The 69,974-nt window shown below is 40.3% G+C and overlaps 7 protein-coding genes and 1 long non-coding RNA gene across 10 annotated transcripts in view; 5 read left to right on the top strand and 3 right to left on the bottom strand.

The window, feature by feature from the left end:
* LOC114462011 (interferon-induced protein with tetratricopeptide repeats 2-like) overlaps positions 1-809 on the top strand; it is a 3,816-nt gene extending 3,007 nt beyond the window's left edge. The window contains exons 2-3 of the mRNA XM_028444554.1: positions 1-439; positions 558-809. The exon at positions 1-439 is cut by the window's left edge and continues 1,770 nt beyond it. Of these exons, the coding sequence (XP_028300355.1) occupies positions 1-430 (430 nt within the window). The 3' untranslated portion in view covers positions 431-439; positions 558-809. The remainder of the gene's footprint in view (positions 440-557) is intronic.
* Positions 810-2,240: 1,431 nt separating this feature from the next.
* LOC114462545 (uncharacterized) lies at positions 2,241-3,237 on the top strand. The gene is made up of 3 exons (XR_003673964.1): positions 2,241-2,305; positions 2,390-2,510; positions 3,035-3,237. It is a non-coding gene; the product is annotated as an uncharacterized LOC114462545 (long non-coding RNA).
* A 16,358-nt stretch (positions 3,238-19,595) lies between these two features.
* prpf38a (pre-mRNA processing factor 38A) lies at positions 19,596-24,127 on the bottom strand. Its single transcript, XM_028444605.1, has 10 exons — positions 23,910-24,127; positions 22,730-22,889; positions 22,457-22,578; positions 22,014-22,099; positions 21,298-21,408; positions 21,101-21,207; positions 21,005-21,031; positions 20,821-20,912; positions 19,927-19,969; positions 19,596-19,720 (listed from the first exon to the last, which is right to left on the bottom strand). The coding sequence occupies exons 1-10, from the start codon at positions 24,037-24,039 to the stop codon at positions 19,675-19,677; spliced, it is 924 nt and encodes a 307-aa protein (XP_028300406.1). The 5' UTR covers positions 24,040-24,127; the 3' UTR covers positions 19,596-19,674.
* Positions 24,128-24,692: 565 nt separating this feature from the next.
* On the top strand, positions 24,693-32,297 carry orc1 (origin recognition complex, subunit 1). Of its 2 annotated transcripts, XM_028444305.1 has the most exons (17): positions 24,693-24,902; positions 26,932-27,059; positions 27,124-27,296; positions 27,374-27,785; positions 28,233-28,416; positions 29,050-29,112; positions 29,186-29,287; positions 29,359-29,572; positions 29,645-29,736; positions 29,814-29,915; positions 30,592-30,763; positions 30,836-30,943; positions 31,022-31,171; positions 31,403-31,522; positions 31,626-31,792; positions 31,866-31,953; positions 32,027-32,295. In XM_028444305.1, exons 1-17 carry the CDS (start codon positions 24,808-24,810, stop codon positions 32,219-32,221), a joined length of 2,565 nt encoding a protein of 854 aa, XP_028300106.1. In that variant the 5' UTR covers positions 24,693-24,807; the 3' UTR covers positions 32,222-32,295. The 2 variants fall into 2 exon arrangements, with proteins under 2 accessions (XP_028300106.1, XP_028300105.1); XM_028444304.1 differs by having other exon boundaries at positions 30,836-31,171; positions 32,027-32,297.
* Positions 32,206-49,960, bottom strand: si:ch73-60h1.1 (calcium/calmodulin-dependent protein kinase type IV). Its single transcript, XM_028444306.1, has 11 exons — positions 49,854-49,960; positions 45,031-45,109; positions 44,908-44,970; positions 43,541-43,623; positions 41,963-42,035; positions 36,040-36,130; positions 35,906-35,980; positions 35,738-35,813; positions 35,534-35,660; positions 35,299-35,451; positions 32,206-34,606 (listed from the first exon to the last, which is right to left on the bottom strand). Exons 1-11 carry the CDS (start codon positions 49,958-49,960, stop codon positions 34,166-34,168), a joined length of 1,368 nt encoding a protein of 455 aa, XP_028300107.1. The 3' UTR covers positions 32,206-34,165.
* A 3,907-nt stretch (positions 49,961-53,867) lies between these two features.
* fam174c (family with sequence similarity 174 member C) lies at positions 53,868-56,148 on the top strand. The gene is made up of 3 exons (XM_028444987.1): positions 53,868-54,192; positions 54,985-55,107; positions 55,728-56,148. Exons 1-3 carry the CDS (start codon positions 53,957-53,959, stop codon positions 55,729-55,731), a joined length of 363 nt encoding a protein of 120 aa, XP_028300788.1. The 5' UTR covers positions 53,868-53,956; the 3' UTR covers positions 55,732-56,148.
* Positions 56,149-59,125: 2,977 nt separating this feature from the next.
* LOC114462408 (T-cell acute lymphocytic leukemia protein 1 homolog) lies at positions 59,126-61,234 on the bottom strand. Its single transcript, XM_028445212.1, has 3 exons — positions 60,984-61,234; positions 60,534-60,580; positions 59,126-60,166 (listed from the first exon to the last, which is right to left on the bottom strand). Exons 1-3 carry the CDS (start codon positions 61,004-61,006, stop codon positions 59,796-59,798), a joined length of 441 nt encoding a protein of 146 aa, XP_028301013.1. The 5' UTR covers positions 61,007-61,234; the 3' UTR covers positions 59,126-59,795.
* A 1,958-nt stretch (positions 61,235-63,192) lies between these two features.
* Positions 63,193-69,974, top strand: part of stil (STIL centriolar assembly protein) — a 12,582-nt gene continuing 5,800 nt past the window's right edge. Inside the window, exons 1-5 of one of the 2 annotated variants that reach the window (XM_028444579.1) lie at positions 63,193-63,536; positions 64,407-64,505; positions 65,670-65,785; positions 68,965-69,149; positions 69,264-69,508. In XM_028444579.1, coding sequence (XP_028300380.1) covers positions 63,457-63,536; positions 64,407-64,505; positions 65,670-65,785; positions 68,965-69,149; positions 69,264-69,508 — 725 coding nt within the window. In that variant the 5' untranslated portion in view covers positions 63,193-63,456. Of the gene's footprint in view, positions 63,537-64,406; positions 64,506-65,669; positions 65,786-68,964; positions 69,150-69,263; positions 69,592-69,974 lie in introns of those variants that run through there. The other variant, XM_028444580.1, reaches the window with a different exon arrangement.

Here is a 69,974-nt window from a genome sequence, read left to right as displayed (position 1 = left end):
CCTGATCGATCTTTATCCTGAATCACTGAAGATGAAGATCGACCTCGCTCTGATCCTTTCAAAGTCTGCAAATGGCCAACACGAGGCGGAGCAGATGTACCAAAAGCTGCTGGAAGAAGACCTGGAGCCTTTGGACAAGCAGATGCTTTATCACTACTATGCAAATTACCTTTTCTTTGTGCAGAAGAATAATTCCAGGTCTATTCACTTCAACATTAGAGCCGCAAAGATCCCTGAGCAGTCCTTGTATCGTGATCGGAGCATCAAGACATTAGAGAAGCTCGCCAGACACGGAAACAGAACCGCAATGGAGTTTCTGAGGAACCTGAAGAGCAGAGAAGATCAGCACGACTTTCAGGAGATACAGGAGGAAGCTACAGGCTGGAGAAGATCCAGGAGTCCTTCAAACTGGCGAGCAGTGAAGGACTAAAGCTTTATGGTGAGCTCTACTTTAACACCTAAACCTTTGATAATTCACACGCTGCTAAAGGCCAGCGCTGTCAGAAAGAACCGCTTCTAGTGATGCATGTTCCTGTTCTTTGTGTTTGTTCTTACAGTACATCAAGATCTTCAGTTGGGATTCATCTAATGGACAATTATTCATGTATTCTTGAACATATATATCAAGAAAGAAAATAGATTTAGCTTAAGTTGTAATCAAGGAGGTGGGATTTGATCAGAAAAGTTCTCCTTCCTCCTTAGACAAATGTATCAAACAAACAAGATCGTCTATGTTGTCAGTTTTCTTTTCATCTGTTGAATTGTATTCTCTCTTTCTGGAAATCTGTTTAAATAAAACACGTTTAAAAATGTTAAAAAGTTTGTGTTTACTCACAGAATTCAGCCACTATTCTGTCAGCTCACAGAATTTGCCACAACCCTCGTGTACAACTCGCGGCAGTCTCTCTCGGTGTACCCGGTGAAACAGCAACACCGTCACACCCAAGGGGCGTAAGAAGCAGGCTAATGACCCTAAACGTGTTGGTGAGCTAACGTTAGCAAACACTTAGCTCTGCCATCGACCGTAACAGTGCTGCTGCGTAGGAAGCTAGTGGGCGCTACTTCCTAATAGGTGTAACGGGATGTCGTAAAGGAAAGGGTGCCAGTCAGCGTCAGGTCTGACAAATAATAATAAATTCAACTCAAAACAAAATGACTATAACCCGTACAAAACAGAAATAGTATAATGAACAATCAATACACATTTCCACAAAATACACCAGACATCAAGTTCAATTCAGTTTGTGTATTTCACAGGTAGTTTACATGATCAGTCCATTCCATGAAACTCCAGTTCGTATTTTATGCCACAATCGGCTTCGTGAATCCCTTCCCTTATTGCTCACACTCGAATGAAAAGGAAACTCCACTCCGGGTTTTACCACGGTTCCCACCCTATAAACAACCCGGAAGACACAATAAGAAAAAAAACACAAGAAAACTCTTCACTAACTAAAGTTTCAGTCACTGTACCTCCACTGTACCTGAGTCTGGGTTCAGTTGGGGAATGCCACGGTAGTCACGGCTCGGTACTCTGCGGAATTATAAAATCATAAGTTCGTCGCAGGGCAACAGAGAATGCTGGCATGCTACCAGTGCTAACATTGTTGGCTCTTACCAAGGCGACGATCGAAGGATAACTAGCAGTTCAGCAGCAGGTAAGAGATCCACGCTGTTGCTGGCATGTCTGTCTCTCAGCAGTATCCAACGTGGATGCTTGTGGGTGTTTTTAATAGCGCTCCAAGTGGTTCAACCCACCGGGAGAAATAATCAACAAACACAAGGAGATAAACATTTTGGTTGGAGCTTTTGGGAAAGGGTCCCATCAAATCCACTCCCAGCATTTCCCAGGGACGGCGAGTTTGGGTTTGTTGTAGTTTTCCTGCTAGTTTTCTGTTCTCTGGCTTGTAACGTTGACATGTGTAACAGTTTTTTACATGTTCTCTGACATTCCAGCTCATTTTTGGCCAGTAGACAAGATGTTGTAGCCTTCGATAGGTTTTGTGCCTTCCAAAATGTCCAAAGAGGGGATCTTGGTGGAAGTAGTCCAGTAACTGTGAGCGGAAGCCGGGAGGTATGTAGAGTTGGTAGATGGTTTTGTATGGGAGAGTGACGAGACGGTAGAGGAGATCATCCATGATTGTATATGAAGGGTCGGATTTAATGACTTGTACAGTTTCTACTACTTTTTGATACAGAACCTGACATTCTGGATCTTCCTGTTGTGCCTTCCACAGGGCCTCAATTGAGACAGGAAGATCTGTTGCTGGTTTTGGATGAGCAGATGTGATGGTAGCACACACAGGTACGGTTGTATGGATGATTTCTGTAGGAGCTCGGGAAAGGGCATCCGGTACGGTGTTGTACTTTCCCTTTCTTTATTGGACAGTGAATGTGAATTCTTGAAGCCGGAGAGCCCACCTGATAAGTCGTGTGCTGGGTTTGGTGGTTTTGAAGACCCAAAGAAGAGAAGCATGATCTGTAACGACTGTGAACAGTCTACCTTCCAGGTAAGTTCTCCGCTTCTCCACTGCCCACACTACTGCCAAACATTCCAGCTCAGTGGCAGCATAGTTTTTCTCTGCAGGGATTAGACTGCGGCTGGCAAAAGCAAGTACTTCTTCTGTTCCATAGTTAGATATCTGGACAAGCACAGCCCCAAGTCCAATCTCACTGGCATCGGTGTATACCACAAAGGGAGCGTTGAAATTTGGATGGCCAAAGACAGGTGGTTTAACCAAGTAATGTTTTAGGGTATTAAATGCAGTTTGGCATGCAGGTGACCAGCTGAATCGTGCACCTTTTTTCTTTAGTGCGTTGAGTGGTTCAGAAATCTGGGAAAAGTTGGGGACAAATCGGTGATACCACCCAGCCATGCCCAGGAACCTTTGTAGGGCTTTGAGGTTGGTGGGTGCAGGGAAATTCTGCACAGCCTCAATCTTTTCTGGGTCAACATGGACTCCTGTAGCAGAGACAATATGGCCCAGTAATTTCAAAGAGTTTCTGAACAGTTTACTTTTTTTCATGTTCACAGAGAGGCCTGCAATTCGGAGTTTGTCTAGGACAGCTTGGACATCATAGTAATGCTGTTCCCAGGACGAAGAGAAGATGATAATATCATCTAAGTAGACGAAGCAGATCATTCCCTTCAGCTCTCTCAGGGCTCTCTCCATGAGTCTCTGCAAGGTGGCAGGGGCGTTCTTAAGTCCAAATGACATAACCTTAAATTGGAACAGTCCATGAGGGCATATAAAGGCTGTGATTTCCCTCACCTCTGGATCCATCTCCACTTGCCAGTAGCCACTATTTAGGTCTAGTGAAGAGAAAACAGCAGCACCCGAGAGGCTATCCAATATCTCCTGGATTGTGGGAATGGGATAAGCATCTGTGACTGTGTTGTCATTCACTTTTCTGTAATCGACACAAAACCTGGGTTTCCCTACTTTTTTGGGAATCAGGACCACAGGCGAGGCCCATGCAGAGCAAGAAGGTTCAATGACATCATCTTTCAGCATGTCCTCGATGAGTTCCTTCATCACCTTTTGTTTTGGGGGGGAGACTCGATAGGGTTTCTGTCGAATGGGTACAGGACTGGTGAGAAAGAGCTGATGCTTCAGTATCCCAGTATGTCCTACTTTGCTTGTACACACATCTTTATTGTTACGTAACAGGTTGTGTAATTGAGGTTTTACATGCTCCTCCAGGTGAGACTCCGCAACTGCCTTTAGCATCAGGTCTGAATCTTCCAAAGGCCTGTGTGTAGGCAACAGTACAGTGGCTGATGGAGCTACCACAGAAAAGAAGGCAATGGAGGCGCCAGTCTCCCACTCCCCAGAAAAAGACCCTACACAAAAGTAGAATTTCTTTTCCACATTATCTCGGAACCAGTACATACCACCTGCAACGTCAATTTGCATACCAGTAAAAAACACGAAATCCAAACCAAGCAGGGCAGGAAAAGCCAGAGTTCTGGTGTCTAGGACCACCACAGCTATAAACCAGGTCTTATCCTGCAGGCTCACCTCCAGCTCTACCCACCCCAGGGGTTTCCTGGGTTGACCATCAGCAAGCTAAAGAGGGTCACCAATCCATGGGGAAAGCTTATCATCTGTAGTTTTGACATTGTTCCAGACATGTTCATTTAGTAGTGTATATGTGGAACCTGTATCAACAATCGCTTTTCCTGTCCAGTTCTTTACAGTCAAGGGCACTTTCAGCTGTCGTGGAAGGGCAGTATCCATGCTTCCTCCAGAGATGTTGAATTTTTTTGGGCCCTGCACAAAGAGAGGTGAGGTGACGTATGACGGTGATTGTTCTGAATGGGTCACAGTGTTCACTGAAGAATGGTTCTCGTGATCTGAGGAGTGAAATGGCTGTGGGTAGGTTTGATTAGAGTGGTTTTGATGATGGTGGGGTCGCTGAGACTGGGGTGGCTGAGGGTGCTGTTGCTGTGAATGAAATTGTTGAGGATTGGATGGTTGCGGTTGGGGTTGTTGAGGGTGGGCTTGTTGATGGTGGGCTTGTTGATGGTATGATTGTCCGGGGGGCTTTGATTTCTTGTACTGATTATAATTTGGGCATGAATATGGAGTATGACTGGCTTTACATCTCCAACAGTAAACCAAAGGGGGAATGTTGTCTTTCTGCAAGGGTTGGTCATTAGCAGTATCCACTTTCTCTTTTTGTTTTATAATTCGTTTCTTCCGTTGTTCATAGTGAGTCTGACTCGCCCTGTCCTTTTCCAGTTGTTGTCCGAGCCTCACCAGTTCATCCACTGTAGTTACTCTGCCTCGGAGCTGGCTTGCCATATGGGGGCTGATGTTCTGGAAAATCAGCTTTAAGACGGCATCTTCCTGCATTTCAGGCTTCCACCTCTGACACAAAGAGCGGTACCTGAACGCAAAATCTCTTATGCTTTCACCTTTGCCTTGAACTCTTGTCCTCACTCTCTCTGCCAGTTCATCTTCATAATCTTCTGACAAAAAGGCAGCACGGAACTTGTTTTGAAAATCTGACCATGTATGTGTGTTTAAATGTACCACATCCCACCAGTCTCTCGCTGTTCCTTGGAGAACATTTCTCAAAGTCGCCATCAACTCTTCATCCGTCAGCGGATTTAAAGCAAGAAAATCATTACATTTTTCCAAGTACAAAAGTGGATCTGATTCATCTTCCATCTTCCCAAATGACGGAAACTGCAATTTCACAGGACACTTTCCTGTTATCCGTGCCCTGGCCTCAGACAACACAGGAGAACCCCTAGGAGACTGAAGCACACCTGTGTTATCAGTCAGTACGGTGGATTGGAGGCGCTGGGGTTGAGCCTCCTCCAGCCGAACCTTTTTCGGTTCTGCTTGAACAGGGACTGTTGTAAGTGCAGATACATTCAGTGTTTCTTTCATAGACCCCAATTCTTGGGTCACGTAATCCATAGTTTGGGACAATTTCCCCGTATCATCCTGCAAGTGAACAACTGATTGTGCGACTGGGGTCATGAACTCTTTAATGTCCTTTAACGTCTCTGTATGATGGTGTGTTAAGCGCCAGTTAAGGTTTTCTGCAAACTGATTCCTCAGAAATGTTGATTGTTTGTCCAGAGTTTCATGTAAGTATTGAAAGCGCTGTTCTACTGTTGCTGTGACATTTTTTAATAAAGTTGTAACTGTTTTTTCCAGCTCCTCTTTGTGTTGTTTTTGCGTTTCCAATAGAATTACAAACTTTTCCTCCAAAGTTGCTTTTATTGTTTTATCAGTGTCGACTGGTTCCTCCATTAATTCAGTTGAGCATACAGACGAACAGCCATCCTGTTTTCCAACTTCATCCTGAGATGCCACTGCCAGAGGAATGAGAGGTTGAGACAGATCTGGGTTCAATGAAACACATAAATCCATATCTAATAAGGAATATGTGGTCCTTTTCTCTGCAGTTGGCTGAGTTCGACTGCAGTCTTGCGTTGAGGAGGCCATTTCAACAGGTGTTGAGAAAAAAACATCCATTCCCAAAAAAGTGAACTTTATTTTATTTATTTATCTATTTCATAAATGCAGGGTTTTAGTGAGGGCCCCACACTGGGTGCCATTTTTGTAACGGGATGTCGTAAAGGAAAGGGTGCCAGTCAGCGTCAGGTCTGACAAATAATAATAAATTCAATTCAAAACAAAATGACTATAACCCGTACAAAACAGAAATAGTACAATGAACAATTAATACACATTTCCACAAAATACACCAGACATCAAGTTCAATTCAGTTTGTGTATTTCACAGGTAGTTTACATGATCAGTCCATTCCATGAAACTCCAGTTCGTATTTTACGCCACAATCGGCTTCGTGAATCCGTTCCCTTATTGCTCACACTTTTTGAATTAAAAGGAAACTCCACTCCGGGTTTTACCACAGATCCCACCCTATAAACAACCCGGAAGACACAATAAGAAAAAAAACACAAGAAAACTCTTCACTAACTAAAGTTTCAGTCACTGTACCTCCCGTCAATAGAGTCTGGGTTCAGTTGGGGAATGCCACGGTAGTCACGGCTCGGTACTCTGCGGAATTATAAAATCATAAGTTCGTCGCAGGGCAACAGAGAATGCTGGCATGCTACCAGTGCTAACATTGTTGGCTCTTACCAAGGCGACGATCGAAGGATAACTAGCAGTTCAGCAGCAGGTAAGAGATCCACGCTGTTTAGCTCTCCACGGGTTGGCAGTGTGTGATCATTGGATGAACGGTGACAAGTGGGCATGAACGGCTGGACCCGTGAAATGGAAAATAACCTCAAACAGCTGGAACGCTACATAGGGCTGGGTGATACGGACCAAAACTCATACCTCAATTTTTTTTTTCAAAATGGCGATATACGATATAAATCTCGCTAATTTTTATTCAAATAAAGTTTTACAATAAAGACAATTCAGGGTTAAATTTCCTGATGCAAAAATGGCACACAGGCTAAAATAACGTAACGGTGTTTGGTAAATGGACTTGATTTATATAGCGCCTTATAACCACACTGAAGCAGTCTCAAAGCGCTTTACATATCAGCTCATTCACCCAATCACTCTCACATTCACACACCAGTGGGACAGGACTGACATGCAAGGCGCTAGTCGACCACTGGGAGCAACTTAGGGTTCAGTGTCTTGCCCAAGGACACTTCGACACATAGTCAGGTACTGGGATCGAACCCCCAACCTCTCGATCAGAAGACGACCCTCTACCACCTGAGCCACGGTCGCCCTCGTTTGGTGATTGGTAAAATAATACAATAACTTGTGCTTGTATCACGAACATAGGCAACTCGTGGCCCTAATAGTAAATCCACAAAATGACAGCAAAACCACAAATTAACAGAGGAATACAAGAACAACACAAATACTGAATAAGACAACAAAATACACACAAGCAGAACAAAATGCACAATGGTACAACAAAAATACACAAAGAAAAAACTGAGAAATACGCAAAAGAACAATGAAATACACAAAAGGACACGAGAAGAGAAAAAAATGCACAATGGGACAGAAGAAATATGTAAAAGAACAAAAATAAGAAAGGAAACAAAAGAAGAAAAAAACACAAAAGAACAACAAAAATAAACAATGGTACATTTATTAACAAACAGCTGCACAATATGTGCCACTCTCGTCTGTTTCTCTTCAAAGGCAGTGGTTCCCAAACAGGGGTACGTGTACCCCTAGGAGTACTTGAACACAGGGGGTACTTGGAATCATTGATGAATCTATTTCCAACATGCTGAGTCATTTTTAAGCCTATTTCAGACACTGTATATGCTCATCCAACATCTTTTCCACCCATTGACAATAAACTGCATTAATGAAATAAACAGTATTGTGGCCATAATATCCAACTAAATTGTTACTATATGCTATGCACATTACTAAAAATTGAAGTAAATATATTCTCTGCTATCCAATAATTGTAATGCACAAAATTGATATTTAGTGTGCGTTAAATGTACAGGTTGACATTTTCAAGCTATTAACAACATGTAAATAAAACAAGAATGGTTACTAAATTGGAGTGACAAAGGGGTTCTCCTAATCTGAAGAGAGGCCTCGTGGGGTACATGAGACAGAAAAGGTTGGGAAACTGCTCTAAGGGACAACACGTGTGAGCGAGTTCTTTAATGTGGCTTGTTTACACTCAGTGATCATCGAACTGTTCTTTTCATAAGTTATTTTTTTATTTTTTTTTATTTTTCATTCAGTTTATTTCCGACATGGTTTCATTCACAGAAGTTTTATTATTCCTTTTTTTTGTTTCTTTGTCCATGCCGAAAAAGGAGACGAGAGAAGCAGTTTGCTTATCCAAGTACCGTCCCCTGTTTTGTACACAGAAAATTTACATCAAAGCTTGTCTCTCTGGTCAAACAGTCTTAGGTTGTTCTGAACACAATTTAATTTTTTTTTTGTCCTTTTTTATGTAGGATTTATTCTCATCTGTAGTCAGTGTTGTCTTTTTTCATTCCTCCTCTCCATCAATGTTCGTGTCGTCCTTGTTCCCTGCAGATTTCTTTCCCCGACTTTGTTTACGTTCCTCCAGTTCAAAAGAAAACTTCATTGTCTTTCAAAGTTCCTTGTTTTGTCTTATTCCAGCTGGTAATAGCTCTGTTGACAGTGCTGTATTTTCCAATGTTAGATTTAACCCTTTCTTGTATAAACACATTACTATGTCTTAGTTCATAAGCAGTTTGTTTGTATATGAAACGTTTTTGTATTTGTTATGGGAGTGTTTTAAGTGAGGCCCTAAATGCGAGAATTTGTGTGTTGTAGTGTGTTATTTCTTGCAGTTTTAGGTATTTGGCCTTTTCAATTAGTTTGTTTGTGTGTGCGTTGTGTGGTGCTTTATATAGAATTCTAATTTCTTTTTTTTTAAGTTTAAATAAAGGTTCAAGATACGTTTTGTAGGTGTTTACCCAGATTTCTGAGCAGTAATTTAAATGTGACCCAATAAGGGAAGAATAGATTATCTTCAGTGATGTGGTATGTAGTATTTGTTGTAATTTCCATAGGATGTAGTTCTGTTTTCAATGTTTTGTCTTTAAGATATTTTTTATATAATGTATTTTTTTTTTTTTTTTGCATGTGTTTGCGTGTGTTTCTGGGTGGATGTTGTCAATCAGGAGACAAACAACAGATTAATATGTTCTCTCCCTTTGGTCTCGTTATTTTTACTGTTACACATTCTCCATTTCATTGTTATCTTTCATGTATAATGCCTTTTATCATAAAGTTCATACCTTTTTGTTCATTTAGCCAAGTTTCTGACAGTGCCACATTGAATTCAGTGTCCGAAAAGTAAGCACAGTCTGAGTCTTGTTTCCAGTGTTTATATTGATCTGGGTCCATATCCATGATTACCATCAGTAATGTTGTTGTTTAGGTGGATCCTTCGTATTTTCCCAAGTCTTCTATCGTTTTGATGAAGATTGGTTTTCCGTTCTCTTCTCCCAGTGGTGTGATATAAATCCTGCAGTTTCTTGTCCACGTCTTCAGAATTTTTCCTCATTTTTTTATTTGGCGTGCCTTCCATGCGATGCTTGCGTTTTGTTTTGTCAGGTGTTCATTCATGAAAACCTTCGTTTCTTTCAATTTCTTGCCTTGCTTCAGTAGTTCTCCTTTAAATTTCACATTCGTGAAGGTGATTTTTACAGCTCTGGTGTCATTACGCTTTGGCAAGAGTTGGCAGGAGTTGATGTTGTTAGGGTTCAGGACAATGTCCTTCGACTCCAAGTAATCAATGATCTGTTGTTCAATTGATTTTGTGTCTTTGTCACTCGCTTCCGTTGTCTGTTTCCTGGGTGCTATCTTTAGGCCTGTAATGATGACATCTTTCTCTCTTTCCTTTTGTTCCAGCTCTTCAACCCTCGCGTTTAGCAGTTTTAGCTTCAGCATTCTTTACATTCTGTTGTTCCAGTACCTTTACTTCACTTTGAAGGCTTTCCAGTGATCTTTCCAGCGTCTTTTCCAACGACTTTATCTCGGCTGTGATCCGTGCAGATAGATCGTCTTTGAGGTTTCGTATCATCTCCTTGACCTCTTCCAAACCCGGATCAGGTTCTGTAGCGTCTGCATGCGGTTTTTTAACCATTTTTCTTTTCGTCTTGGTCCCAAGTTTTATTTCTCAGGCTGTCCAGCTGCAGCTGTAAGCTGTTAATCTCCCAAGGTCGTGTTATCGGAGCGAGTGAACACACGTCCTTTCTCTCCGAAGACCAGAGATGTAATTTAGGCTATTATTAAACATTCAACGGAGCGCAAAAAAAAAAAAAATTGGAGTCGGTAAGATATGCTTAAAACACACATGATAAGTGAACATATATACTACCGGTCAAAAGTTTTACAACAACCTAATTTTTCCAGTTATTTATTGCAATTCAAGTTGTGCAAGTCCAATGAATAGCATGGAATAGTCCAAAGGTAAGAACTGAACAGCCAGAGGTTAAAAAAAATGTTTGGTTTCCCAAAACTGAAAAATACTGTACATTTCAGAATGATAAAAAATAGGCCTTTTTCAGAGAACATGAAGTGGGTTAACAATTTAAACTGTTCTGCACCAATGAAGGTTTAATCAGCCTTAAAAGCTGGTGCTACTCATCCCTACAGGTGTTCCTCCTCTGTTTGCATAAAAGCAGTGGAACACACTGAGGTACCAGACCCCCATGAGCATCAGCTGAACAGTATTGTTCATGGATTCCATTGTTTCGTTTTCAACTCTGATCTTTAAACTTTTTAGACTGACAATAACATGTATAATGGAGATGATTCAACAGTGAAGAAGCTTGAATTCAGGGCCGGTCTTCCCCACAGGCAACACAAAGCCACTCTTGCCTCGGCACCAAATGACCTAAAGCTTGAATTAATATAAACACACAATTTGCTGAATGCTTGACTGTGGGTGTGTTAAGAAGTGGGAAGTGGATTAAGGAAATTGCTATATACTTCTACTACTACTACTACTAATAATAATAATAATAATAATAATAATAATAATAATAATAATAATAATAATATGATGTTCTGATGACACACATCAGGGTTAATCAGTGGTGGGCCATCAGGGCCAGCAAGGCCTTCTCTGCTGGCCTAAACATAATCAGAAAATAAATGTAATTTGAATATATTTTTTTCATAAATATGTATTAAATTATTCCTCATAGTCTTTTCTCTTCATTTCATAGCTTTCCTCTTGGTTGCGCTGCTTCCAGGATTGTATATTTATCTTACAGCTTTCATCCAATCATATTTGAGCTGTCACGTGTTGCCAGGCTCCACGAAATCTTCCCGAGGCCTTCAGAATTAACAGTGGGTGGGGCCTGTACACTTAAATGACCTGAAACAGACAGATTGTGATAACCAATCAGATTTCGAGTTGGTGACATCAGGGCCAGCTAGCAGGTCTCACGTTGAACGTGACACGTTCTGACGTTCACGTCCTCTGATTGGATATGCACTAGTGAGAGGCAGGCTATGCAAAGTAGAGTGACGTTAACCGTGGTGTCCCGTTAGCGACTCTAACAAGCTAAAACTTTAATAGTGTTTTTTTCAACCCACAATGGCTGAAGGAGGAGAAGAGATTGACCTGGTCGCTGATATTAAATCGGGGCTTTCGCCTTTAATTGACCATGTAATGTTATGTATGTTAATACATGGAATTTGTCCTCTGTATTTAACCCATCCCTGAGGAGCAGTGGGCAGCCATTTTGCGGTGCCTGGGGAGCAGTTCGGGGTTAAGGGACTTGCTCAACATCCCACAGTGATGGCCCAGGTGAGGCTTAAACCGGCAACCCTCCGATTACAAGCCCAGCGTCCTTAACCACTAGGCCACCACTCCACTATACATACATGCAACACCATTTTCAAGACAGACCTTTCAAGAAAAACTTGATATTGTGAGGATAGGTCGTCCAACCCCCGCGCTACTGTCCCAGCCAGGAAAAGGGTTTGTGCGCCACTTTCAAAGCAGCAGCTACGAGCGGTATCCCTGGTTCACAGGTTAATAATAAACTGTACAACAGTCATTGAAGTCTTCTTGAGGAAAGAAAGGAGGATGGATTTTGTGTTCAAATAAGTAAATGAATGAATGAAACTGCTTTACGGGTGCGACAATGTGCTGTTTAGTGGACTTTTGTAGACTAATGGCCTTTTATTTTTAAGTTGTGACAGTATCCAAGCGATCATAAATCTTTTACTTTACTACTCTTAATTGTCAATACGGATGTATTGATTTTAAATGCTCCGGAAAAAAAGTAGTTGTACTCAACTATGTTTGTTTCTGTGTAAATGTATGGTTTAGAGAGACATGACGTCATAATGATGGTATTAAGAGGTGGATTCATTCAGTGTAGGACATCACTGAAGGCCTAGGTGTGAAATGCACGGCTCGCCTCTGTTTCCATCTGATCATCAAACAGGTTGTGAATGTGTAAATGTGACTCAGTGGGAAACGCTTTGGTCCTAAAGTGTGTGTGTGTGTGTGTGCCAGTGGCGGATTCTTTAAGACTACAAGGGAACCTCAGCTTCCCCTAAATTCAGTGGTCAAATATGTAGTGTTGTGTGTACATTTCATTGACTAAATATATGACAGAACACATGTATGTTTAGTTCAGAATCAGCTTCTTATAACAGGAAACTGACAGTGACAGCGTGACGTTCTTCATTCATTACCGCAGCGTCACAGTGTTAATAAACAGTGGTGAAGTTCAGCTTCAATTGACTTCAATGGGAGAGGATTTAGTGGTTGATCCACTGCAGTCAAACTAGACGCTCATTGGATAAATGCTCGGTTATGACGCACTTAGTCCCGCCCATCGGACGCCGGGCTTCACAGGAGGTCTATGGAGCAGTGGGCTGGATCTGTCTGTTCCGGACGCTGGAATAATGGATGATGATTGGATGATCTGTCTCAGGCTAATTCAATTTTGATTGACAGCGAAATGAGCCAATCAGAGAGTATGACGTTGTAAGCACACAGGCGGGTTTTTCAAATATTTCAGTCCGTTGCTCTGTGTTGACACGGAGACTTTGCTGATCCTCTCATAGCGAATTAACTTCTGACAAACCTAGTGTCTGTTTTTGGTGTTTGTGGAGACTGTTACTGCTTGTGTTGTGAGACTTTTGACCAAACACTCACACTCCAGCGCGCAGCAGCTACGCGCGTGCGTGCGTGTGTGATAATCTACAAATAGTTGTTGACAACAAAATGTGAATTCTACTAGAATTCACATTTAAATAAACAGATACATTTTCTGAAGTAGGCAGAAAATGAGCTTCCCCTGCATGAAAGACCAGCAGCCGCCACTGGTGTGTGCGTGTGTGTGTGCGTGTGCGTGCGTGCGTGTGTGTGAGGCTGTTACCACCTGCAGGAGGTCTTAGCTACAGACCTCTTACAGGTAGTTAACAACTGACTCAGTTTAGAAATAAAGACATTTTTGAAAAAACTGTAACTGAAAAAGTGTAAATGATTCATGTCAACAGCAGCTCAGAGGTTCATGTGTGAATGTATTGTATTATTTTGGTAGTGTGTCTAATAAAGCCTTCAAAATTAAAGCATCAACTGTGTAGAAACATGCGTACGCTGTGGTGTAACTGAGTTACTTGGGAAAGAACTACAAAGTCGCACAGTGATGACATCATCGCATTAGAGGCTAGGTTCACACGGTTCAATAAAAGTACATTTAAAAGTTACAGTTGGACTCACGCAGTGTTTTAATAACACAACATGGTGTCAGAAGTATCGTAGAGAGGAAAGCCTGAAACCTGAGGATCATTTTCACACCGTGGAGGAAGAGAGAGAAGTTATGGAAGGGATGAGTGAAGATGGAGATGCTAACAGAGGAATAGCAGTCGCTCCAGGTGCCGCTGTGGCAGCAGGCCCGAGTTTAACATCCAACCACCAGAGCCCTTTTATTTTTCCAAGCCGTAGGAGTGACCAAATGGATCCGGAGATTCGACAGATTTCGCCTGGCAAGTGAGCTAAAGGCAGGCTCTGAAGAGGGAGATGAGACGGATGATGTTTTATGTGGGCTGGTTCTCACAGATGCTCAACGCAGATCGTATACAGAGGTGTGTGATGGTTTTCAAGACTTCTTTGTGGTGAAAAAGAATGTAATTCAACCTGCAGAAACAGCAAGAGAGTGATCCAGTAGATTCCTTTGTTACTGCACTATATGCGTTGACTGAAGACTGCAATTACGGTGTGTTACATGATGAGCTACTTCAGGACAGACTGGTTGTCGGTCTGTTAGATAAGAGCATGCAGCTTGATGCAAATCTGACTTTTGAGAGAGTAATCAGGATGGCACGGCAGAGGGAGGAGGTGAAAAAGCAGCAAGCTTCTCTGAGACAATAGAACTCAGACAAGTGAGACAATGTCTGTTGATTGTTTAAGGGAAGAAGCGAAGCTACTAAAAACAAACCCCAACGTGCTTAAAAATCACACAGCACTCAGAATAGCAAAGAAACGGTCGACACATTCAAAATGTTATAAATGTGGCAGCTGTCATCACATTCTAAACATGAGTTTCCTGCTAATGCAGTGAACTGTCATACTTCTGTTTGTCTATGAGGTGGAAGAGGATGAGGATGCTATCTTCCTCGGCAGCGTTACAACAGACGATGATCCTTGGATGGTCAACATTGACATTAATGACAACAGCGTGACGTTTAAAACTGACACAGGTGCAAATGTCACAGTTTTGCCAAATGCTGTGTTCCATAAAATACAGAGAAAGCCCACCTGTGCTCCACAATGCACCTACGCCACTCCTGGGACCGGGGAGGAGGCCACTCAATGTTGTGGGCGTTGCCAAGCTGTTAGAATAGAACAGAATACTATAGAGCTCAACAGAACTAAAGACCATCACCAAAGACTGCTCCCACCCTGGCTTTCACCTGTTTGACTTGTTGCCCTCAGGGAGGCGCTACAGGCGCATTAAGGCCAGAACAAACACATGCATTGATCTCATAGTCATATCCTGGACTCTCCTCAGCCACTTTTAAACACTGTTGTGTAATACCATTGAACTGCTGGAGGACCAGCAGAGCCAGTGGAAAACCACATTTTTGAGTCACCAACATGAGACTGATTTTGTCCTGGACCAGCAGAAGAATCAGAATCAGAATCAAGTACAGTTTTTAAGACAGTACAAGAAATTGGACTTGGTAGTCTGTGCACACAAAACAAAAAAAAACAAGGTAACAAGCCAGCGACAATAATTATAATAATATTAATAAAATAATGATGATAAATGTAAAGGATGAGGGATAAATAAAGGATCGATAGAGAATAAAAGATAAATATGATAAATAGAAATAGAAATATATATATACAGTGCAGCAGGTAGGACATTGATGTCCTCAAAGAGTCTCTGGTCCAGGTCCAACAAACCTTAACACTAGAAGTCCCACAGAGGTGTCAAATGAACTTTTTACCTATAAAACCCATAGAGGTGTCATTTGACCCAAAGAGAACACAAAAATTATTTATTTTTAATGACAGTGTGGTGTGAGAAATGTGCAAAAGAACAACTGTGATTTGTTTTCAATGGTTTTTATTTAGAAGAATCTCCTTCATCCTCTTATTGAGACTCGTGACATACTTGGCACTGCCACGGTATCTCTCTCCTACATTTGCCACATGTGTATTTGTGGCAATGAACACATCGCACAGTTGCGCGATTGCTCTTGCAGCAATGGTTGATCTGACACTTAGCCCTTTTCCCAGGGCCAGGTGTAGGCGGTTGTTGTTGGCGCAGTTGCTCTTTGAGTGCCTTCTTTTCACTCACATGAGAGTTAGCCAACTCTCTTGCTAGCTGAACCAGGAAGTCCACCCGTCTCTCCTGCACCCCGGTGCATGCTTGATAAAGCAGATGTGCATTGAGTGCCGCCATGTCGATCATGTTGTAGAACACGGCGACTGGCCATCGCCGTGTTCCTGTGCGCACACTGTACTCCCGCACCATCTGGTCCATCACATCCACTCCGCACTTTGTGGTGTTGTATTGGGTGATGGTGTTTGGCTTCCTTTTGATGGTTTCCTCAGTCTCAACCACGCTGTGCATGCTGCTGAGAATGTAGACGGTCTTTTTTCGTTTGGGCGCATACACCGTCAGCGTGGCACCAGTGGTGGAAAACACCTAAAAAAGAAGAAATTGTTGTTATTATAGCGGTTTTAAACACAATGACACACTCAGAGGTGTTGATGGAATAAAAAAGACCAACAACATACCTGAGTGGTGAATTCCTTGCGGTCCATCTTTCTAGTTGACTGAGGAATTTCCCGGCGAATCTTGTTGACTGTCCCGAGGATGGTGGTTTTCCGGCTGAGCAGTCGTCGTGCAAGTGTCAGTGATGTAAAGAAATTGTCCGTGGTGACCGTCCTGCCTTTGTCCATAAATGGTTCCATCAGCTTCATCACCACACTCTCAGAAAGTCTCTCCTCACTGGGACGACTGGGGTCCTTTCCAAGATATGGGAGGACATTGCAGATGTACTTTGTTTTCAAATCACAAGCCACCCAAAACTTTATGCCAAATTTGTCGGGTTTTGTTGCAATGTACTGCAGGAAACAGCAGCGAGTCTTCGATGGGAAAAGCTGTTCATCAATTGTGATGTGTCGACCAGGGTTGTAGCATGTGATGCAGTTGGTAACAAACGATCCCCACACATCCGAAATTGCAGCAAACTTATCTGTCTGCACTCGCTCACTGCGCGTAAACATGTCATCAAATCGTAGGTGACGCATGATGTCTTGGAAACGGTTTCGTGACATAATTCCAGTGATAAGTGGGTTTCCCAGGCATGCTGACCAGCTGTCACGCAGAGATGGAACCTTGGTCACCCCCCTCAAAATAATAACAGAAATAAATGCCATTAGTTCATGGAGGATCATGAACCAGTCCGTCTGCTCCGTTTGCTGTGCATGCTGAATAGTCCATTCTTGAATGGGACGGAGCATGCCAACAGTAATGAAACAGAGGAAGCTCTGAAGGCGACTCCTGATTCTTCTTCTGGCCTTTGCTGTTGGCTCTCCATCTGCAGCGTACGGTTCCATTGGAGTGAAACGGAGAATTGTACCCACATGTTCTTCATGCCACACTGTGCCCTCTTTCGCCGTCTCTGTGGGCTCACTCTCCAACCGAGCTCTCTTTTCCAGATGAGGAGCAGTCGCGTCATCTGCAATGTGAACAAATTCAAATTATTCTTTTCTTCGGTTTTAAATAAAAATAAAGTCAGGAAATGAAAATAGGATGTTTGGGAAATCTAACCTGAAGACAGCTCAGAGTCCGAATCCGAATTTGGCTGAAGGTTTATGTCCTCCCCATCTGAGTCACAAGGGTTTGCATTGTTCAGGATCAATTCCAACGCTTCTTGAGTGGTAAACCTTCTCTGCATTTTGAGTAGAATAAGTGTGGAGTGTCAGCAGGTGGAAGCAGCCAGCTATTTATTCCCCACAGCACAAAAGGCTGCATGACAACATGGTATTCCAGTGGTGTCCAATTCCGGTCCTCGAGGGCCGCTAATCAGCACACCTTATTCAAATGATCATCCAGCTCTGCAGAAGCCTGATAATCATTTGAACCAGGTGTGTTGGAAGAGGTGACTCTGTTTCTTTCAATGTTTGTAGTCTGTGTTTGTTCTCCCCCAGCATCAAGCAGAACGAGTTAATAAACGGGGCATTGTGACTTTAGCTTCCAGGGCACTTCCCCCTAACATTCCAGACTTCCATTGTTAGAGTCAGGCTCTCCCCCCTGCTGATTTCTCAGGTGATTCATTTACAAATTAATAGAGGCAAATTGTAGCCATCAGAGTCGTCAGTTTGGTCCTAGAGTTCATTTGACCCTGCTCTGGGACTTCTGGGGGGATATAGAAATCCCTGGGACTTCTAGTGTTAAAGGACCAGAAGAGGCGGGGCCAGAAAGACAGAAGAAGGTTGTTATGTGTTGTTGCACGAGTCCCAAACGTGGTGTTAAAGATTAGGTTCACACGGTGGTACATGAGAGGAACGAGTGCCACTACAGTATCTCTGGTGTTCATTAGTTTTTTATTAAACTCTTTTGTAAATAGGGCTCTTATTTTGAAGGTAACAGGAAGTTTTAGCAGCAGCACAATGGGTTTCTGAAAATGTATTTACAAAAATGTGTTTACGTGAGGTTTATGGGTCAAATGAGCACATGATGATATTCTACTTGGTCACACAGTTATATAGTCATCTTAAAGATGTAAATCCTTGTTTTAATCAGAAAGAAAATGGGTTAAAAGTGACAAAAAAAATGGTGGAAAAGGAGGTAAAATGGGAGTTTAAAAACCACAGAAATTGGTCAAAAGTTGTAAATTAGAGTGGATAAAGATGAACAGAAAAAGTGGTAAAAAGGGTTCAAAAGTGTCAATATTGGCTTAAAAGTGGCTGAAAAAAGGGAACAATTTGTTTAAAATGACAAATAATGGGCGTGACAAATATGGTTAAATTGGCAAAAATATTGTGAAAAGAGGTTAAAAGTGACAATAATGGGTCAACACTTGTGTCATTAGGTGGAAAAGTGGTGGAAAGGGTTTAAAAGTTCTGAAAATTGTGTTGAAATTGGAAAAAATTGCAGAAAAGGCATTGGTGTCAGAAATGAGAGTAATGTAGCAAAAATGCATTAAAAATAATAAAAATGTGGCAATAAAAAGTGATGAAAGGTTGAGAAACCCTAGTGTGTAGTACATTAGTGTGACATTTCCATCTCATACAAGAACTACACAAATGTATGTGTGCATTAGTATCTGCCAGGGTTGGTTCAATTAGGGCTGCACAATTAAACAGATTTTAATCGTGATCACAAATTTGTTACCATGATTATATGAACCTGATTATTCACATTTAAAATACGTGCTCTGCACTCTGTAATACTGTATTTATTCTGTTAGACTTTGGTACATTTCAAAATCTTGGGTAAATTTTTTTAAGCTTAATTTTTCACTGTAAACTATAGACATATTGTTTGTTTAAAAGTAGTGCAAAAAAAAACATATTTTTCCCTAAAATGATAAATAGTTGTGATTTTAATCATGATTACGATATTGATCAAAATAATCATGATTATAATTTTGGCCATAATGTGCAGCTCCAGGCTCAATTGAATTTTTCAATTATAATTACATCTTCAATTACCCATGTTTGATTACTAAAAGTCAATTACAATTATGTTCTCAATTGCTAAAGTTCAATTTCAATTAATCACAAATACAGATCCTGAAATGAATACGTCCATAAAACATAGACTTCCTCTTGTGTTAGCTTTCTGTTAGCATCTCTTATGCTAACGGCTCAGTATGACCCATGTCTTTAATCAGCTGTAAAATACACTAATAAACATATCAGTTTCTCATCTATTGATTACCTTGTTTCACTTCCTAATCAATAAAATATTGGTATTAATATATTTGGGTTAAAAACATTTTACAGGGTTAGGGTTACACACACTATACTGTGTGTGTGTGTGTGTGTCCTATAGCAGAAATAATACATGAGCTTAATAAAGTCCACTTACAGGAGCTCAGCTTTTTGTTACCATGACAACAGAAAACAACAGGTTTCCGAGTACTAGTTTTTATTTACGAGGAATAAAAAAAACAAAAATGAGTTTTCAGGTAATAAAACAAAGTGAACGTGTCAGTCGTTTCCTCTCCGACTCTTCTTGTGACTCTTTTTCGAGCTCCTGTGACAAACAAACAAACAAACAAACATGTTACTAAGATCTTCAGGTCGTCTTTGTGCTGCGTTCAACAACAAAAACACAAAAATAAAGATGGCAACATGAACATGTGCACTGATGTTACACTGAAAACTCTGCTGGTTACAGGTGGATGGATGGATGGATGGATGGATGAGCACAGACCATGTCTGACTGTTGCTGAGTCTCACCTCTCTGGGGTCTTTGAATGGTGACGATGACTTCTGTGGTGACCTGGACACACACACACACACACGATTTAGCATTTCTACCAGTTGGTATGCTGCCTTCACACCGAATGCGTCTTCTGCGGCATTGGAAGACATCTGTCGCATGTTGTGTTCTGCATGTGTCGCAGGATCAAAAATGTCCTCATTGGCTTCATCTGCGTGTTTGAAGTGAAGCCCCACCCACCAGCAACGCATCCAACTCGGTGAGTTTCACTACCTGCTATAGTGAGGAGCTGTGCTCCTTTTTCTCCTCTCATAAACATAAACCACCAGTGAAAAAAGGCGGTGTGATTAGCGGCTAATGCTATGCTAGCTCGGTGCTACAGAGAGAACTTTTACCTGCTACTACCACCTCCTCACTGATTCTCCTGCTAATCCTTCCTAGTCCTGGTTATAAAGGGCGTGTCCTACAGCTCCAGGTGGTCACACACAGCTTCTACTCCATGATTGAATGGGTGAACAGACCAGTGTCCATGTTAACGGCCTGACGTCATCATCAACAAAGACTCTGATTGGCTTTTGTCATGAGAAACAGAAACTCTTGCGAATATGACGAAAAATTGGGAGCGTGCTTGCACGGCCAACGTTCTTGACGCACGGATCGGACTGCACCGCCGCACAGGAAAGATTATGCCTCTGGGACGCGTCTATCCATTGACTGTATGTAATCTGGACGTACGGACATTTTGTGATGCATCCGGTGTGAACGCAGCATTACAGTTGGACTGGTGCTCATGTTATGTTGTGACTGCTATAAGGCCAGGTGTGGTGGAGGTAGTGAATGGTTCATAACGTGATGACTCAACACTGGGTGGCAGCAGCTGTAACGATGACCACGTGTTGCGTCGCACTGACCTGGGGACTTGGAGCGGTGGCGTCTGTCTCTGGAGCGGCTGCGGTGGCGACGAGGGCTCTTACTGCGATGTCGTTCTCTGCGCGGCGACGGGCTGCATTTGGTTTACAAACAACAACAACAACAATAATGAGTGTGACGCTAACACGCGCTTCCTGTTGCTCAGTGTAGCGGACACTAACATACCTCCTCCTCCTCGGTGATCTGCTCCTCCTGAAACACACCAAATCTAACGGTTAGTGACACTTCACACAGTCAGAAGTCAAACGTCACAATACCAACCGTCGAGGAGAGCGGCTGCGTCTGTAACGAGGCGACGGCGAGCGGCGAGGTCGGTCGTTGTCACGGTAACCACGTCTGTGCGGCTCAGGGGTCTGAAGGCGCTCCGGCTGATGGAGAGAACACAACTTTACATCGTTTGAAACACAAACACAGTGACGTAGGCGTTTCTCATCCTGGTTTAGTCAAAGTGAGCTCACCTTCTCCTCTTCCTCGTCCTCTTCTTCGCTGCTCTCCACTTCATCCAGATCTTCCTCTAGAGCGCTGATCCGTGGGTCCAACATCTCCCCCTCCTCCAGGACCTGCCTCTTCTACACAGACACACACACATAAACCCAAAAAGTCATGATTCAACATAATGAGTAATGATTCATGGGTTAAGAGACACATTCATGACTCAGGATTAAAGTGGAGATTAAAGCATTGGATTAAACAGTGTCAGAGCAGTCAAAATCCAAGACCACAGTTAGAATACTTTAAGATTTTTCCCTTAGTTTTAATTCTAATTCCATTTTGACTTCTCATTTTTAACTTTAGTTAGTTTTTATGTATTTGAAAAGGCTTAGTTTTATTGTTAGGCTGTTTTTTTTGTGTAAATTGATTCTCAAAATCATCAGAACATGTAGAAAAAAAACTTGTAAAGCAGCAGAATAATAAAAATAGATCAACCTAACAAAATGGTCAGTAAAATATATTTACACACGCCATGGCTATAATTTAAGTTAAATATGTGCTCATTTCTTTATTAAAACACTCCTTTTTATTTTACTTTTTCTTTCTTTGGTCCTTTTCATGAACTATAATAACCTGGGTCGAGACTCATGATTCACCAAACAAGTTGTCTCCTGTCAGCAATAAAAGGGAAACGCGATAATCAAATGTGGGCGGAGCTAACGCAGAAACAGCATGGGCTCACCTGGAGGCGGGGCAGGATGATATCACACACGCGCTCAGCATGAAGCAGCTCATCAATGAACTCATCCACATGCATCACCTCGAATTCTGAAAACACACCAGTCACATGACAGTGTGTGTGTGTGTGTGTGTGTGTGTGTGTGTGTGTGTGTGTGTGTGTGTGTGCGTGGACAGAAACTCTAGGTGTGGTTGAGCTTGTTGTCAGGGAGGGCAGAGACCCAAGGAAACCATGGGTGTTGAATCTAAATGTTAAATTTAAATCTATATATACATGGTAAATCTAAATGTAAAAGTTAAATATACATGTTAAATCTAAATATTAAACCTAAAACAAAATGTTAAATCTAAAATTAAAACCTAAATATAAATATAAAAGTTAAATGTTGAATGTAAATGTTTAATGTAAGTCTAAATGTAAAAGTTCAATCTAATCTGTATAATGACCTCCGTTCCTGTTCTGACTCTTAATCTTTCTGTAGTCGTTGTAAAGCGGCTCCAGGTATTTGTAACAATCCACTGCAGCTCCAGTCAGCCTCATGTACATGGCTCCTAGCAGACGCACATACCTGGACACACACACACACACACACGTTTTAATGATAAATAATTCAAATATTTATAAACATATGCATGATATTTGAAATGAACTGAATTCTAATCAAAGATTGTAGATATAAAAACATGTATGTATGCTATGTGATGTAAAGGAGTCCTCACTTGAAGTCCTCATTCTTGATGAACTCCACGATGATGTCCTTCTCAGGTTGGATCTGGAGCATCTTCAGCACCAGGCAGATGAACGGCGTGGGTTTGATGTTCCCTCCAAAGACTCCGCCCACATATTTCAGCTCCATGGCTTTGTCCACGACCAGCTCAGCTACGACAGTGCAGAAGAAAACACCACTTTATAACATTACAGCAGCTCATTTCACACGTTTATTAATCACATATCTGTCATTACAGAGTTCTTTATACCAGCAGTTCTCAACCTTGGGGTCAGCAACCCATTTAGGCTACGAAACACCGGCTGGGGTTTCCAGATGCCTTAAAAAAACTACAAATATTATATAACAATTTGAGCCCATTTTAACCTATTTTCATCACTTTTTGCTCCTTTAAATGTATTTTTGACACTTCTACATCACATTTCAATGACTTTCCTACACGTATTTTCCACTTTCCAGACATGTTCAGCACTTATAAACACTTTCTACCACTTTTACACCTAATGTCACACATGTTAACCCATTATTGTCACTTTTAACCAGATTTCATGAATGTTTTTTGCCAATTTAACCACATTCACTATTTGTCATGCTCATTATTTGCCAGTTTAACCTAATTGTTCTAATATTGACACTTTAAACAATTTTTTATCACCTTCCGTGTCCGTTTTTGCACACTAACTTTTAACCAATTTCTATGGTTTTTAAATCATTCATTTCACCACCATTTTTGGTCACTTTGACTCATTTTATTAGTGATTAAAACCAGGATTTCCATCTTTAAGATGACTATAATAATAAAAATAAACGTTCCTGGATAACAGTGGATATTATACAGATGAATAAATAAATGTGTTTATCACAGATTCATAGAACAATGGACCATCATTTGATCATCTAGTACCAAATCATACCAATGTTAATATTTCAGCTCATGTGAATCTATTCATTAATTAATTTAACGCCTCAAAATGTCCTGAAATAATGATTCTACAATAAACTCTGATAACAATGGTCTAAAGTTATAGTGGTGGTGTAGAAATAACATCTTTTTTTTTTTTTTAATTAAAAATGTTTTTGGTGTTTATATAATAAACGTCTAAAATGCGTGCGGTTTATTTGCTGTTGTTATTTATTTACGAGTTAGCTCCATTGCTAAGATGCTAGCTCACCACTGAGGCCAAAGCACTCCTCCTTCCAGTATTTGGACTCGTAGATTCGGGTCCGGATGATTTTCTCCACCAGGTACTGCGGGTTGGTTCCGTGGATGCTGTTCGCGTCCTTCACGGTCCGGTTCGCCATCCCCAAAAAACCCCGGAGAAAACCCCAAAAAGATACTTCACACACGCATGGAATTAACACACGACAACTTCCGGGGAATCCGGGGCGATCACATCCGCCCCAGTGTTGGTTTTTCGAAATAAAAGCTTCTAATTTGGTTCCGTTCACTCCAGAAAAAAACAATAACGTCTCAACTTTTACTTTACATTCATTTTCCAACTCGCCTGCTCCTTTTCAGAGAACATTTCATCTATATTTTCTTATTCTGAATATCAAAATAAATGTATATAAAATAACTAAATCAATGTTTAATTGTATAATTAATAATTAAAATAAATGCATTATTTACACAATATATATATATATATATATATATATATATATATATATATATATTCAGACTTTTATAATAATCTATATTATATGGTACTTTTGATGATAATCTACATATACAATAAAAAAAAACGTACTACTAGAAAAGTACAAGTTTTATCTAAAGCAGAGTTAAGGAACTTTCTCAACACCTCACAGTGATTGACCAGGTTGCATTCGAATCGATATATGATCAGTTTATTTCATTTATTTTATTTATTTAATCCGCCCTTCCGGTAGGGGGAGCTTTGGGCGGGAATTGAGGAGCAGAGCAAGACGACAAACGGAAGTAGTGCCGTAGGTTTGGCGCGAAACTCGGCTGTCTCTCCGCCGGTGTCTGTAAAACTCTTCCCGTTTAGCTTCGTTGTTGTGTTTTTAAAGCCTGGAAGTGTTTAACCGATCGATACAGGAGGAGACATGAAGTACTCGAGCAGGCTCCGCGTGAGGAGAGTTTATGAGTGGCGCGGGAAACCCGTGGGATTCAACCGGAGGCTGAAAACATGTGACTACAGGTGTGTGTGTGTGTGTGTGTGTGTGTGTGTGTGTGTGTGTGTGTGTGTGTGTGTGTGTGTGTGTGTGTGTGTGTGTGTGTGTGTGTGTGTGTGTGTGTGTGTGTGTGGTGTGTGTGTGTGTGTGTGTGGTGTGTGTGTGTGTGTGTGTGTGTGTGTGCGTGCGCGCGTGCGTGCGTGTGTGTGTGTGTGTTTATTATTCCCATTGCATTTCTGGCTCTGAATGTTACTAACTACTAAAATTAAAACACTGCAGTTGTATAAATTAACATTAATGCTTCAAAGAATAAATCAATTAAAAAGGTGTATAATTTAATTCAGTGCTGACATTCCAACACATAAGATTAAACAAAAGTTAAACTTGACCCACTTATACATTAAATAATAATGTACCTATAAGTGACTGAGATAATGAAAATGAGTCATATTTAAAATGTTCTCATTAATCAGCTTCTTTATTTATTATCCAAACATGTTCTTAGAGACGCACACACTGTGTGCTTTGATTACAGTGTGTATCTCACTGTGTGCTTTGATTAGTGTGTGTATCTCTGTGTGCTTTGATTAGTGTGTGTATCTCACTGTGTGCTTTGATTAGTGTGTATCTCACTGTGTGCTTTGATTAGTGTGTATCTCTCTGTGTGCTTTGATTAGTGTGTGTATCTCACTGTGTGCTTTGATTAGTGTGTGTATCTCTGTGTGCTTTGATTAGTGTGTATCTCTCTGTGTGCTTTGATTAGTGTGTATCTCTCTGTGTGCTTTGATTTGAATCCCAGTAATGATGTTTATAACATGGACCAGGTACAGTCATGATAAATTATAACCTATGGGGTGCCAAGTGTAAAAATGTAGTATAAAAGTTGTAGCTAACACATTTTCATTATTTATCTCACTTTTCTCATATTTAGCACATTTTCCTACATTTAACACAACATTTAACCACACATAGAAGTACAAAAAAAAGCATTAAATCTAAAGCAGGATGCTCTGTGGATGCGTTATTTCATCATATCTCCATCATCTAACTCTGTCACGCTTTACAGTGATGATGACGATGATGATGATGATGACGACTATCATCATCAAGGAGGGAGATTTAAAATGTGAATCAGTCACAGTGCAATAATCTGATCAATGATCTGATCAAATTAACCTGTTACATTGTTTATCAGAAGGCGTTTTAAATTAAAAGGGTGACATTTACAAGCATTGGGGAAACTCCATGTTCCAGGATTTGTAGAGAGCCCAAAAAAATGGCGTCACCGCCTCCTTTCCTTCAGACCTCCTCCATTCACAGACTACGCGGTTTCGGTTGTCCTTACGCGCAGACGACATAATAGACCTCTTGGTGAATAGCATAAGCAGTTATGTTGTGGAGGAAAGTCGAGACGCCATTAAACTTTCCGTTGAGTTTTTCAGCTCCAAGTTCTAGTTCTAACCTCTATGATCTGATCATCTGAACAAGACGTTGGTAGAATTTCCAGTGGGAAAAATACTTAAGTTCTTGGCGTTGCTGGGCTGCGTAACTCATCAGGGCAGTACGCTAAATGGGCGGGGTGTGTTACCAGAGCTCCTCCCACTGGTCCCTACTGCCCAGACTCTGGCTTTAAATGACGTCAAATTTGCAAGATGGAAGCGCTCCTAAGTTCCTTCAAGAATGTTGAGTGGGAGGAGCTACAGTGTACGCCCACTGCTTAGAACACTCTGCATTCCTTTGTTGTTTCACGTCTAATGTGGCACCAATCACTATTAAGTCTAATGATAAGAAATGTCTGGGTCTCCTTCTGTCCACACGTACTGAGCCAAGTTTTCTCAGAGAGAAGTGGTCATGTGACAGGGAATTGTGTAAAAAGTGTTTCCATTGAGCATTAACCACACATTTAGTATGGAAATGTCTGAAAAACCTCCTTTTAGCAATATTTGAGTGTTTACTTTTATTCAGGTGTTTCCATTACCAGTTTTTATTGAGCTATTTAGATTTTACACATTTCCAAGAGTAATTTAAACACAACTTGTGTTTCTCGTGTCTCAGTCGTCTGTCCATCAGAGTTGAAGGTCTTCCGAGCTCCACGCTCATCAACACGGGTCAACACGTCCTGATCGAGGGTGACGACCAGGAGAACCCGTACGTGGCCAAAGTTCTCCGTATGTTCTCCGACGGTGAGTCCACGGAAGGCGATAAGATTGTTTTATTGGAAGCTAAAATCTGCGTGTCCTCCGTCAGTGAGCGGGACGCAGAAGACGGCAGAGGTGCAGTGGATGGTGCGCGTGTCCGAGGTGCCACCGGACAAACTGAAGCTGCTGCGTAGAGACCCCCACCCTCAGGAGATCTTTCTCTACCAGAGCAGAAGCTGCCAGCAGCAGGTCCACGTGGAGTCTTTCCTGAGGCCCGTCCAGGTCTGATCATAAACGCTTGAGAACATTAAAACCCCTTCACAGTTTGTAAAGGCTTGTCCCACTGGTTTCTGTCTCAGGTGGTGTTCCTGGATGGCTCCGCCCCCTTCCCGAACTCCCAAGATGAAGACGTTTTCTACGTGAAGTTTTCCTGGGACTCCAAGACTTTCAGAGAGTTAAGCTCCGCCCCCACGCCTCCTCCTGAACCTTTACTTTCTCCGTCTCCATCACGCTCGCCGCCCACCACCACTCTAGCCTCCAGGAACGCCCCCCGACTAGCAGTACCCGACCCCGCCGTGTTGCTCAGAGCAGGGGCGGCGGCGTCCGGCATCAGGTCCGGACCAAGAACTGCGAGTGCTGGAAAGAGGGGTGTGGCCGAAGCAGAGTCACTTCATTCGGCCACAAAACTGTCCGCGTCCAAATGCCTGAGCGCCCGCAGGAGGACAGCGGCCGGACGGACGCCTGGCGTGCGCAAAAAACTGCAGCTCAACGGTGAGTCTGAAACTTGCACGCTAGTTTCTACGTTTCCATGAATAGTAGGGGTGTCTCGATCCGATATCGGTCCAATATTGGCCTGAAAACAAATATCAGATTCAAATTTCCGTATTTTCCAATTTATTTATTTTCCCCAATTATTTTTTTATTTATTTTATTCAAGTGTAGAATACTGTAGATTATGTAACTAATTGGTTAATAATAAATGGGTCAGTATTTCTCATCCCTACTGTTGCTGACTATTGTTCTCTGAGTGACATCACATGATCAAACCTTTTCATCATTCAACACTACAAAATAAGTCATTCATATTTTTTTATTAAAGAAAAGAGAGAGAGGAAAAAAAAGTATGTGATTTATGCTGATTACGGATCAATATCGGTATCATATCGGAAATGAAAAAGTTGTATCGGGACATCCCTAATAAACATTCTCCTCTTTCAGGGCTGGAGGACGAGGCGTCGATGGAGGACGACGTCTTGGAGCTTCTGCTGAAGGACGAGATGCACGTCTCCTTCACGCCTTCAAGGAAAGGCTCCGCCCACCTGAAGATGTCCTCCGTCATTCTGGACAAACTCAGTCTGTCCGACGTGGATGGTTCACCACCAGGAGGAGGAGAAGAAGAAAGGTTGGTCTCAGAACAACAAGTCACCTTTAAACGGTTAGAGATCCATACGTCTACTGAATGTGACACACACACACACACACACACACACACACACACACACACACACACACACACACACACACACACACACACACACACACACACACACACACACACACACAGTGTTCTCAGTGAGAAGGCTCTATCAGTGAAAACGCCCCGGAAATGTTACACCACCAGGGCTCAGACGTGAGTCCTAAACGCCTCGTGTTGTGTTCAGGGCACGTGGTGAAATCTGAACATGTGGGTGTTTGTTTATAATGAATAAACATTGATGTTTAAACGCAGCTCGTGGTGCATTCAGGGCACATGGAGAAAGTGGGTAAAATTGTTAAATGATGACATTGAGGTTCTTTAAATAACTTGTGGTGTTTTTGTGTGATTATTTTTCTCTATTATACGAGTTGTGTGTAGTTACAGGATCTTGTGTTATTCTGATGCAGGTTAAATTACTTTTAATCGGCTTAAATTGAAGAAAATGACTAATTACAGAAATATGAATTAGCAGTAGCATTATTTTAAAGAACATCAAAAGGGAAGGAGTCTATCATTGTTTAGGGTTGCCATGACAGCTTGTCTTGTGCGTTCCCACAGAGCCACCACGCCATCCAGGAGGAAAGAGGTGAAAGCAGCGCGAGATCCACCACTCGGTGTCCTGTGAGTGCTCATGACACGCCTCCTGCCCCCTCTCTCCGACGTCCACTCTGCCTAATGCCCTCTCCTTCTTCAGGGTGGAGTCAGACGCAGAACGCTCTCCTTTGCTGCGTGCCACGCCCAGGAGCTCCAAGAGGAAGTCGGCCATGATGGTGTCGGCTCGCGTCAGGCGGCAGCTGTGAGTACACGCCGACCTTTGACTTTTAGCTCATTCCAAACACCACAGACAGGAGGCATTTCCCTCCTCAGGAATCTGCTGACTCATCACGCCGACTTGCATTCAGACGGAGACGACGAGGACGCCGAGTTCGTCCCTTCAAAGAAGGACGAGCAGAGCAGCAGCGATGAAGAGGAGGAAGCTGTGAGTGAGGAAGAGCTGGAGGTGAAGAAGAGTCGACACGCTGCTCCTCGCACGCCGCGCTCCAAACGCAAGCCGGACCCGTCAAGGAGAACGCCACGGAAGGTGAGCCCGTTTCTATGGTTACCACACACAGAATAAATGTGTAGAAGAAGAAGAATAACCGTGTGAACTCAGAGCGCTCCAGGAACACCCAGAACTCCCAACATCCCCCGCAGGTCACGGCCGGTACTGCAGCCTGCAAACGTCCTGGAGGAGGCTCGAGCCAGGTGAGTTCATTCATTATTGATCTAGATTTATTGATCATTAAAAAATATTATTTTGTGTGCGCGTGTGTGTGTGTCAGACTCCACGTGTCCTCGGTTCCTGAGTCGTTGCCGTGCAGAGAGCAGGAGTTCCAGGACATTTACAGCTTCGTGGAGAGTAAGATCATTGATGGCACAGGAGGGTGAGATTTTCAAAATAAAAGATTCCCCCTAAGATGTGACAGTTTACGCTGTGGTGGTGCTTGTATGCCAGGGTCGAGGTCAACTTTAATTGTAATCGCGTTATGGATAATTAATTATAAATATAGAGTCGTTTGTAAAAATTGGTTGCTGTCATAATTTTAATTAAATTGTAATTGAGTTTAGATGATTGACTTTAATTATCAATTATAATATAACGCAAAACTGGGGGACCATGTTCCAGTTCTATGTACAGTTCTACACATATGTAGTTAATAATTATTAGAATATGTTTCATATCAAGCTTTCCAACATTTTACTATTTAGAAAATATAACAGAATAAAGGCTCAGACGCCTGCTCCAAAAATAATAAAACCTATAATTTCATTGATTATGAAGCCTAACAAGGTAATCAATAGATAATAAATACATTAGATGATAGATATTAGTTTTTAGTGTATTTTACAGCTGATTGAGGACCTGTTAGCATTAGAGATGCTAACACAAGAGGAAGGTTAACTTTTATTAGGTTATTTATTTAAAGCTCAGTAATTGTGATTAATTGTAATTGAGAATGTAATTGTAATTTACTTTCTGTGGATAAATAATAATTGTAATTGTAACAAAAAATGCAATTTAACCCAATACCGATGTGCACTATGTCGTGATGCGTTCAGGTGCATGTACATCTCGGGGGTTCCGGGCACAGGGAAGACGGCCACGGTGCAGGAGGTGATCCGCTGTCTTCAACACGCGGCCCACATAGACGAGATCCCGTCCTTCGTCTTTATCGAGATCAACGGGATGAAGATGACGGACCCTCACCAGGCCTACGTCCAGATCCTACAGGTCAGACCACGCCCATGTCATGTCGCTGTGGGAACACTGGGCCACGCCCACCTGTGTGTGTATGTGTTGTAGAAAATGACGGGTCAGAAGGCCACGGCGGAGCACGCTGCCGCCCTGTTGGACAGGAGGTTCAGTGCATGTGCAGCAAGGAAGGAGTGCACGGTGCTGCTGGTAGATGAGGTCAGAGACGCTATGCCGCCTGTGATTGGACGAGGACCAAACCATTGGTTTCAAGTGTGTGTGTGTGTGTGCGTGCAGTTGGACTTGCTGTGGACCAGGAAGCAGAACGTCATGTATAACCTGTTTGATTGGCCGACGCGTCGTCAGGCTCGTCTGGTGGTTCTGACCATCGCCAACACCATGGACCTACCCGAGCGTGTCCTCATCAACAGGGTGGCCAGCAGACTGGTTAGTGTGTGTGTTAATGTGCGTGTTTCAGATTTTTTGTGAGTCCAGATTTTGGAGGGAAAAGATATAGTTTAGTAAAATAGGTAATTTTATAGAAACAGTCAAGTTTGTTGAGAGAAAACGTTGGACTTTTGAGTTTTGAGTGAAAAGTCAAAATTTATTGAGAAAAACAGTAGATTATGGGATGGAATTTAGCCTAAACTGTGTGTGTGTGTTAATGTGTGTGTGTAGGGGCTGACCAGGCTCTCCTTCCAGCCGTACTCCTTCAAACAGCTTCAGACCATCATCACGTCTCGTCTGAACAAAGTCAGAGCGTTTGAGAACGACGCCCTGCAGCTGGTCTCTAGGAAGGTCAGTGTCTACTAGTTATAGATCTACACGTTGTCTATTATAGATATATGTGCTTTGTTTTTCATCTGAATCTACGTATCATTGCACTTGGCTCCTCCCACAGGTGGCGGCCCTGTCCGGTGACGCGCGCCGCTGTTTGGACATCTGTCGGCGAGCAACAGAGATCTGTGAGCAATCTCCGGGCGGCGTGGGGGCGGCGCTGGTGGGAATGAGTCACGTGATGGAGGCGCTGGACGAAATGTTTTCTTCGTCCTACGTCACCGCCATCAAGTGAGTCACAGCATCGTCCAATCAGAAGCTGAGATGTTTGTAACATGAATGATGCTGTTCGTGGTGCGTTCAGGTGCGCCTCGGTACAGGAGCAGCTGTTTCTACGCGCCATCATTGCAGAGTTTCGCCGCCTCGGCCTGGAGGAGGCCACGTTTCAGCAGGTGACGTAACCTTTGTTAAAGGTCAAAGGTCACTCTCACTGTCTGTAACTAAGCCCTGGGTGTGGTCTGACAGGTGCTGGTGCAGCTGCAGGCTCTGTGTCTGCTGGAGGGCACAGCCCCAGTGGGCGTGTCCGAAGCCTTGGCTGTGTGCCAGCGTCTGGGCGCCTGTCGCCTGCTGCTGCTGGAGTCCAGCAGACAAGGAATAGGGCAAAGAGTCAGGCTCAATGTGAGCCAGGACGATGTGCTCTATGCCCTCAGGGCGGACTGACAGGCTGATATTTTATGATTTTTTTTTTTAAGCGAACGTGTTTTATTGTTTTATCAGTTTGTTTTTCTGTAATAAAACTTTCAGAAAAACACAAACTTGGAGGATTTCTGACTTTTCATATAATTTAGATTAAATTGAGTGAAAAAGACAAGCAGAGACAGTGGTGGGTTTCTCACATATTTACTCACGCATTTCTTTTTCCAGGATTCAGACTTAATCAATCCCAGATGATTAAAGAGGTTGAACAAATCATGCAGAGATACGAAGCGCGTGCAGCAGAGAAACACGACAAAGGTTCAGTCCAAACAATCTAAATCATGACTTTAGGTCCACAAATCCTGACTTAATCTCCTTTTTATACTTTATCATTTCAGTCTCCAATCTTGACTTTTCCCTAAAAATCCTGACTTTTGTTTTGAAAATCCAGACTTTTTGTCTTTAAACTGATTTGTGTCATTTGATCCATTTCAGGTTTTTTGTGAGTCCAGATTTTGGAGGGAAAAGACATAATTTAGTAAAATAGGTCATTTTACAGAAACATTCAAGTTTGAATTGAGAGAAAACGTTGGACTTTTGAGTGAAAAGTCAAAATGTATTGACACAAAGTAGATTATGGGTTGGAATTTAGTCTAAATTTAGATAAATATTGTTGAATTTGAAAGCAAAGTGTGTATTTGTGGATTTAAAGTGGTGGTGTTTGGAAGCTCCCATACGCAGAGGTAGGGTGTGTGCATTTCCAGGGTTTGATTTAACCAACAGACAGCGGATTAGCGCCTGTTTCCTGTGGGCGTATCCACGGTAATAGTCTGTACAGTGCAAACTGGGCGGAGCCCGGAAGAGGAGTGTAAACAAACAGCACAACACTGAATTAGAAGCTCAAGAACACAACAACCAGTGATGCTAACACCATGCACTGCTAACCAAGAGTAGAAAGGATTATAAAAACACAAACACCTCATTGGTCCATTCATGATTTTGCGTTTTAAATCCAGAGTTTAGAGAAAATTCATTCCATGTTTTGAACGAAGAATAAACGCTGGTAAAAACGTAGCAAAATCTTCAAGCACAGAAAATAAGCAGTGAAAACGCCTGGAGATGACACAAAGGTTAGCATTACATGTTATTAATGCAGATGTTGGATAAATGTTAGCAGGACATGCTAGCTAGCTGGGTTATAAACAACGGTAGTGCTTTGAGAGCTTAAAATGTCCACAAATGTCAAGTCAACAAAACGTACGAGTGAGAATGCAACAAAATTATTCTAACATCAGATTAGCACGTTAGCAAGGTGCTATCAGACAATGAAGCAGATGAATGAGTGTTAGCATGCTGTCAAAGCGTAGAAGCTGGAATTAAAAATGACTTGATGCGCAAAAGATTTTTTATTAATATATATATATATATTTCTATACTGATCCATATAATCATATATTGAATGATATGTAATATATACATTTATTATTGTGTATTACTCAACATCGCTGGTTGCTGGTTCACAGCCTGCGTAAATGCTAGCTGCAAATGCTAGCTGGGCTCTGAACAAAATGCTAGAGTTTCTGTAAGAATGCTAACCGAGCCTGGATATAAATTAACGTCAACAGTTCGTACACTGTTGTTACGCTGAGTGAATAAATGTAAACCAATGATTGTGGCGTTGCAACACTTCTGGTTATGCTAGGTAAATGCTAGCCAGGCTAAAGGTTAACGTTTGCGTATTGTTTATGATTCATTATTGAATTGTGACATTCTTACGATTTTTAAGAAAACTAGTTGGGCGAACAACAAAATGTTAGCATGTATGTTAGAATTCAAGTGGAATTGCGACAGCGACGATATAGTTGCACTGTTAGTTATGCTCGATAAACGTAATGCTAGCCGGGCTTCAAACAAAACGTTAGCTTAACGGCGATAAGGTAGAACATTCTTACACTGTTGGTTAAGCAATCACTGGCAGGAGGCGGGCTTTCCGCTTGGCTCCGCCTTTGATATGAATCCGTTGCTGAGATTGATGGGAGTCGGGGGTGGGGTCTCCATTGTGGGCGAGGCCTCTAGGGCGGAGCAGCTCCTCTGCGGCAGCCGTGGTGGGACGAGGACGTTTTTAGGGATGACGGACACTTGGCGCAGCCCGTCGGCACGTAGCGGGGGCCGGATGGGGGCAGAGCCTGCGGGTTTGGGGCTGGACGGCACCATTTGATCAGAGGGTTTTGATTGGTCTGTATGTGAGGTGTCGGTGTCTTCGGGGGTGGGGCCTGTGACCTCGGGGGGCGGGTCCTGTTGCATGCTGCTCTGCCGGGACGTTCCTGAGCCTGGGATGTCACAGCTGTCGGTGCGACGCCGAGAACCTTCGTGCATCCGGCTGGTAGCAACCACCGCCTTCATGGCCGCCTGTCAACAAATATACACAAGAAACACAAACATAAAAAATAAACAGACAAAATAAGCACAAAAAGGAGTCAGGTATTTAGCATAAGCAGAGTCTGAGGGGGCAAGTGGAGCATTGAGCCCTAGTGGTCAAATGTTTACATTACTGTGAAACCATGTTACCATGCCTACACTGAAGTAGTCCCAAAGCGCTTTACAATATCAAGTAATTCACACACCAATGGGACATATATAAAATAGTTTTCTGCTGCTTTGATTCTAACATATTACTGTTAGTTTCATGTCACAGTTGTTAGCTCTACCTCAAATATGTAGTATAAGTTATCAGTGAAATGGTCCCAAACTTTTGAGACTTTAGGTTGGTTCTTCTTTTGTTGTTCTTCACAATGTAAATGTTGAAGCGACACTGCGCCCAGCAGTTCATGTATGGTACTTCAGCAAAAATGAAGCAAAAAGATTTGATCATGAATTTACAACATTAAACGGCACGTCAACGCACATTTTTGTCGTCAACATTATCAATTATGTTACTAATAATTTTTGCATTATTGTTTATCTTACACACATTGGGGTTGGTGTGAATCTTGTGACGGTTTTTTCTTTTGACCCCCCTGGTAAGAATCTACGGTTTTTTGAAAGTCGTTTGGAAGTTGAGGACAGAAGGAATGGTTGCTTTTTTTTTGTGTGTTTTCCACCTTGAGTTTGCGTCGAGCGTTGAACTCCTGTAGTTTCCTCTGAGCTGTGTCCATGTGGGAGAATCGCGCGGCCTTTCCGAGCACCCACGGGTGTTGCAGCGCCTCGCGCACGCTCAGCCTCTTGAGAGGGTCGAGGACGATGAGTTTACTGACCTGAGTTCAACAGAAGCACAAACTTCAGCAGATGTTTGTGTTTTTGTCATTGTTTCAAACACGTGTGTGCGCTGGGCCTCACCAGGTCTTTGGCGTTGAGGGACACGTCATCCCACCATGGGGACACAAACTCATAGTCACAGTTGAGGATGCGGCTGTACATGTACTGGTCACCCCGAGGGTCGAAGAACGGCTCGAACCCACACAGTCTGACACACAGAGAGCAGCTGGAGTTATGGCCCCGCCCATGCTTTAAGCCCCGCCCACCCAAACAACAGCTACTCACAGGATGTAGAGGATCACGCCCACTGACCACATGTCCACCTCAGGCCCGTACGCGTTCCCTCGCAGGATTTCTGGAGCTGCACAAACAACAGATGGACCATAGAGTCAGAGCGCTGAGAATCCCCACAGAGCCTGAACGCATCACTGAGGCTTTTAACCCTTCACTGACCGCAGTAACCTGGAGTCCCACAAACCGTCCTCATGGTCATCTGATCATCAATGATCTTTGAGAGGCCGAAGTCGGCTAAGAGAAAAACAATATTAAAACATGACACGTGTGTGTATGTGTAGTGCATGTGTTACCTATCTTCAACGCTGCGTTCACTGTCAGGTCGGCATAAAGCAGGTTTTCTGGTTTTAAGTCTCGATGAACAACTCCGTTCTCATGCAGATACTGAAACACAGAAAGTCTGTTATTAAAGGATCCTCCACTATTTTTATAAATGTCCTTATTAGTAGATCTATGTCTAACAAAACACATTAACATACATCATTTTCATTTAATTACCTTTTAAAAATGGGACTACTTTACAGTTTTAGAGCCTGTATTCCTCCATCTTGAAATCATGTGATTGATGATGTCACAAAGCCCCAATGCCTGTAAATATCTCATTGTTTTCTATTGGAGTGAAACATTCAGTCTGATTTTTACATAATTTAGCAGAGCTGCCAAGCCTCACCCTTTGAGTGTGACAGTCATGCAATTAGATGCATTCTCACCAAATGCCACACTTGACATTTCTCACACTTATATTTCCCCATTCAATACTCCATTTTTTTTCATGATCATGAACTTTGGTCCTCATGGCTTGCTGTAGCTCTAGTAACTCTGATTGACTGACTGAGATAACCAATTCCAGACCAATCCATGTCTCCTTGTGCCTAAATCTAACCAACCACGGCAGGCATCACACAATAATAAACCAATCAGAAGCAACGTAAGGCGGGTCTTGACGAGCTGTTTCTAACTACTAACTTTAACACACAACACGCGTCAAGTTGTCTACATGCTTTCAGAAAGAAAGAAAATTTCTAGAGGAGAGACGACGTCTGAGACAGTATGTAATTTTGTTCACTGTTTATATTGCTATGTGTGTGTGTGTTATAGTGTTAGTTTACTCATCTAAAAAACTAACATTTTGTGTGTGTGTGTCTCTCTCTCACTCACACGTGTGTATGTCTGTGTTAGACATTAACTTAAATGAATTAAAACTCTTAATCAGCTACTAACAGTGTTATAAACACTGCTAGTAGCTGAATTACACTTGTAGGTTATATCATCATAAATACATAGTAAATGAAACAAATGTCTAATCTAATGTTCATTTGAACTGTTCTTATGATTATTATTGTATGTAATAGTGTATTTCTATAGACATTGATTCAATGAAAAATGACTTGATGTTTGAATGTTTTTTACATGATGATCTTTTTAATGACGTCCTTTCTGTTACAGACAAGGAGAGCTGAGGTAAAGGTAGCACTGCCTTGGGCCACAGTGTTTTAAGTGGGAGCCTCTGTCATCATCAACATCTGTGATAAACACCTACAACATGAGACATGTCCCCAGATAAATGATGGACAGTTGTTGATATGAAATATTGACTAATAAATGTATTTTGTCAAAGTTCTTGTTAGTTTTCATTTGTAATTTGTGGTTGATTAAAACTATCATTAGGAGGACACAGTGCAGGGAGAGTTGCTGGTATGGAGGTGATGACATCATTCTGAAGGTAGAAATCAACGTTAAAACAGGAACGTATCATGTCACTAAAGTCTTACTCGTCATTTTCGGAAACTTGGCAGCTCTGTGAATGAATATGGTACATATTAATGTGTTTTGCAAGACATAGATCTACTAATAAAGACATTTAGAAGGTTAAAGCCTTTCTGTTGTAAAACTAACATAAACCCACTTCTCACACAGTACAGTGCTGGTCTGAAGAGGTCAGGATCAAGCTCCAGGGCTGCTTTGATGCCACTGACTGGTCTGTTTTCCAGTCTGACAATGTGGACGACAGTTGTGATGCTGATACATAAACTTTTGCATTGACTGCTGTGTCTCACATGAAGTAATTAAAGAACATAGCAGTCAGAAACACTGACGTAAAATTGAAAATACAGGAGCACGCATTAGAGTGTCAATCTGATGATGCGGTTACTTATAAGCTGTACTGTTATGCTGTAGAAGGCAAGGCAAATTTATTTGTATAGCGCATTTCATACTCAAGGCAACTCAATGTGCTTTACATGATAAAACATTCAATTGTTTAAAATCAATAAGAACATTTAAAATCATCAGTAAAATCAATTAAAATCGTCAGTAAAATCAATTAAAATCATCAGTAAAATCATTTAAAATCATCAACAAACACATGACATCATCAACATGACCATAAATCTGTCTCTCAATCATACACAGTAGAGAAAAAAGTTCCTTTAACTTTGATTTAAAAATGTTCACATGTGATGCTGACTTCAGCTCTGCTGCAGTTTGTTCCACTTCTTTGCAGCATAACAACTAAACACAGCATCACCATGGTTACTGTGAGCTCTGGGCTCCACTATCTGACCTGTGTCCATAGATCTCAGAGACCTGCTGGGTTCATATCTGACTAACATCTCACTGATGTATTCTGGACCAAACCCATTCACACATTTATAACCAGCAGCAGAACTTTACAGTCTCCTCTGAGGCTGACTGGGAGCCAGTGTAATGTGTTCTGACCTCTTTGTTCTGGTTCAGACCTGAGCTGCAGCGTTCTGAACCAGCTGTAGATGTTTGATGAAGACCATTACAATAGTCCAGTCTGCTGGAGATAAAAGCATGGACCAGTTTCTCCTGATCTTTCTGAGTCATTAAACCTTTAAACCAGAACGCTCAATAAAGAACACAAAACGTTCCTATGGGGATCAGTTAGAGCGCTACTTTAAAGAGGACGACCCTCGGCGCATGTGGAAAGGAATAAAAACCATTACGTCCTGGAAACCAAGTACAGGAAGAACTTCCTGTTGACAAAGCTCTTCTGAATGAGCTCAACAACTTTTACTGTTGCTTTTATTCTGTCTTCCCAGAATGCATTGAGCAGGGTGCTTTTACGGTGACGCAGCAGGAAGTTCAGCGTGTCTTGTCCAGTACCTCGGTCCAAAAAGCTCCAGGTCTGGACGGCATTCCACCTCGGCTATTGAAACTGCTCCATGAAACTTGCCCCTGTTTTAACAGATACTGTATCTACAACTTGTCACTGAGGAACTGGATTGTACCAGATTTAAAACACAGCATAACGTGGATGGCTGTTCATCATAGGAATGGGATCCACACAAGGTTCCTGCTGCTTAACAGAAGGTTTTCCTTGCCGCCATGATGAATTCATGTTGGGTGTGGGATACATATGTATGTGTATATACGTATATATGCATATGTGTGTATCCATAAAATGAAGAGTCCGTCCTTAAGACTGCTCTACTGTAAAGTGCCTTGAGATACCATTGGTTATGATTTGGCGCTATACAAATAAAAGATTGATTGATTGATTGATTGATTTAAAAAGTCCATTATTCTGGTTTCTAAGGAATCTCCAGTGACGTCCTGTGGTCCTCACGTCTGTTCTGATGAAGACTATTGAGCGGCTTGTACTGGACTTCATTAAGAACCAGATCCCTACGTGTGTTGATCTGTTACAGTTTACGTATAAAGTAAACAGGAGCGTTGAGGATTTGATCTCCTTTGTTTTGAAATCTGTATAACAACATGTGGACTAGGGCTGGGCGATATGGCCTTTTATAAATACCGCGATATTTTTAGGCCATGTCACGATACACGATATATATCTCGATATTTTGCATTACCCTTGAATTAACACTTTGATGCACAAAATCACACCAGTATGATGATTCTATATGTCTACATTAAAACATTCTTGATCATACTGCATTAATATATGCCAATTTTAAACTTTCATGCAAAAAAGGGGATATCACAACTAAGTCAAAGTTGACATAACTGTATTTATTAAACAGTGAGTGGCTCAAACATAAAATTGTCAACAGAAAGTGCACGTTCTGTGCAAAATTGTCACAGAGACATTTCAAAACAAGACATTAGTGCAGGATGCAACTCACATGGCATTTCAAAACACAAAAGTAAAGTGCACTTTTTGTACATAATGCCACTACAATATTTTAAAACAAATAGTGCCCTTTTGTGCATGTTGTCATTAAGATGACATTTCAAAACAACACTAAATTTAAGTGCACCTTTTGTGCATAATGCCACTAAGATATTTTAAAAAAAAAAAATCAAAAAAAAAAAAAAGTCCGCGAGTTTAACGGTATGGTCATTTTCAACACCGCACAGACTACAAGCTGCGATATATCGAGTATATTCGATATATCGCCCAGCCCTAATGTGGACAATGCTAAATCTAACGTTAGAATGTTGTTCATTGATTACAGCTCTGCATTTAATTCTCTTGTTCCAGGTAAACTGGTTGATAAACTTACATCTGTTGGTCTGAGTGACGTTATGTATAAGTAGATGTTTATCTTTTTAACTGGTAGATCATAGAGAGTAAAAATATATAACTGTCTTTCTGACAAAGTGCTTATGAGTCCTGGATCTCCTCAGGGGACATTTTAAGTTCTTTACTTTATACACTCATAATTGTGCAGCTTCTTCTGACTCCAGTTTGATCATCAAATATGCTGATGTCATCATTATTGGTCTCATCACTGAGAATGATGATTCATCTTAAAGAGCAGAAATTAAAAATATTGTTCCTCCTGAACTAAACATGTGAACTTGTTTTTGATTGTAGTCATGGTAACTCTCACACATTGAGGAGAACAAGTTTCTGGGTTTAACGTTGTCTAATGACCTGAACAAAAACACTATAATCACATTATCAATAAAACTCGTCAGCGTCTCTTCTTTCTGTGGAAACTTAGAGAATTTAATAATAACTAAGATTCTGCTTAACTTTTATGGCTGCACCATAGAAAGTGTGTTTGTTAGCTCTATGACTGTGTGGTTTGGTAACATCACAGCTAAAGAAAGGAGAACTCTGAACAAGGTGGTTCTCTGTGTAAAAAGCTCTGTGAGCTGTTTGTTCTGGAGGTTCTCTATGATTACAGACTCTTTAATCCAGCTCTGATAATCATCAATAACTCTTCTGGTACTGGTCACCCTGGTAAAGCCATGGTCCAGATCCTTCCCTCCAGGAGAAGATATTGTTCATTGAGATGCAGAACATCTCGTCACGTTAACAACTTCTTCCTACAAACTGTTATTAGACTGAACAAAGCACTTTGAAGACTGTTCTTGTACTTTTATTGTTTTATTGTTTTAAAAAGGTTATATGTATTGTTATTACCTCGCTTCATAGTGTCAAATGTTTCCCTTTGAACTTTTACTGTTAATTTATTTTGTCTATTTTGGTGTTTCTTGCTGTTTCTGGTGCATTCTGGTGGATTTCTGCACAAATATTACAATGTGGTTTATTTTCACTGCAAATGGCAAATAAATTGAACTTGAAATGTAAAATGATATTGATGAGTTCAGGGCCCCTGGGACATTTCTCTACCGCAGATTACAGCAACACACAATCCTGATACAACAACAACAACAACTGTAGCGTGACACACACACTGTCAATGTAGGTCATCCTCGCTGCGTTTGTAAGTAAATGTGAAATTTATCACGTTAGTGTGTGTGTGTGTGTGTGTGTGTGTGTGTGTGTGTGTGTGTGTGTGTGTGTGTGTGTGTGTGTGTTTTAATCCTCTGGTTTTAATCTGGGTGGAAGCGGCTGTTACATAAAAGACCTGCAGCTGCAAACAGCAACTAAAGCAACTGCCATGACTCTTAGTTTGCCGTAGCCAGTCCTGCAGCAACTTTTAGAAGCTTCACTATCAACAAAAATGTGCAACTCTGACACACACTGACCCACAAACACACACAGACACACAAAGTGATGTCATTGACATCTAAAGTCAACAAAACACACTTTGTCACTCCTGAAATGTAACTCAACAACCACAAAGAGCAACAACCTTAAATAAACTACTGATAAGCAACAGAATCACCATGGCAACTACTATTATTATGACAACATCTGCAGCTATCAACAAAATGATCTGCAACAAAACCGATGAACCACATAAACTGCACGTTGTGTATCCCTCACGTTGCCCATCATACCAACATCAGTCAATAAATGCAGCAACTTACCGCAACGGCCTCCAGGATCTGTTTGATGACGTGAGCAGCGTCTCTCTCACTGTAGTAACCGCGCTCCACGATCCTGTATGCATAAAAATATCATCATCAAAAACAACTGAACAATAACAACTACTGCAACTTAGTCACCCATAGCAACGACTGCAACTTAGTCACCCATAGCAATGACTGCAACTTAGTCACCAACAGCAACTACTGCAACTTAGTCACCCATAGCAACGACTGCAACTTAGTCACCAACAGCAACTACTGCAACTTAGTCACCTACAGCAACGACTGCAACTTAGTCACCCATAGCAACGACTGCAACTTAGTCACCTACTGCAACTTAGTCACCCATAGCAACGACTGCAACTTAGTCACCAACAGCAACTACTGCAACTTAGTCACCTACAGCAACGACTGCAACTTAGTCACCCATAGCAACGACTGCAACATAGTCACCAACAGCAACTACTGCAACTTAGTCACCCATAGCAACGACTGCAACTTAGTCACCAACAGCAACTACTGCAACTTAGTCACCTACAGCAACGACTGCAACTTAGTCACCCATAGCAACGACTGCAACTTAGTCACCCATAGCAACGACTGCAACTTAGTCACCTACAGCAACTACTGCAACTTAGTCACCCATAGCAACGACTGCAACTTAGTCACCCATAGCAACGACTGCAACTTAGTCACCCATAGCAACGACTGCAACTTAGTCACCCATAGCAACGACTGCAACTTAGTCACCTACAGCAACTACTGCAACTTAGTCACCCATAGCAACGACTGCAACTTAGTCACCCATAGCAACGACTGCAACTTAGTCACCCATAGCAACGACTGCAACATAGTCACCAACAGCAACTACTGCAACTTAGTCACCCATAGCAACGACTGCAACTTAGTCACCCATAGCAACGACTGCAACTTAGTCACCCATAGCAACCCATAGCAACGACTGCAACTTAGTCACCCATAGCAACGACTGCAACTTAGTCACCCATAGCAATGACTGCAACTTAGTCACCTACAGCAACTACTGCAACTTAGTCACCTACAGCAACTACTGCAACTTAGTCACCCATAGCAACGACTGCAACTTAGTCACCCATAGCAACTACTGCAACTTAGTCACCTACAGCAACTACTGCAACTTAGTCACCTACAGCAACTACTGCAACTTAGTCACCCATAGCAACGACTGCAACTTAGTCACCCATAGCAACGACTGCAACATAGTCACCAACAGCAACTACTGCAACTTAGTCACCCATAGCAACGACTGCAACTTAGTCACCCATAGCAACGACTGCAACGTAGTCACCCATAGCAACGACTGCAACTTAGTCACCCATAGCAACGACTGCAACTTAGTCACCCATAGCAACGACTGCAACTTAGTCACCCATAGCAACGACTGCAACTTAGTCACCTACAGCAACTACTGCAACTTAGTCACCTACAGCAACTACTGCAACTTAGTCACCTACAGCAACTACTGCAACTTAGTCACATGTAACTGCTACAATTTAATTGCCACTTGAAGCTCTTTAATAATAAAATGAGTGTACGTACCGGTCAAACAGCTCTCCTCCAGTCACCAACTCCAGCACCAGCGCGATGTCCGTGTCCGTCTCAAAGATCTCCTTCAGTTGGATCTGAAACAAAAATGGTGGATATTTGAGCAGGGTCAAAGGGTAAAGGGGCAAAGGTACCTTATCGGGTTTTGTCTTGTATAAATTTCCACATGTTTGTTAGCTTAATTTTTGATTTTGAAATATTTTATTGTGAAATTACATTACACTCTCTTATTTTTAGGGACATGCTTCTCACATACATAGGCCTGAATCACACACATGCACAAACAGGACTTGTGGACCAGTGTTAGCTTAGCACATAGCCACCACTTCCATATGTTTGTTAGCTTAGCACATAGCCACCAGTCCCACATGTTTGTTAGCTTAGCACGTAGCCACCAATTCCACATGTTTGTTAGCTTAGCACATAGCCACCACTTCCACATGTTTGTTAGCTTATCATGTAGCCACCAGTTCCATATGTTTGTTAGCTTAGCACATAGTCATCAATTCCACATATTTGTTAGCTTAGCATGTAGCCACCAGTCCAACATCTTTGTTAGCTTAGCACATAGCCACCAGTCCACCATCTTTGTTAGCTTAGCACATAGCCACCAGTTCCACATGTTTGTTAGCTTAGCATGTAGCCACCAGTCCAACATCTTTGTTAGCTTAGCATATAGCCACCAGTCCAACATCTTTGTTAGCTTAGCACATAGCCACCAGTTCCACATGTTTGTTAGCTTAGCACATAGCCACCAGTCCAACATCTTTGTTAGCTTAGCACATAGCCACCAGTTCCACATGTTTGTTAGCTTAGCACATAGCCACCAGTCCAACATCTTTGTTAGCTTAGCATGTAGCCACCAGTTCTACATGTGAACAATGACGGGATCAGGATGTAGACGTCAGAAGAAGACGAGACATCAGCTGATGTCAGTTCACACACACGACGCACGCACGCACGCACACACACCAGCAGTGTGATTTCACTGTTTACTTCACACCCTTCATCAGAGAAACACACGCAGGAGGCATTGGTGAAGAAACAGAAATAACTCCTGACACGTCAAAGCAACACCTGAGATTCTGTTTGTGTTCATCTGTCATCACTTTGTGGCTTTTTTGTGTCATTTTGTGTAATGTTTTGTTGTGTTGTAGCAGAAAAGAGACGCTGCAAAAAATAAGTCACTTATTTTCTGTGGCGTCTCTTTTCTGTTCAGTAGAAAACCCACAGATTGGAAATACTTGTTGAGCTAAACCATTAGCGTGAACGAGAAACAGTCATTTTGTGTATATTTGTGTATTTTTGTTTTATTGTTGTGATTTTGATACCACTCTGAGTGGTGACCTAACGTGACTTACGATGTTTGGGTGGGAAAGTCGCAGCAGGACGCCAATCTCTGTGCGGACGATCTTCTTATCGATCTGTAAGAGAAACAGAATCCGTGAATGCACCGCTCGCTCACGGCGCGCTCACTTACTCACCGTCTTCTTCAGGACTTTGATGGCGTACAGTTTCTGCGTCTCTTTCTGCTCACAGCGGTAAACGATGGACGTAGCACCTCTGCACAAACACATCAAACACATTACACACGGTACACATGTTACACACGGTACACACGTTACACACGTCACACACATTACACACGGTACACACGTTACACACGTTACACACGTTACACACATTACACACGGTACACACGTTACACACGTTACACACATGTTACACATGTTACACACGTCACACACGTTACACACATTACACACGTTACACACGTCACACACATTACACACGTCACACACATTACACACATCACACATGTTACACACATCACACATGTTACACACGTCACACACGTCACACACATTACACACATCACACATGTTACACACATCACACATGTTACACACGTCACACACATTAGACACGTTACACACGTCACACACATTACACACATCACACACATTACACACGTTACACACATTACACACATTGCACACATTACACACATTACACACATTACACACATCACACATTTTACACACATCACACACGTTACACACGTCACACACATTACACACATTACACACACTACACACAGTACACACTTTACACATGTCACACACGTTACACACAAGGCAAGGCAATGCAAATGTATTTGTATAGCGCATTTCATACTCAAGGCAACTCAATGTGCTTTACATGATAAAACATTCAATTGTTTAAAATCAATAAGAACATTTAAAATCATCAGTAAAATAAATTAAAATCATCAGTAAAATCAATTAAAATCATCAACAAACACATGACATCATCAATATGACCATAAATCTCTCTCAATCATATACAGTAGAGAAAAAAAGTTCCTTTAACTTTGATTTAAAAATGTTCACATGTGATGCTGACTTCAGCTCTGCTGCAGTTTGTTCCACTTCTTTGCAGCATAACAACTAAACACAGCATCACCATGGTTACTGTGAGCTCTGGGCTCCACTATCTGACCTGTGTCCATAGATCTCAGAGACCTGCTGGGTTCATACCTGACTAACATCTCACTGATGTATTCTGGACCAAACCATTCACACATTTATAACCAGCAGCAGAACTTTACAGTCTCCTCTGAGGCTGACTGGGAGCCAGTGTAATGTGTTCTGACCTCTTTGTTCTGGTTCAGACCTGAGCTGCAGCGTTCTGAACCAGCTGTAGATGTTTGATGAAGACCATTACAATAGTCCAGTCTGCTGGAGATAAAAGCATGGACCAGTTTCTCCTGATCTTTCTGAGTCATTAAACCTTTCACTCTGGAGATGTTCTTTAGGTGGTAGAAGATGTTTTTGTGATAGATTTGATCTGATGCTGAACGTCAGATCTGAGTCAATCAGAACACCAAGGTTTTTGACTTAGTCTTTATCTTTACACATTACACACGGTACACACTAGGGCTGCCAACTTAGTCGTTTAGTCAACAGGGGTGTGTTCTCTCCCCACTGCTATTCTCCCTCTACACCAATGACTGCACCTCAGGGGACCCCTCTGTGAAACTCCTGAAGTTTGCAGATGACACCACCGTCATCGGTCTCATCCGGGACGGGGACGAGTCTGCCTTCAGACGGGAGGTGGAACAGCTGGCTCTTTGGTGCAGTCAGAACCACCTGGAACTGAACCCGTTCAAGACCGTGGAGATGACAGTGGACTTCAGAAGAAATCCCCCCCCACTCCCCCCCCTTACCATTTTAAATAGGGAATTGGCTACCGTGGACTCCTTCAGGTTCTTGGGATCCACAATCTCACAGGACCTGAAGTGGACCTCCCACATAGACTCAACCAGGAAAAAGGCACAGCAGAGGATGTACTTCCTGCGTCAGCTGAGGAAGTTCAACCTGCCCCAGGAGCTGCTGATCATGTTCTACACCTCCATCATTCAGTCTGTTCTGTGCACCTCCATCACTGTCTGGTTTGGATCTACAACCAAACTAGACAGACACAGACTACAAAGGATAGTCAGGACTGCAGAAAAGATCATTGGTGTTGATCTGCCCTCCATCCAAGACTTATACCTGTCCAGGGTCAGGAAACGTGCAGGTAGCATCACTGCAGACCCCTCCCACCCTGCACACAATCTGTTTAAACTCCTCCCCTCTGGCAGACGCTACAGATCACTGTACGCCAAAACAACCCGCCATAAAAACAGTTTCTTCCCCCAGGCTGTCACTGTGATCAACACTAAACAGTCAAAGAGTGTCAGTCCTGTTTCTGTGGAAAAACCCTGGAACCAAACATAACAACCCTGGATCAATCTGACACTGAGAATGTTCATGTACATACCTTTAATTTAAATGTTCACCTGCACTACTTATCAATGCTCTACTGCACTATTTTCCTTTTATTATTATTATATTTTATTATTATCTTTCTTTTCTATTATTTTCCTTCTTTTATCTTATTTTTTAATTTTTATTTTGTATCTATTTATTTATTTTTTATACTATTATTATTATTATTATTATTATTATTATCTTGTTATTTGCACATTCTAGTCTAACTACTGTTTATATTTATACTTATGTTTATACTTATTATCATCTCTTCTAGTTGATTGTTTATTATTGAATGTTTCACTATTGGAGAGAGCACAGTTGACCGAGTCAAATTCCTCGTGTGTACAACATACACTTGGTGAATAAAGATGATTCTGATTCTGATTCTAATTGGTCGATGGCGTCGACCAAGATTTTCATTGGTGGCGATGGTATCAGTTTCAAAACGGTTTAAAAAAAAATCAATGTACTTATATAGGTGATTTGGATTAAATATCAAATATAATTTATTTAATGCCTAAACATGATTCTAGATGTTAGGTTTAGTATCAGGATAGAGTTAGTCAGATATTAGGTTTAGCATCAGGATAGAGTTAGTCAGATTTTAGGTTTAGTATCAGGATAGAGTTAGTCAGAGGTTAGGTTTAGTATCAGGATAGAGTTAGTCAGAGGTTAGGTTTAGTATCAGGATAGAGTTAGTCAGAGGTTAGGTTTAGTATCAGGATAGAGTTAGTCAGAGGTTAGGTTTAGTATCAGGATAGAGTTAGTCAGAGGTTAGGTTTAGTATCAGGATAGAGTTAGTCAGAGGTTAGGTTTAGTATCAGGATAGAGTTAGTCAGAGGTTAGGTTTAGTATCAGGATAGAGTTAGTCAGAGGTTAGGTTTAGTATCAGGATAGAGTTAGTCAGAGGTTAGGTTTAGTATCAGGATAGAGTTAGTCAGAGGTTAGGTTTAGATTATTGTGAGGTTCAATTAATTTATCTTGTTCTGAGATTCTAAATGTTGGGTTTTTTGGTTTGTTTTAACTTAGTGTTTATTCTGGTTTATCAGATTCAGAGTTAGGTTTGAATTAGATTAAATATATAAGTGGATTAAAGGTCATCTGCAGGTCCTCAGAACTGATGAAAACCTGAATGTGTGTGAGTTTTATGGGTGATCTGCTGGGACAGATGGAGGGAAACACACACACACACACACACACACTCAGTCCTGGCCGGTCTCCATGGCAACAGGACACCTGGTAACCAGGCTGGCGCTCTCTCACATTTGAATCATTTCACTGTCTGATCTGCTGTCGTTGTTGTTGTTGTTGTTGTTGTTGTTGTTGTTTACTTAAGAAACAACAAACAAATAGATAAATGATGCATCATGCAACGCACACAAACACTGATATGTTTGTATACATGTGTACAGATCAATATTTAATCTATATATATCACAAACATGTGATTGTGTCTGATCTGAGGGTCACATGACCAGCATTAAGAATAACGACCAATCAGAGCAGAGCATTAACTCTACTCTCTAATCTAGACTAGATAAACTCAGGTTAACTCTACTCTCTAATCTGGACTAGATAAACTCAGGTTGACTCTACTCTCTAATCTGGACTAGATAAACTCGGGGTTAACTCTAGTCTATAATCTGGACTAGATCAACTCTGGTTAACTCTACTCTCTAATCTGGACTAGATAAACTCTGGGTTAACTCTACTCTCTAATCTAGACTAGATAAACTCAGGTTAACTCTACTCTCTAATCTGGACTAGATAAACTCAGGTTAACTCTACTCTCTAATCTGGACTAGATAAACTCTGAGCTAACTCTACTCTCTAATCTGGACTAGATAAACTCGGGGTTAACTCTAGTCTATAATCTGGACAAGATAAACTCAGGTTGACTCTACTCTCTAATCTGGACTAGATAAACTCAGGTTGACTCTACTCTCTAATCTGGACTAGATAAACTCGGGGTTAACTCTAGTCTATAATCTGGACTAGATAAACTCTGAGCTAACACTACTCTCTAATCTGGACTAGATAAACTCGGGGTTAACTCTAGTCTATAATCTGGACTAGATAAACTCAGGTTGACTCTACTCTCTAATCTGGACTAGATAAACTCTGAGCTAACTCTACTCTCTAATCTGGACTAGATAAACTCTGAGCTAACTCTACTCTCTAATCTAGACTAGATAAACTCTGGGTTAACTCTACTCTCTAATCTAGACTAGATAAAATCAGGTTAACTCTAGTCTCTAATCTAGACTAGATAAACTCAGGTTAACTCTACTCTCTAATCTGGACTAGATAAACTCAGGTTAACTCTACTCTCTAATCTGGACTAGATAAACTCTGAGCTAACTCTACTCTCTAATCTAGACTAGATCAACTCAGGTTAACTCTACTCTCTAATCTGGACTAGATAAACTCAGGTTAACTCTACTCTCTAATCTGGACTAGATAAACTCTGGTTTTTGTGGTTCTCAGACCTTCCGAGTTCCGAGCTGAGTGTGTAGAACTCCTCCACCGTCCCGTCCCTCCTGGAGGCGTCCACCCAGAACTCCACCGGCTCTGAGTCGGGCCGGGACGTAGGCATGATGGCAAGAAAGGAGACCAGGTCCGGTTCCAGGACCGGGTCAGAACCAGTAGTAGACTAATCTGGATCAGATATCAGATTTTAACCCGGATAAGAGACTTGGAGGGTTTTAATCCAGACCAGGAGCAGGAGGGGGCGGGGGATTGGGGGGTCTCCAGGGTCCGGGTCTAAAAACTGCAGCACGGATCGGTTCAGAACCAGGACTAATCCAGATCAGATCTTAGATTTAAACCCGGATTAGAGGCACAGAGGGAGGGGGATTCATGATCCTAGCTTTAATCCAGACCAGGAGGAGGAGGAGGAGGAGGGGGGGTCTCCGGGGTCCGGGTCCAAACGAGCAGCAGGTTCGGTTGAGACCAGAGAAGCAGAAGTAGAACATCCAGATCAGGTTTCAGATTTAAACCCAGAGAGATCAGGATTCATGATCCTGGTTTAATCCAGACCTGGAGAAGGATGATGATGAGGATGATGATGATGATGATGAAGGTCTCTCTGAGTCCCCCAGGATGAAAACACCGACACCGGACCGCGGGTCCAGTCCGCCTCCCGAACCTCGATGTGCTCCGTCCACCTCACGGTCAGTCCATCCGCGGCTCCCGGTCCCGGTGTGGTCCCGATTCGGTCTGTGGTTCTGGTTCTGGTTCTGGTTCTGGAGGAGGATCAGATGTCCGCTGCATCCGCGGAGACAGGGATGCTGCTGTAATCCTAAATCCCGCCCCCTCTCCACCTGTCAGCCATTCACGGTCCGGCGCAGGAGCGGCTCCGCCTCCCCATTGGACCGCTGAGCTGTCAATCAGCCAATCAGCGCTCCCCCAAAAAACGCAGACGCAGAAACAACACAAATACAGAAAAATACATCAGCCCCGCCCCCACACACTGATCATTATCATTATTTTTTATTACTATTACTACTATTAATCTGATTTGATATTCTTGTTAATCTCACTATAATCTCAGTCAGAATTCTAATTGAATTTTAAATCTGATTTTGATCTCAAAACTAAAAAATGGAAAAGCCAAAATCTGAAATTCAAGTTAAAATTTTAATCTAATAATTCTAATTCATTAATAATGTGTAAGGACTCGGATATCATCATAACTCTGACTTTAATCTCAGATTGATGTGATTTATGGCGCGCCAATAGTAAAGTTGCACATGCTAAAATAAACAGAAACTTTTCTGCAACATTTAGCAACAAATCAAGTTTGCAAAACGTGTGAATTTTTGAAAAAAAAATGTATGTTGCTTTTGACCAGATTCAGTATATTTGTGAAATTTGTGATATTTTTTCTCTCATAAAAATATAATAATGTTAAATTTAGATGTCAAATCAAAATGCTAAATTTTAAATCTAAATATTAAAATTGAAATCTAAGTTTAAATGTTAAATGCTATATATAAACAGTGAATTTGTATATTACCTAAATATTTGATTTAACATTTACATTTAACATTTAGATTAAATGTTGAATCTAAATGTTACATTTAAATATAGATGTTAAATCTAAATACTAAAAGCTTTATTTAAATGTTGAATCAAAATCTAAATGTTAAATCTAAATGTTAAATGTTAAATCTAAATGTTAACTCTAAATGTTAAATCTAAATGTTAAATGCTAAATCTAAACTGTGAATTTGCATGTTAGCTAAATATTTGATTTAACATTTAAATTTAACATTCAGATTTAGATTTAACATTTTGATCAAGATTAATCATTTCAAGCGAGATTTAACATTTAGATTTTACATTAACATTATATTTTTATGAGAAAAAAATGTCGCAAATTTCACAAATATTGCTGTAAATCGAGAACCATAAAAAATGCACATACATTTTTTAAACATAGTTTGTTGCTAAATGTTGCAAAAAGTTGCTGTTTTTTATGAAACTTTACGCCCCATAGTGATTGGTTAAAATCTCAGATCAAAGGCGGTCGGTGCACGTGACACCAGGGCCGCTGGAAGTAATTTTGAACAGGAGATGCTTTTTTGAAAAAAAAAAAATGTATGAGCCTATAGACCTATTTAAAATACATTTTAAAAATAAATAAATGGATTGAGATTCACTACTTAATTGTCAGATACACTTCAGTGCACACAGACAGGGTCTGTAACACACAGACATCATCAGTTCTCAGATGAATATACAGTATGTTCTAGTTAAACTTCACAATAACGCTATAACAATGATTTGGTCAGCTGACATGAACCTGAGTCACTGCACCATCTACATTATGTCACGTGACTGTATAGAGGGTTTTCACTGACGTCACCTTCTGGGCAGTAGCCCGGATGCACGGCCATGTTGGCGGCAATCGGAGGTAAACAATACATGTTGGACTGTGCTGCTGAAACCCTAAAAATGTCCAACTTTAGAGAGTTTTTAGTGTCACATGATCAATCAGCCTCAGGAGAACAACACTGTAGATATGAACAATCATCATCATCTCCTGAGGAGGATACAGCAGACACATCATGGTTGGACTGTAAACTTGTAAAATTGGATTGATCGTGGGATTTGATTTCATGTTTAAGATGTGGAGGTTTTAAAGTCAAATGAAAGATTATGTATTTATTATAACAGTAATAATATCTAATATAAATAATATTATGTATGGGCTTTTCACAAAAAATAGGTTTACATTAAATAAATAAATACATGAATATTTAATTTTTATTATATATATTCCCTAGGTTAAAAAGGTTTGTAGGGATTTCTGTATATTCTAGTGGTTCCCAAACTGGGGTACGTGTACCCCTAGGACAGGGATCTGCAACCTGTGGCTCTGGAGCCTCATGTGGCTCTTTGACTCTTTTGCAATGGCTCCCTATAGCAATAAGAAGACATTATAATAATGACATTGTTATATCTTACAGAGCTTATTAATGATCAATGACATTGACACTAAATAAAATCATGATAAAACAATTTGTCAACCTAAAAATAAAAATAACTCATCAACCTTAAATGTTCCTGCACATGTGGTTAAGCTTCTGTTTTAAATCCTTGCATGCTTGATATGTTGCAAGAATCTAGCAATTAGTAATATATATATATATATATGTGTGTGTGTGTGTTGACCGAAATGATCATGTGTTATCACATATATCAACATTTTTTTAAAATTATTGTTAATAATATTATTTAATATAATTGTAACTAGAATTTTCTACACTATATTGTCTTCATTATGAAGGTATTTTTCTGGGTTTGGAAGGATTTTATTCCAGGTGAGAGAAAGCAAAATGGCTCCTTTGATAATAATGTCTGTAGAGCGCTGCCCTAGAGGAACATGAACATCTTTCAGTAGGTACACACACATTTAGGGTCTGAGGGCTTAAAGGCCGTAGGAACCTATTGTTCTTCTGTGAATTATTATTATTCCACACCTGTTTACGCCTTTAGGATGCCCAAAGTATCACCAAATAATTTGGCGCAATGAAAAAAATCGCTAAAAAAATTGCTGCACAGTGTGCATTATAGACGCTAAAAATGTGATGAAACTGCACAACTGGCAGGTTTCCATAGGAAATTTGTCACATGTATTCTTGACCCTAAGATGAGCATAAATTATATATTGTGCAAAATATTTTTAATTGGCTCGATTTTTTAACTTATTATTATTATTATTATTATTATTATTATTATTATTATTATTATTATTATTATTTAATTCTCTGTTTTGTTATTTTGTGTGTATATATATATATAATATGTAATTTTTCTAGAAAGTAAAAACAGAAGAAGAAAATAATCATTATTGATTAACCAACAGTGCATAAAGTTTAATAAAACATACCTGTTAATTTTTTTAAATCTCCCTCGCCACTAGGGGGTGCTGCAGCACCCCTTGCACCCCCACTTTCCGCGGCCCTGCGTGACACCGCGGGACTCCGTGTCCCCGCCCACAATGTGACGTCACAGACCGTAAACTTCCTCGTTGTGTTACTTTAGTGTACTTTGACGTGTCGCTGTGCTGTAGTCCCGGGGTGAGATGACGTTTCACCGGCTGCTCCCGGTACTCCTGCTGCCCGCGTGCTGCCTGTTGGGCCCCGCGGCGGACAACGCCACCGGTTCCGCGTCCAACTCCAGCGGGTCGCGGCCCACGCACGGTCCCGGGACGGCGCGTGGCGGCCTGAGCGTGGACAGTGCGATGATCCAGAGAGCTCTGTACGTCCTGATCGGTATCACCGGGGTCGGGGTGCTCTACTTCCTGGTCCGGGCCGTGCGGTGAGACCCTCCAACAAAACATCTGGATATCACAACACTTGTGCTTTTAAAGATGTAAAATACTGGCGGAAACACTCAGTGGATCCTAAAATGTCCCCAACACAACTTTAATAATTCTTCTTTCTTTTTTTAGCTCTTTTTGTTCAGGTAGTCGGGATCGAACCACAGACGTTTTATTTCCTGTTGAACCAAAGTTCAAGTTCTTTTAAAAGTTGAAGCTTTAAGTTAAAGTTGTTGATGTTAGTTTCATGTTTACTTTTTATTTCAGTAATTATGAGCTTTAGCAGCTTATTTCTGTTTGTTTGAACACAAGTGGCTCCAAAACATCTCATCAACTCTATTATTCTTTTAGTTTAGCCATTGATTGATTGATTGATTGATTGATTGATTGATTGATTGATTGATTAGGACTGGGCCATCGCGTTGTTTTTAATTTAATTTTAATGTTTTTATTCTCCCTCAGTGTTGACATTAATCTGAGCTGCTCTGACACTGAACACACACACACACACACATCATGTGGAGATGTTCACTCATTGATCAGTCACGAGATAACTCCATCACCTGTGACAGCGCTCAGTGTGATCATCAGAGTTCAGACTTTATCTGTTATTGATCACTCATCTTTGGTTTTTGGAGTCATTGTGTGTGTTTACTTTGGGGGTCAAATGTGGCCCCCAATAAGCTTAAACCAGTCACTACATCACATGATTGTGTGTGTGTGTGTGTGTGTGTGTGTGTGTGTGTGTGTGCGTGTGTGCGTGTGTGCGTGTGTGTGTGCGTGTGTGATAGGCTGAAGAAGCCAGCGCAGAGGAAGAAGTACGGACTTCTGTCCAATCAGGACGACTCTGTGGAGATGGACGCCATGGAGAGCGATGAGGACGACACGCTGTATGAAGCTCGCAATCTGAGGAGGTCAGAGGTCAACCTCAGGGTTAATCAGATCAGACTGATCAGATCAGCATCCAAACAAATGACACATTTTCATATTTATTGAACTAACGGAACAAGTAACGTCATATTTTATAATAAATCACTAAAATAAATTAATGAATAACAAATGTAAACGTTCATGAGTCAAAAATACAGGAAATAAACATTGTTTACAATCTATGATAAAAAGCTTCATTAAACAAAGTAAGTTCAGTGCATATTTAACCATAAACTAACAAATAACATCATGTTTCATAATGCAACCAACATATTTCTAAACTAAATTCAACTAATTACCTGAAGTTTAAAAGTGTTATTGACTAATAGTTCATCAGTCAAAAATAAATAAACATTGTTTGCAATCTGTGATAAAGTTTAAGAGGAAATTATTTTTTTTCAGTCATTTTTAATCATTATTTTTACACTTTAATTCCACGTTACATTTAGTTCCTGGTCCATATCTAATATTTACATTTTTAGATTCTCATTATTACTTTATTTGTGTGTTTAATGTTATTGATCAGAAAGAAAGCATTTGGCATGACATTGAAAAAAAAGCGCTGCTTTAACCCGACCATTGTTGTTGTTTCTGTGTTTTTCAGATGAAACGCGTCGTTTGAAGTCGCTTCAGACCACAGAAGAAGAGCGACGACAAAACAAAGACACAATAAGAGTTTAAGCGTTGGAAACAAACAAACAAACTCAAAATAATGCAAAACACAGACTAAATACAATCATTTATTGAGGAGATGCCAAAGTGTGTGTGTGTGTGCGTGTGCGCGTGTGTGGCAAGACTCTGATGTTGAAAATGTTTTTCTTCTGTTGATCGTCCACAGGCCAAATAGTTATTATTATTATTATTATTATTATTATTATTATTGTGTTGAGAGCGTCCTCTGTTTATTTTCATGTCGCTGTGGAGCGTCAGGAATTTATATCAAGGAATGAGAAACATTCACGTTTAAAGGAGGAAACGCGTGTTTGGGATTTTTCTACCGGAAAAATAAAAAAATGCAAACATGAGCCTGAAATGTATTTATTTCACAGAGAATAATCAACTGATGAAAGCTGAGGACAGAACAGGCTTTTAAATCACTGACATCTGTATAATAACTAATAGGTGCAGTAGCAGTGAGCCACCAGCAGAGGGCACGCAAAATAAAACTTTAATGCACATTATTTTAGTCGATGTCTCACTTATTGTGATCCGGTTAAAATAGGAAGAAATGTGTTGTTTTTGTATGTTTTGTTTGCTGTTTTTTGCTATGTTTTCCAGTCGTGTGTGTTTTGAGTTACGACTCCCTAGTTGTTACCATGGTGACCCCGTCTGCAGCCATCACCCACCCGTTAATCAGCACACCTGGAGGGATTTGATCAAAGTGATCTCAGTAGAACCAGACTTATGGTTTAAACCTGGTTCAGCTAAGCCATCCGTGACCACGCCCCCTTTTACCATTCCATCAAACTCAATCATTGACACATACCAATGGGTTTTCAAATGACTCCTCCTCCGTTAATGCTCGTTGAATCGAGCTGTAATTTGACGTGGATATTCTATGATCATATGTCTAGAGCCTTTCTGAGTCAGAGACATTTTTTACTCAGTGAAACCGAGTCATTTGACTGAATTCTCGGGAGCGTGCTACGTGTCACGGTCTGAGTTTACCTCCGTACTGAGATTGTGACTGCTACGTACTGAGATGTACTCGTGCTAGATTAGCCATTCACAGAGATTACTGTAGTGATTTTAAAAAATGCCTAAAACATCACATCAGTCGACCATCGATAAAAAATCAACCAATGATTAAAAAAAATACGATTGTCATGATTTATGTGAATACAACAGCTTATTATTGTAAAATTACATTAGGTTAACTGTTACTTATTGCAATGTATATTATAATCATGTTTTTGTAGAAAATAAATTATTCCTTTTCGTATTAAGTTTTATTATAATCATATTTTATTTTTGGAGAATAAACTATTCATATTTTCCCCAAGAAAAGGAGCCATTCAGCACTCGTCAAATAACATTAGCTTTGAAATTGAATTTTCAATCTCAGCACGGCGGAAGTAGCAAAAATTCATTTCCGGTAGTGCGCATGCTCATATTCTTTCTCAGTACGAGGTAAACTCAGACCGTCTGAACTTGCTTGATTTAAGGGTTTGCACATTTTTTTTTTTTTTGTAACTGCAAAAAACTAGTCATTCAGTAAATTAATATTTCAGTAAATGATTGGTTTAACAGTGTTAACATTATGGGTCGCTGCTTGTAAAGTTGCACATGCGAAAAGAAACGGCAAACCACATGTAAAAAAAAAAACACGTGACATTTTTTTTTAGTTTACTTTTGACCAGATTTACAGCAATATTTGAGAAATTTGTGAGATATTTTTTCTCGTAAAATTATGTCAATCTTAAATCTAAATGTTATATATTAAATGAATCTATATGGGGGTGGTCTGTTTGGTCCCTGAGCGTTGTCTCAAAGGTAAAATTAACTATTAACCTGCATCAGGATAAGACTTTTCCCACGGTGAGGTCTGACAGGGCGATCAATATCTCTCAATCAACACAACAGCTCCCAGAGGACGGGGGGCGTGGCTCAATTAGACAGACAGACATTTTGAATTTATTTAAGAAGGTGTGTGTGTGTGTGTGTGTGTGTGTGTGTGTGTGAGAGAGAGAGAGAATTCTGGGAGATAAGAGGTCACATAAGGTGTGTGAACACAGGAGCAGCAGTCCTCACACACACACACACACACACACACACACACACTAATTAAACCACGCCCCCTCTCCTCCTCTGGGACTGTAGCTGCTCTCTCAGGACGTCTGATTGGCTCAGATCATAATCAGTCGTTTGTTCCACGCCCTCTCATCAATGGACACACATGGGTTCAAAGAGACCAGAAAAGGATTGTAAAAACCACAGAACTTATAGTGGGTAAAAACTAACAGAAAAAGTGTTAAAAAGGGTTAAAAAGTGTCAATATTGGAACAATTGGTTTAAACTGGTAAATAATGGGCATAACAAATGGTGGATGTGGTTAAATTGGCAAATATGATGAAAAGAGGTTAAAAGTGACAATAATGGATCAATATATGTGACATTAGGTGTAAAAGTGGTAGAAAGGGTTTATAAGTGCTGAACATGTCTGGAAAGTGGAAAAAATGTGTAGAAAAGTCATTGAAATGTGATGTAAAAGTGTCAGAAATGTGAGAAATGTAGCAAAAATACATTAAAAGGAGCAAAAATATGGAAAGAAAAAGTGATGAAAATATGTTAAAATATGGTGAGTTTGGTGTAGTTGTAGAAAAATGGGTAAAAATAAGCAAAAATGAGCTGAAATTGTTCAGAAAATACTTGTTGTGTGTATATATTGATTATACACTTGTATTTATTTTAAATATATTTTAATAAAAATAGATTTATTAATTCATATAGATTTACTCATATAAGGTTGTATAAATATAAATTATATATGAAAACCCTTAACATACGACAGCTGATGTCGTAAAAATAGAAAATTTATACAAAAATAATTCCTGCTCTGATTGGTTCGTTATTCTAACACTGACATTAATGTTGACCATGCGACCCTCAGGTCACATGTTTGTGGCCCCGCCCCCTGTGATAACAGCGTCGGCCCTGCTCCTCCATCCAACAAACACAAAGTTCAGTTTTGAATCCTTTTATTCATGTTTTTATGTTTTTAACAGAAAAACTTTTAGAACACCAAAGGCTTCTTCGAGGTGAAGAAGCCAGACGTGGTTACTGAAGTTCTGCTGAGTGCAGAAACATGTCGTTAAACATGTGAATGTCACATGACATCAACAAATACACAGAGTTACAGAAAACACAAGCTCTCACTGTCGCTCCACCAGTGACGGCACAAAAACGTCACTAATGTAATGTTTACAAACAAAACGGCACGTGTTGTAGTACCAGTTTACAACACAAGGGGGCGCAGAGTTATAAAACACGAGGACACGTCAGCATGGGAGGGCAAAAGAAAAAATAGAAACAAAGATATAGACTGTCATGAGATTCACACCAACCACAATGTGTGGAACAATAACAATAATGCAAAAATGATCAGTAACATAATTGATAATGTTGACGACAAAAATTTGCCTTGATGCGTCATTTAAGGTCGTAAAAATCTTTCTGCTTCATTTTTGCTGCAGTACCATACATGAACTGCTGGGGGCAGTGTTGCTTCACCATTTACATTGTGAAGAACAAGAGAAGAAGAACCAACCTAAAGTCTCAAACGTTTGGGACCATTTCATTGAAAACTTCTACTACATACCTGAGGGAGAACTATCATCTGTGACATGAAACTAACAGTAAGATGTTAGAATCTATTTCATGGTCTCAAACATGGTTTCAAAACTGTAATGCAAACTTTTAACCACTAGGAGGGGGCGATGCTCAGCAACCACTACGTCGTGGAAAAGTTGGACAAACTTTAAAAACCTTCAGAAGATGAGAAAATGTAAACGTCTGACATTGTAACATTAAAATGTCAAAAAGCGTTAGACGTATTTATTATGATGTTAATTGTGGCTGTAGTCCGCCGCCCCCTGCTGGTCCGGGGGGTCATTACACTGTTCACAGAACAAACTCTGGCAGATCTTCTCTGAGATCTCTGAGGGTCTTTGGATCAGAACACATTCAGGTCCTGGTTCATGACGAACTCCATCAGATTCTCAAAGTCTGGTGAGCAATCCCACACTGAGGCCGTTGTCTCCTGTTCTTCATCTTCCTCCTCCTCTTCTTCGTCCACACTGTCCGAGCGCCGTCGAGGTGCGTCCTCGCGCTGATTCTGGTTCTGGTCCGTCAACAGCTGGTCCAGGAACCCGATGTAGCGCAGGGCGAGGCGCAGGATCTGATTTTTGCTGAGTCGGCGGTCTGGAGGATGAGTCGGGATGAGTCGACGTAGCTCAGTGAATGCTCCGTTGATGTTCCTCTGACGAGAACGTTCACGTGTGTTGGTGAAGCTCTGATGGAGACCTGGAGAACAAAGACCTGGACCTGGATAACCAGGACTACAGGTTAGAGCAGGGCGGGAGTAGAGTAATGTAAAGGAGGCGTGGCTAATGCCTTGTTTACCCACGCCCCCTCAGTGGGTCAGACAGTGAAGAACTAGAAACATCAGAACCACAAAAAAACACTTTTTATATTTGATGGACTGAAAAACACAGAGTTATTAATAATTGATTATTATTAATTGTTTATGAATGTTTATAAACATTTGTTTATAAATTAATGTGTCTTTATTGTTCATAAATGATTGTATGTTATTGTTTATAAACATATATATTTATATATTGTTTATGTTTGTTTATAAATGAATGTTTTGTGATTGTTAAAAACTAAATGATAGTTAATAAATACTGACCTGAGGTGAAGCTCTTAATCACTGATCTTCTGAGTGTGGAGGACGCGCTGGAAACACATCAACATTAGTTCAACCATCAGTGAAGAAACAAACAAACAAACAATAAATAAATACAAGTTTTAAATGCATTCAATCAAAAAAAGTGTTTATATGCAAAGAAATATTTGAGACCCAAATAATTGCGTTTGAACACTTTTTTCCTTTGATTTAAATTTTTTTTTTTTGAACTTTTTTCATTATTGCAAGGTTTTTTTTATTTTAGTTTTTTTTATTATTGATTAACAAAGAAACAAATCAACCTCCATAAGTCAAAGGTTTGTGCACAAGCTACTATCTCTAAAATTCGGAGCTTTGTGTAAAACTTATAATAATAATAATAATAATAATAATAATAATAATAATAATAATAATAATAATAATAATAATAATTAATAATAATAATAATAATACCTGTTGACTGTATGTTGTTCCATGCTTTGCTTCAGATGCTCTGAGGTTCTGTCTCGGTCTGTGCTGCGTTCACGGTCCGTCTCTCTGTTTATACCGTCCGCCTTCGTGTCGTGACGCGGCGGTTTCCATGGAAACAGCGTCAGGAACGCATCTTCAAAGTCATTACGGCTGGACCCCAGGGACCCCCCGGTGATAAGGCACCTCTCTCTGCCCCTGATGGGTGTGATCTCCGGGGGAAACGTCCCTACAACCACCACCACCACCCATCCCCCCACTGAGGGTCGTGCTTTCCTCCGTCACGACCCGCTCAAACTGTGTGTGTGCGTGTGCGTGTGCGTGTGCGTGTGCGTGTGCGTGTGTGTGTGTGTGTGTGTGTGTGTGTGTGTGTGTGTGTGCGTGTGTGTGTGTATTTGCTCAGTCTGAATAACAAAAAAATAAATGAATAATAAATAATAATAATTTAATATTTAGCATTTATATTAATGTTTAACATTGATATATAATGTAATATTTATATTTAAATGTAACATTTATATTTATATTATATTTAAATGTAACGTTTATATTTAACATTTATATTTACATTTAACAGTTAGATCTAGATTTAATGGAGTGTCAATTGTAAGTTGCACATGTTAAAATAAACGTTTAGGACATTTAGCAACAAACCAACCGTAATGTTACTTTTGAGCAGATTTACAGCAATATTTGTGAAATTTTGTGAAATTTGTGAAAAAAAAAAATTTCTCTTAAAAATATGTCAACATTAAATCTCAATGTTAAACGTTACATTTAAATATAAATGTTAAATGTTACATTTAAATATAAATGTTAAATGTTACATTTAAATATAAATGTTAAATGTTACATTTAAATATAAATGTTAAATGTTACATTTAAATATAAATGTTAAATGTTCCATTTAAATCTAAATATTAAATCTAAATATAAAATGTTGCGTTTAAGTATAAATGTTGAATCTAAATACTAAATGTTAAATTTAAATGTCACGAGTGAAACTAAATATTTAGCTAACATGCAAATTTACCGGAAGTACCAAAAGAAAAGCTCATTTAGCATTTAAATTTAACATTTATATTTAACATAGTATATATCTTTATGAGGAAAAGTAAATACCACAAATTTCACAAATATTGCTGTAAATCTGGTCAAAAGTAACATACGTTTTTTTAATGTGGTTTGTTGCTAAATGTTGAAAAAGTTGCTGTTCATTTTAGCCTGAACAACTTTACAATCAGCATCTCATAAGATTTGGGTTAAAACTGCACTGAGACTGTTAGACTAGACCATGATTGTAAAATATTTTAAATCTAAAAATACCAGAAGATAAAGTATTTAGTGTACTGTTGAAAACAGTTATTCCCTAATGTGATGACGTTTTACGCATTATAATAAATGAAATAGAATTAAGATTATAGAGATATACTCTAAAGTGGGGGTTCTCACCCTTGGAGTCAGGACCCCATATGTTAGCATTAGAATAATGAGTGATCTGAGCATTAATACAGGAAAGAACAAAGACTTTTTATAGTCATTGTTTCTGTCATTTTGTGTTTGATGTTGTCTTGCTAGCTGTGAAGCATTTGTGTATTTCTGTAGACCTACAGTATATGTTTTTTGGAGTCATATTGTGTATTTGTGTGGGTCGTTTTGCTGGTTTTTTAATAGTGTTTTTTTGTGTATTTCTGTTGTTCTTTTGCTTGTTTGTTAGTACTGTAGTTTTGGGTCATGTTTCATGTTTTTCTTGTCTTTTTGTGTGCTTTTGTTGTCATTTTCTGTAATTTTGTATATTTTTTGGAGTAATTTTGTGTAACACTGTTGTTTTGTTTATTTTTGAAGTAGTTTTGTGTGTTTTTGAAGTATTTTTTTCTTGTCTTTTACTGTAATTTCATGCAATGTTGTAATTCTTTGTATTTTTTATGTATTCTTGCTCTTGTTTTGTGTATTTTTCTGTCATAAAATTAGACCGAGGGCCGCATGTGGCCCCCGGACCGCCTGTTGCCTATGTCTGCATTAAAACGACCCCGACTCACACTCCAGTCCAGAAGGGAGCGGTAATACAACTACAACTGTTTGCCAACCGCCAGTAAACAAAAGAAGAAGAAGAAGAAAACGAAGAAGACGTTTTACGCATGTGCTCAGGGCCGCTCCTGATTGGCTGATCGTGTTCCCCGCCTTTAGAGCCGTCAGGCAGCGCCACAGTTCAACTCTGCTAACGGCTCTAAAGGCATCATTTATCGGTAAAAGTCACATTTAAATATTTTACTCAGATTAAACCCAGCAAACAGAGTATAAATCGTCTTTACATCTGACAAAGGTGGATTGGGCGGGTTTTGGAAGTGATAAATGAAGGTTAGGAGGGCTTTTGTGTGTTAGGCGAAGGCCTCACAGCCGCGGAGTTTCCTGCCTCCTGTTCACGCCGTGTGAGGCGTGTGTGTCGGCCACAGCCGGGATGAGCTGCCCGGTGAACCTCCAGGCCCTCCCGAGCCGAGTCCTGGAGGAAGTGTTCACCTCCGCGAACATCAGAGGAAGGTAAGGCCGCTTTCCGAGGCCTGAGGGGCGGGGAGGGTTGAAGGCCTTCACCGTGGTTGTTTGCTTTTTATTTAATTTTTTTAAATTAAATAATCTATTTATTGTTGTTGTTATTACTACCTTGGTTGTTTACTTTTAAAATTAATCTATTTGTTATTACTAGAGTCACTACTACCTTGGTTGTTTACTTAATTAATCTATGTATTATTATGATTATTAGTACCGTGGTTGTTTGGTGTTTACTGGTTCACAGGTAATGTTCACTTTCTTTTTAGTTGTTGATTACAAAAGGTTTATACAGTGTTTTATTTGATTTTGGGTTCTTTTTTGAAAAATAAATAAAGGCTGATACCTCGATTTCTTGTTTTTCATTATGATATTAATAATAGTAATATTTTACTCCCTTGTCTTGATTTTCACACATTATTTGGTGCTTTATTGTTTTTTATATGGGTGATAGTAATTTTCTGTACTATTCAGTTGTTTTTTGTAATCTTTTCTTTATCCCTTGTTGTTATTAAATGTTGTTTGTTGTTGTTTTTTATATAGGGTTTATTCACAGTTGTGTTCAGTAGAATATTAGTTTTTTGGTTTCCTTGTGGTTTTAATTTCCTGACATTCCGATTATAATAATGTATGCACATTTTTTTTTCTCTTTGAAGGTTTAATTAAATACCATTAATGCCTTTTTCATGCATGTCCGACTCTGCTCACAATCATATCATTTGTTGTTATTTGAGTTATTGTTTTGTAGGTCACTGAAGTGTTGTTTTATCGAATAATTATCTATTATCTCTACTTTTACAGTTTTGTTTCTTTTATATTTCTGTATTTGTTTTCATCATCATCCTCTGTTATTGTTGTTTACAGGGTTGCTGTAAACTCTCTCACTCCACTGACTTTTCCTAAATCTCGATGTGCTCTGTGGGAAGGCAGCCCAGTTGGAGAGAGGCTCCACCTCCAGTTCGGGTAACACCTTCACTACTATGGTCACTAGGGATGGGCGATATTGACAAAAAAAATTATCCCGATAATTTCTAGTATTTATCACAATAACGATAAAAATCACGATAAATAAAAACTATAAATAAATAAAAACATTTGCAACTTAGTGTAAACAGGTTCTTTACAAACACAAATAAATGTGAATACATCAACATTAGACACATTTAAAAAGCTACAATAACTGCTGACTCAAACAGCTCATGAGCTGATATTTTATGAAATATGTTTGTGCATGTGGATTACTATTGGTGTTATTGTATGTAATTTATTTATTTCCTCACTTGAAATAAAATTATTTAAAAAATAAATAAATAAAAGCACAAATAACTTCAATAGTGTTTTTACTGCTGATGAAATATAATAAAAAAAATATTGCTTTCACAAATTGGGACGAATGAATAGTGACATCAGATATACGTGTGACATATTTAGCTTTTATTCTTCCATAAAAGTGTTCTGACTATAAACAAATCTATGGTTCTCTGTGGTTTTATGACAGTAAGACGTGTTCTTTTTATTTGGTTTATTATTCCTTATATGGAGTGGTTAGCATTAGCACTTAGCTCAGTCTGTGTGTCGGTGTGTTAGCTTAGCATAATTAGCTTTAGTTGAGTTTCCAGTTCATAATCGTTGCTACAGGTCCATCTCTGTCCCTGTGTTTGTAGAACTTTAGGTGGATCTGATGCCGGAACTAGGATTGGTTCACTTTGTTGATGTTTATCTGGTTTTAACCCAGTAGTGGTTCATGATGTATCTCAGCATAGTAGCTTCTGGTAGCTGTGACGATCACACACACAGATGGCAGTGTGTGCAGGGGGGCGGTGGCGGTGCACACCGTGCAGAGCTTCTGTAAACAATGTTCCACTCCAGAGAATAATAAGTTGTTGACAAACAGTGGAACACGGTTTTTTTGGGGGGCATTTTTGGCTAAATTGAGGAACAAATGGCCGGTGGCCCTCGCTAATTTCCAACATGGGAATTTATCTTTTATATCGGTGACAAATTCTTACCCTTGAGAATGTTTTTAACGATAAATCATAAACGATAAAATATCGCACATTCCTAATGGTCACATGATGCGCACTGAGAGAGAGTGTGATGTCTGAAAGGATGTTTTCTTTCCCGCAGGAATCTGAAGTTGGTGTTGTCTGAGAAGGCGTTACACTTAGCGCTTCGTCACGCTCGTCAAGTAAAGAAGCCCCGCCTCCTCTGCTTTCTGCTGGGATCACTTTCCATCGATTCAGGTCAGAGGTCACACCTGAGAGGACGCAGAGAGAAATGATTAGGGGCCCTATAAAATTTAGTTTTTTCCAAATTTCGTTTTAGTTTTTCCCAAATTCTGTTTTCCACTTTAGTTTTTTTTAATTAAATTTTTTTTTAGAAATATTTATCATTGTTTAAAGAAAATATTAGTTTTTAACTCCTGTGAGGAAACACAATAAAAACTAATGAATAAAAATCATAATTAAACAAAAATTTATGTCAAAAATAAAGTAAGATACAATTAAAGGTAGATATAAGTTGTAGTGTCATGGATTATTCTGACTGCTCCTTTTTAATTATTTTTGTCATATAAAGATGTATGAGAACAGCATTAATATCGCATGATTTCCTCTCAGGGATCAATGGTTTACTGAATCTGATCAGGTTTATTGATTAAGTTTTTATCAGCTTAGTTTAAATTAACCTAATTTAATTTATCCTATCTTCTGTAGATCTGATGAGACGTTATTAGAATGTAACATTCTAATTACGTTGCTCCAACTGACTTTTATTTTGTAAACCGGAAGTACCCACTGAAACGTTTGTACTTGAGGTAGCTAGCTGACTGTGAATGTGTAGCTACGAGGTACGGACAAAAGGCTGAAATATTGGTAGTTAGTCAGACACAACAGATCGCACACTGAGCAGCTGAAGATGATTAAAGCTGATCACATTCTCACGGAGCACCGCTACGCTACACGAAAAACGGACGGAGCTGTTACAGGCACAGCAAAGTTAAACGGGCACTGTAGGCTCTGTGTTTATAAGTCGGTGGTGGTTTGTGTTGTTTTTAGATGGTGTTTTGGTGGTTTAGGATGAGTTTAATACCACCAGGACAGGAGGGGGGGGGGGGGGGGGGGTGCACCTAAAGGGCAGTCTCTCGAACATTTCCCCATAAAATACGTTCCTTGGCCCACGGTGACTGCGTCTCATGCCGATTCTGTCCATTGCCATTTTTAACCGTTTTCATTGGTCGATTTTGTGAATCCATCCGCGATTTCATTAACACGGAATTTATAGGGCCCTAAATGATTCGTCGACATAATCAATAATGTCGACTACAAAAATTTGTTGACGTGGATTATATAGCGTTGACACGTTGATTAATCTTGTAAATAAATGATAAAATGCTTCCTGCTTTCTTTCTGCTGCAGTGCCTGACATTGACTGATAGTGTAGCATCACTAACTTTATTATTATTATTATTATCATTAAAGCATGACGGTGATACACGGGGTATATATGTATATATATATCAAAACAGAACCACAGCTGAGCCCTGGTTTGTAAACGGACCCAGAGAGGAGTGACATCACTACCACTGGTATTTACCTAATCTTTTATTTCTAATTACATGCAAATGTGTTTGTTAGCAAACAGTCTGAGATTCTAATAGGTATTAGGTCTGAAAGCATGTTTATCTCTGCACTCATCAGTGACTTTGTGACGTACCTGCTTGGAAATATTATTTTCTGCTGATACAAGTATTTATTCTGAAACACTAAACCTCTTTAATTTATTATCAACTGTAATTAACATTTATTAACTTGTAAGGATTCTTTCAATCAAGACGTTATTATTTATTCTTTTATTTTATGGATTTTATTTCAGTAAAAGCAGCTCTGTGATTGGTTTAAACCTCATTACCTCCACAACCTACAGGTTAGCTCCAGCTTTTTAAAGTGACTTATTTATTCTCTTTGTTTAATATTACTGCTTTGTTCAAGACAACTTAAACTTTAAGTTTGTGATATTTAATTTATTCATGATTTTATTGTGATTTCAATGATATTTTATGTTATATTTAACACTACAAATACATGTTTTATGTCATTGTTTAAATTCCTCAGTAAAACATGCTATCACAGTACAACAGGGACGCTTTCACAGGTATAAATATCAGCTAAAATATGTGCTTCAAAACAGACTAATAATCATGACTAGTCGACTACAAAAATGATGGTTAGTTGCAATAGTTAGTACAACAGCAACATAAAGACACTTTATTCATCCCTTTGGTTTTCCTCAGGAAAGTCAGATGTTTTTGTGTGTTTAACAAAGATGAGAAACAAATGGCTGATGATCTGCATAGGAAGGGGAAGTCTATATATATATATATCTACAGTATTTTATATATCAGTTCCTGGGCTCTGTTCCATGTATCTGGATTAATAAATCTTAAGTTATTTTGTCAGGTGCTACATTCACTTTCTCGCTCTCTTTGCGCTAACGTCCGAGCTAACGGCTAATAGTTCCATTACTGCGCAATAAAACGTAAATATCTGGAACCTGGGGGTCAAATATAAATGTAATTGTAAAATTGATAATTACATCATTTTACCATTTTTAAAAATAATTAATATTGAGGGGTGTACTGACAGACAAACTGACACCATAAATATTAATACCAATATAGTCATTGATTAGGAAGCCTTACAAGGTAATCAATAGATGAGAAACTAATTAGATGATAGATAATATTTATTAGTGTATTTTACAGCTGATTATAGACATGGGTCACACTGACCTGTTAGCATTAGAGATGCTAACAGAAAGCTAACACAAAAGGAAGGTTACGTTTAATAAGGCTTATTTATTAAAGGATCAGTAATTATGATTAATTGTAATTGAACTTTAGTAATTGAGAAAAAAATTGTAATTAACTTTCAGGAAAAAATATTATTTTAATTGTAAAAATGCTGGTCACTGTAATCGTATTTGAACATGGATAATTGAAGACATAATTGTAATTGAGCATGTAATTGCAACATGTAAACACAAATAAAAGCTTTATTTTATGAGTCCACGCTTTAGTCTGTGTGTCTCTGAAGGACAGCACATGTGAGTGAGCTGTGCAGCAGTTGAACACACTCCTATTGTAGCCTGTGCTGCTGGTGGAGATTACAGGTGCTCCAAATTTTTTAGACCATTCAACACACACTGACGTTTGTAACACACCCAAGGACTCACACAAGCAGCAGCCTTTCACAATAAGAGCTTTTGTCACAGTTTGGAAACAAGTTAATTCACAAAGTGTGAAAGTAAACTTAACATGTTTTTTGTTTTTCAAGCCAAAAAAAAAACAGGTCGGTGACCCACGTCTGGTCCCAACCCTCCATTTGAGAACCTCTGCTATAGAGTGTGTGTGTGTGTGCTTCAGGCGAGCAGAGCGTGACGCTGACGTTGGACCGGTTCGATCCAGGTCGGGACCAGCCCGGAGCGTCAGGACGGGTTCCCACGGCGACGCTTCCTGGAGACGTCCTGGTTCCCTGTTTGTTCTCCACAGAAGGCACGGAGCAGTACGGAGCCGTCCAATCAGAGGCTGACATACATCAGTGTCTGAAAGTGAGTCTGAGCTCTGATCATTGATTGGATGACGTTGTTTCAGCCAGAACTGTTCAAACGTGTTCAGATGGAGATGTTACTCTGTGGGTGGTAACATCGCACGTGTGTGTGTAGGCCCTCCATCAGACCCTCAGCAACAGACACCCTCTGGACCTCTCCCAGCTGATAAAGATCAAAGGTCACGTGTGGTGCTCTCAACGTCTGGACGCAGCAGAGTTCTCTCTGGGCTGGTCTGCCGTATGTCCGTCCAACGCCGTCCAAGCTCACCCCATCCACCCCCTCCCCATCATCCCCACCGCGCTTCTGAGGAGCCTGACCGACGTCGTCCGCCCTCTGCACGCCGCCGGGCGACACCGAGGGTGAGAGCGCCACAAATATGGATTGGATACCTTTCACATCTGAACCGATACTCAGTATCGATACTCAACAGTTCCAATTATAGGTACTTTTGTCTGGTAATAAATGGTAAATAATAAAATCTCTAAATCTTCCAATTTACCATATTTTTTATTCATAATAATAATATCAGTCAAAAACACCTACCCTTCCACTCCGTCACAGTCACAAGGATGCGTTTAGATACCGTTGGTACCGTTGTACCAGATAGTACCAGGGTTTTCTCCAGTGCTGTTGAGCGTAGGGGTCTCCAACATTGTAATTTTGCCTCCCTACGGAGCGATGGCACCTCCTATGTTCAGTTTTCAGTGACATGGGGTGATTTTCTGTGTTTTCTTTTTTTAATCAGTACCGTCGTAATAACTGTTGCACACTTGGACACAAAAGGGATTTCCAGGTGTGCACAGGTTGTTTTAACTTTTTTTAAAA

This window comes from Gouania willdenowi, chromosome 4 (genome assembly GCF_900634775.1).
Source record: "Gouania willdenowi chromosome 4, fGouWil2.1, whole genome shotgun sequence".
Classification (NCBI taxonomy): Eukaryota; Metazoa; Chordata; class Actinopteri; order Blenniiformes; family Gobiesocidae; genus Gouania; species Gouania willdenowi.
The sequence above is the reverse complement of the archived record's forward strand: the minus strand, read 5'-3'. Positions and strand labels throughout refer to the sequence as shown.

What these genes read in the sequence shown, in the direction of transcription:
- fam174c (XM_028444987.1), top strand. Translation starts at nt 53,957, where the DNA reads ATGACGTTTCACCGGCTGCTCCCGGTACTCCTGCTGCCCGCGTGCTGC. An exon ending in TTCCTGGTCCGGGCCGTGCG is followed by an intron (nt 54,193 to 54,984) that starts GTGAGACCCTCC and finishes CGTGTGTGATAG; the next exon opens with GCTGAAGAAGCCAGCGCAGA.
- orc1 (XM_028444304.1), top strand. Translation starts at nt 24,808, where the DNA reads ATGAAGTACTCGAGCAGGCTCCGCGTGAGGAGAGTTTATGAGTGGCGC. An exon ending in GCTCGCGTCAGGCGGCAGCT is followed by an intron (nt 29,288 to 29,358) that starts GTGAGTACACGC and finishes TTCCCTCCTCAG; the next exon opens with GAATCTGCTGACTCATCACG. An exon ending in ATCATTGATGGCACAGGAGG is followed by an intron (nt 29,916 to 30,591) that starts GTGAGATTTTCA and finishes TGATGCGTTCAG; the next exon opens with GTGCATGTACATCTCGGGGG.
- prpf38a (XM_028444605.1), bottom strand. Translation starts at nt 24,039, where the DNA reads ATGGCGAACCGGACCGTGAAGGACGCGAACAGCATCCACGGAACCAAC. An exon ending in ATCAAGAATGAGGACTTCAA is followed by an intron (nt 22,579 to 22,729) that starts GTGAGGACTCCT and finishes GTGTGTGTCCAG; the next exon opens with GTATGTGCGTCTGCTAGGAG. An exon ending in TCATCCTGCCCCGCCTCCAG is followed by an intron (nt 21,409 to 22,013) that starts GTGAGCCCATGC and finishes GTGTCTGTGTAG; the next exon opens with AAGAGGCAGGTCCTGGAGGA.
- LOC114462408 (XM_028445212.1), bottom strand. Translation starts at nt 61,006, where the DNA reads ATGGAACAACATACAGTCAACAG. An exon ending in GAACAACATACAGTCAACAG is followed by an intron (nt 60,581 to 60,983) that starts GTATTATTATTA and finishes ATGTGTTTCCAG; the next exon opens with CGCGTCCTCCACACTCAGAA. An exon ending in GATTAAGAGCTTCACCTCAG is followed by an intron (nt 60,167 to 60,533) that starts GTCAGTATTTAT and finishes CTGGTTATCCAG; the next exon opens with GTCCAGGTCTTTGTTCTCCA.
- si:ch73-60h1.1 (XM_028444306.1), bottom strand. Translation starts at nt 49,960, where the DNA reads ATGCCTACGTCCCGGCCCGACTCAGAGCCGGTGGAGTTCTGGGTGGAC. An exon ending in TCAAAGTCCTGAAGAAGACG is followed by an intron (nt 44,971 to 45,030) that starts GTGAGTAAGTGA and finishes TTTCTCTTACAG; the next exon opens with ATCGATAAGAAGATCGTCCG. An exon ending in AGATCCTGGAGGCCGTTGCG is followed by an intron (nt 36,131 to 41,962) that starts GTAAGTTGCTGC and finishes TCTGTGTTTCAG; the next exon opens with TATCTGCATGAGAACGGAGT.